This window comes from Myotis nattereri, assembly GCF_964212035.1.
Source record: "Myotis nattereri genome assembly, chromosome: 3".
NCBI classification, from domain to species: Eukaryota; Metazoa; Chordata; class Mammalia; order Chiroptera; family Vespertilionidae; genus Myotis; species Myotis nattereri.
In genome coordinates this window covers 127,570,934-127,643,022 of record NC_138077.1, presented here as the reverse complement: position 1 = coordinate 127,643,022, position 72,089 = coordinate 127,570,934, and the positions used below count along the sequence as shown (strand labels likewise).

Genomic DNA, 72,089 nt, shown 5'->3' with positions numbered 1-72,089 from the left:
CTCTGATCTTGGGATACATTCACAGAAGTGGAATCACTTTGCTACATGGAAGCACGGAAGTTCCATTTTTAAGTTTTTGAGGTAACTCCTTACCGCTTTCCGCAGTGGCTGCACAAAATGCATTCTCCTGATAGGTGTGCTTCTCTGCACCTGCACACAAGGGTGAGCCCCACTCAGCATCACAGGCTTCTCTTAAGATGCCCGTGGGGTGGACAGGAGGGATCCCAGGCTTGCCCAGGGTTTCTCAATGGACCTCACACCCCAGGGTCTTCTCATCACTGTGTATCCAGTGGAGACTTGGGAGCAGGAATTCAGGTACCCAGAGCTCGCCCCACCATGGTTATGTTTAAGACCTGGCCTTGTTTTTCGCTTCTTCTTTGCGTAGTTTTATCACAGTGAAACTTACCATTTCCACTCGGTTCCGCTGCACAGTGCAGTGGTGTTCAGGACATTCTACTCTTGTGCCGGCCACACCACCATCAGATCCATCACTTTTCCCGTCTTCTCCAACTGGAACTCGGCCCCAGGAAACAACACTGCATCCCTCACCCCAACGCCACCACCACTGGTACCTCCATCTTGCCGTCCGTCTCTGCCTCCGAAGGCCCTGGGGACCTAATATGAGTGGAATCACACAGTAGTTGTCTTCTTTTGACTGGCTTTTGCACTGAACATAACGTCTTCAAGGTCCATCCACCTAGTAGCTTGTGTCACAATGTTCTTCCCGTTTTGTTAATTGAATCTGTTGGGTTGTCACAGGTTAATAAGGTCATGCAGGCATCAACTGTACAAGTCTATAACCCGTCATCTGTATATACTACTGTGTATTCACCACCTCAAATCAAGTCTCCTTGTATCACTATTTTACCCTGAATCCTCTTCCACCTCCGCCAAACCTTTTCTTCCTGTAGTCACTATAGGGATGTCCGTATCTATGACTTGCTGTTTTTCTTTGCTTAATCCTTTCACCCTCTCACCCAGCCCCACAACCCTTTCCCCTCTGACCACTCTCAGTCTGTTCTCTTCCTATGAGTCTCTTTCTATTTTCTTAGTTAATTCATTTTACTCATTAGATTCCACACATATGTGAAATTATACGGTATTCGTCTGTCTCTGACTGGCTGATTTCACTTACCAAAATGCTGTCCAGGTCCATCCACGCTGTCACAAATAGCTAAGAGTCCCTTCTTTTACACAGCCAAGTAGTATTAAATTGTGTCAATGTACCAAAGCGTTTTTATCCACTCATTTTCTGATGGGCACATGGGCTGCTTCCAAATCTTAGTATTTTAAATAACACTGTAATGACCGTATTGTGCATATATTCTTTCCAATCAGTGTCTCTGATCTTGGGATACATTCACAGAAGTGGAATCACTTTGCTACATGGAAGCACGGAAGTTCCATTTTTAAGTTTTTGAGGTAACTCCTTACCGCTTTCCGCAGTGGCTGCACAAAATGCATTCTCCTGATAGGTGTGCTTCTCTGCACCTGCACACAAGGGTGAGCCCCACTCAGCATCACAGGCTTCTCTTAAGAGGCCCGTGGGGTGTACAGGAGGGATCCCAGGCTTGCCCAGGGTTTCTCAATGGACCTCACACCCCAGGGTCTTCTCATCACTGTGTATCCAGTGGAGACTTGGGAGCAGGAATTCAGGTACCCAGAGCTCGCCCCACCATGGTTATGTTTAAGACCAGGCCTTGTTTTTCGCTTCTTCTTTGCGTAGTTTTATCACAGTGAAACTTACCATTTCCACTCGGTTCCGCTGCACAGTGCAGTGGTGTTCAGGACATTCTACTCTTGTGCCGGCCACACCACCATCAGATCCATCACTTTTCCCGTCTTCTCCAACTGGAACTCGGCCCCAGGAAACAACACTGCATCCCTCACCCCAACCCCACCACCACTGGTACCTCCATCTTGCCGTCCGTCTCTGCCTCCGAAGGCCCTGGGGACCTAATATGAGTGGAATCACACAGTAGTTGTCTTCTTTTGACTGGCTTTTGCACTGAACATAACGTCTTCAAGGTCCATCCACCTAGTAACTTGTGTCACAATGTTCTTCCCGTTTTGTTAATTGAATCTGCTGGGTTGTCACATGGTAATAAGGTCATGCAGGCATCAACTGTACAAGTCTATAACCCGTCATCTGTATATACTACTGTGTATTCACCACCTCAAATCAAGTCTCCTTGTATCACTATTTTACCCTGAATCCTCTTCCACCTCCGCCAACCCTTTTCTTCCTGTAGTCACTATAGTGATGTCCATATCTATGACTTGCTGTTTTTCTTTGCTTAATCCCTTCACCCGCTCACCCAGCCCCACAACCCTTTCCCCTCTGACCACTCTCAGTCTGTTCTCTTCCTATGAGTCTCTTTCTATTTTCTTAGTTCATTCATTTTACTCATTAGATTCCACACATTTGTGAAATTATACGGTATTCGTCTGTCTCTGACTGGCTGATTTCACTTACCAAAATGCTGTCCAGGTCCATCCATGCTGTCACAAATAGCTAAGAGTCCCTTCTTTTACACAGCCAAGTAGTATTAAATTGTGTCAATGTACCAAAGCGTTTTTATCCACTCATTTTCTGATGGGCACATGGGCTGCTTCCAAATCTTAGTATTTTAAATAACACTGTAATGACCGTATTGTGCATATATTCTTTCCAATCAGTGTCTCTGATCTTGGGATACATTCACAGAAGTGGAATCACTTTGCTACATGGAAGCACGGAAGTTCCATTTTTAAGTTTTTGAGGTAACTCCTTACCGCTTTCCGCAGTGGCTGCACAAAATGCATTCTCCTGATAGGTGTGCTTCTCTGCACCTGCACACAAGGGTGAGCCCCACTCAGCATCACAGGCTTCTCTTAAGAGGCCCGTGGGGTGGACAGGAGGGATCCCAGGCTTGCCCAGGGTTTCTCAATGGACCTCACACCCCAGGGTCTTCTCATCACTGTGTATCCAGTGGAGACTTGGGAGCAGGAATTCAGGTACCCAGAGCTCGCCCCACCATGGTTATGTTTAAGACCTGGCCTTGTTTTTCGCTTCTTCTTTGCGTAGTTTTATCACAGTGAAACTTACCATTTCCACTCGGTTCCGCTGCACAGTGCAGTGGTGTTCAGGACATTCTACTCTTGTGCCGGCCACACCACCATCAGATCCATCACTTTTCCCGTCTTCTCCAACTGGAACTCGGCCCCAGGAAACAACACTGCATCCCTCACCCCAACCCCACCACCACTGGTACCTCCATCTTGCCGTCCGTCTCTGCCTCCGAAGGCCCTGGGGACCTAATATGAGTGGAATCACACAGTAGTTGTCTTCTTTTGACTGGCTTTTGCACTGAACATAACGTCTTCAAGGTCCATCCACCTAGTAGCTTGTGTCACAATGTTCTTCCCGTTTTGTTAATTGAATCTGTTGGGTTGTCACAGGTTAATAAGGTCATGCAGTCATCAACTGTACAAGTCTATAACCCGTCATCTGTATATACTACTGTGTATTCACCACCTCAAATCAAGTCTCCTTGTATCACTATTTTACCCTGAATCCTCTTCCACCTCCGCCAAACCTTTTCTTCCTGTAGTCACTATAGGGATGTCCGTATCTATGACTTGCTGTTTTTCTTTGCTTAATCCCTTCACCCTCTCACCCAGCCCCACAACCCTTTCCCCTCTGACCACTCTCAGTCTGTTCTCTTCCTATGAGTCTCTTTCTATTTTCTTAGTTAATTCATTTTACTCATTAGATTCCACATTATGTGAAATTATACGGTATTCGTCTGTCTCTGACTGGCTGATTAAACTTACCAAAATGCTGTCCAGGTCCATCCATGCTGTCACAAGTAGCTAAGAGTCCCTTCTTTTACACAGCCAAGTAGTATTAAATTGTGTCAATGTACCAAAGCGTTTTTATCCACTCATTTTCTGATGGGCACATGGGCTGCTTCCAAATCTTAGTATTTTAAATAACACTGTAATGACCGTATTGTGCATATATTCTTTCCAATCAGTGTCTCTGATCTTGGGATACATTCACAGAAGTGGAATCACTTTGCTACATGGAAGCATGGAAGTTCCATTTTTAAGTTTTTGAGGTAACTCCTTACCGCTTTCCGCAGTGGCTGCACAAAATGCATTCTCCTGATAGGTGTTCTTCTCTGCACCTGCACACAAGGGTGAGCCCCACTCAGCATCACAGGCTTCTCTTAAGAGGCCCGTGGGGTGGACAGGAGGGATCCCAGGCTTGCCCAGGGTTTCTCAATGGACCTCACACCCCAGGCTCTTCTCATCAGTGTGTATCCAGTGGAGACTTGGGAGCAGGAATTCAGGTACCCAGAGCTCGCCCCACCATGGTTATGTTTAAGACCTGGCCTTGTTTTTCGCTTCTTCTTTGCGTAGTTTTATCACAGTGAAACTTACCATTTCCACTCGGTTCCACTGCACAGTGCAGTGGTGTTCAGGACATTCTACTCTTGTGCCGGCCACACCACCATCAGATCCATCACTTTTCCCGTCTTCTCCAACTGGAACTCGGCCCCAGGAAACAACACTGCATCCCTCACCCCAACGCCACCACCACTGGTACCTCCATCTTGCCGTCCGTCTCTGCCTCCGAAGGCCCTGGGGACCTAATATGAGTGGAATCACACAGTAGTTGTCTTCTTTTGACTGGCTTTTGCACTGAACATAACGTCTTCAAGGTCCATCCACCTAGTAGCTTGTGTCACAATGTTCTTCCCGTTTTGTTAATTGAATCTGTTGGGTTGTCACAGGTTAATAAGGTCATGCAGTCATCAACTGTACAAGTCTATAACCCGTCATCTGTATATACTACTGTGTATTCACCACCTCAAATCAAGTCTCCTTGTATCACTATTTTACCCTGAATCCTCTTCCACCTCCGCCAAAACTTTTCTTCCTGTAGTCACTATAGGGATGTCCGTATCTATGACTTGCTGTTTTTCTTTGCTTAATCCCTTCACCCTCTCACCCAGCCCCACAACCCTTTCCCCTCTGACCACTCTCAGTCTGTTCTCTTCCTATGAGTCTCTTTCTATTTTCTTAGTTAATTCATTTTACTCATTAGATTCCACACATATGTGAAATTATACGGTATTCGTCTGTCTCTGACTGGCTGATTTCACTTACCAAAATGCTGTCCAGGTCCATCCATGCTGTCACAAATAGCTAAGAGTCCCTTCTTTTACACAGCCAAGTAGTATTAAATTGTGTCAATGTACCAAAGCGTTTTTATCCACTCATTTTCTGATGGGCACATGGGCTGCTTCCAAATCTTAGTATTTTAAATAACACTGTAATGACCGTATTGTGCATATATTCTTTCCAATCAGTGTCTCTGATCTTGGGATACATTCACAGAAGTGGAATCACTTTGCTACATGGAAGCACGGAAGTTCCATTTTTAAGTTTTTGAGGTAACTCCTTACCGCTTTCCGCAGTGGCTGCACAAAATGCATTCTCCTGATAGGTGTTCTTCTCTGCACCTGCACACAAGGGTGAGCCCCACTCAGCATCACAGGCTTCTCTTAAGAGGCCCGTGGGGTGGACAGGAGGGATCCCAGGCTTGCCCAGGGTTTCTCAATGGACCTCACACCCCAGGCTCTTCTCATCACTGTGTATCCAGTGGAGACTTGGGAGCAGGAATTCAGGTACCCAGAGCTCGCCCCACCATGGTTATGTTTAAGACCTGGCCTTGTTTTTCGCTTCTTCTTTGCGTAGTTTTATCACAGTGAAACTTACCATTTCCACTCAGTTCCGCTGCACAGTGCAGTGGTGTTCAGGACATTCTACTCTTGTGCCGGCCACACCACCATCAGATCCATCACTTTTCCCGTCTTCTCCAACTGGAACTCGGCCCCAGGAAACAACACTGCATCCCTCACCCCAACGCCACCACCACTGGTACCTCCATCTTGCCGTCCATCTCTGCCTCCGAAGGCCCTGGGGACCTAATATGAGTGGAATCACACAGTAGTTGTCTTCTTTTGACTGGCTTTTGCACTGAACATAACGTCTTCAAGCTCCATCCACCTAGTAGCTTGTGTCACAATGTTCTTCCCGTTTTGTTAATTGAATCTGTTGGGTTGTCACAGGTTAATAAGGTCATGCAGTCATCAACTGTACAAGTCTTTAACCCGTCATCTGTATATACTACTGTGTATTCACCACCTCAAATCAAGTCTCCTTGTATCACTATTTTACCCTGAATCCTCTTCCACCTCCGCCAAAACTTTTCTTCCTGTAGTCACTATAGGGATGTCCGTATCTATGACTTGCTGTTTTTCTTTGCTTAATCCCTTCACCCTCTCACCCAGCCCCACAACCCTTTCCCCTCTGACCACTCTCAGTCTGTTCTCTTCCTATGAGTCTCTTTCTATTTTCTTAGTTAATTCATTTTACTCATTAGATTCCACACATATGTGAAATTATACGGTATTCGTCTGTCTCTGACTGGCTGATTTCACTTACCAAAATGCTGTCCAGGTCCATCCATGCTGTCACAAATAGCTAAGAGTCCCTTCTTTTACACAGCCAAGTAGTATTAAATTGTGTCAATGTACCAAAGCGTTTTTATCCACTCATTTTCTGATGGGCACATGGGCTGCTTCCAAATCTTAGTATTTTCAATAACACTGTAATGACCGTATTGTGCATATATTCTTTCCAATCAGTGTCTCTGATCTTGGGATACATTCACAGAAGTGGAATCACTTTGCTACATGGAAGCACGGAAGTTCCATTTTTAAGTTTTTGAGGTAACTCCTTACCGCTTTCCGCAGTGGCTGCACAAAATGCATTCTCCTGATAGGTGTGCTTCTCTGCACCTGCACACAAGGGTGAGCCCCACTCAGCATCACAGGCTTCTCTTAAGAGGCCCGTGGGGTGGACAGGAGGGATCCCAGGCTTGCCCAGGGTTTCTCAATGGACCTCACACCCCAGGGTCTTCTCATCACTGTGTATCCAGTGGAGACTTGGGAGCAGGAATTCAGGTACCCAGAGCTCGCCCCACCATGGTTATGTTTAAGACCTGGCCTTGTTTTTCGCTTCTTCTTTGCGTAGTTTTATCACAGTGAAACTTACCATTTCCACTCGGTTCCGCTGCACAGTGCAGTGGTGTTCAGGACATTCTACTCTTGTGCCGGCCACACCACCATCAGATCCATCACTTTTCCCGTCTTCTCCAACTGGAACTCGGCCCCAGGAAACAACACTGCATCCCTCACCCCAACCCCACCACCACTGGTACCTCCATCTTGCCGTCCGTCTCTGCCTCCGAAGGCCCTGGGGACCTAATATGAGTGGAATCACACAGTAGTTGTCTTCTTTTGACTGGCTTTTACACTGAACATAACGTCTTCACGGTCCATCCACCTAGTAGCTTGTGTCACAATGTTCTTCCCGTTTTGTTAATTGAATCTGTTCGGTTGTCACAGGTTAATAAGGTCATGCAGTCATCAACTGTACAAGTCTATAACCCGTCATCTGTATATACTACTGTGTATTCACCACCTCAAATCAAGTCTCCTTGTATCACTATTTTACCCTGAATCCTCTTCCACCTCCGCCAACCCTTTTCTTCCTGTAGTCACTATAGTGATGTCCGTATCTATGACTTGCTGTTTTTCTTTGCTTAATCCCTTCACCCGCTCACCCAGCCCCACAACCCTTTCCCCTCTGACCACTGTCAGTCTGTTCTCTTCCTATGAGTCTCTTTCTATTTTCTTAGTTAATTCATTTTACTCATTAGATTCCACACATTTGTGAAATTATACGGTATTCGTCTGTCTCTGACTGGCTGATTTCACTTACCAAAATGCTGTCCAGGTCCATCCATGCTGTCACAAATAGCTAAGAGTCCCTTCTTTTACACAGCCAAGTAGTATTAAATTGTGTCAATGTACCAAAGCGTTTTTATCCACTCATTTTCTGATGGGCACATGGGCTGCTTCCAAATCTTAGTATTTTAAATAACACTGTAATGACCGTATTGTGCATATATTCTTTCCAATCAGTGTCTCTGATCTTGGGATACATTCACAGAAGTGGAATCACTTTGCTACATGGAAGCATGGAAGTTCCATTTTTAAGTTTTTGAGGTAACTCCTTACCGCTTTCCGCAGTGGCTGCACAAAATGCATTCTCCTGATAGGTGTGCTTCTCTGCACCTGCACACAAGGGTGAGCCCCACTCAGCATCACAGGCTTCTCTTAAGAGGCCCGTGGGGTGGACAGGAGGGATCCCAGGCTTGCCCAGGGTTTCTCAATGGACCTCACACCCCAGGCTCTTCTCATCACTGTGTATCCAGTGGAGACTTGGGAGCAGGAATTCAGGTACCCAGAGCTCGCCCCACCATGGTTATGTTTAAGACCTGGCCTTGTTTTTCGCTTCTTCCTTGCGTAGTTTTATCACAGTGAAACTTACCATTTCCACTCGGTTCCGCTACACAGTGCAGTGGTGTTCAGGACATTCTACTCTTGTGCCGGCCACACCACCATCAGATCCATCACTTTTCCCGTCTTCTCCAACTGGAACTCGGCCCCAGGAAACAACACTGCATCCCTCACCCCAACGCCACCACCACTGGTACCTCCATCTTGCCGTCCGTCTCTGCCTCCGAAGGCCCTGGGGACCTAATATGAGTGGAATCACACAGTAGTTGTCTTCTTTTGACTGGCTTTTGCACTGAACATAACGTCTTCAAGGTCCATCCACCTAGTAGCTTGTGTCACAATGTTCTTCCCGTTTTGTTAATTGAATCTGTTGGGTTGTCACAGGTTAATAAGGTCATGCAGGCATCAACTGTACAAGTCTATAACCCGTCATCTGTATATACTACTGTGTATTCACCACCTCAAATCAAGTCTCCTTGTATCACTATTTTACCCTGAATCCTCTTCCACCTCCGCCAAACCTTTTCTTCCTGTAGTCACTATAGGGATGTCCGTATCTATGACTTGCTGTTTTTCTTTGCTTAATCCCTTCACCCTCTCACCCAGCCCCACAACCCTTTCCCCTCTGACCACTCTCAGTCTGTTCTCTTCCTATGAGTCTCTTTCTATTTTCTTAGTTAATTCATTTTACTCATTAGATTCCACACATTTGTGAAATTATACGGTATTCGTCTGTCTTTGACTGGCTGATTTCACTTACCAAAATGCTGTCCAGGTCCATCCATGCTGTCACAAATAGCTAAGAGTCCCTTCTTTTACACAGCCAAGTAGTATTAAATTGTGTCAATGTACCAAAGCGTTTTTATCCACTCATTTTCTGATGGGCACATGGGCTGCTTCCAAATCTTAGTATTTTAAATAACACTGTAATGACCGTATTGTGCATATATTCTTTCCAATCAGTGTCTCTGATCTTGGGATACATTCACAGAAGTGGAATCACTTTGCTACATGGAAGCAAAGTGATTTTTAAGTTTTTGAGGTAACTCCTTACCGCTTTCCGCAGTGGCTGCACAAAATGCATTCTCCTGATAGGTGTGCTTCTCTGCACCTGCACACAAGGGTGAGCCCCACTCAGCATCACAGGCTTCTCTTAAGAGGCCCGTGGGGTGGACAGGAGGGATCCCAGGCTTGCCCGGGGTTTCTCAATGGACCTCACACCCCAGGGTCTTCTCATCACTGTGTATCCAGTGGAGACTTGGGAGCAGGAATTCAGGTACCCAGAGCTCGCCCCACCATGGTTATGTTTAAGACCTGGCCTTGTTTTTCGCTTCTTCTTTGCGTAGTTTTATCACAGTGAAACTTACCATTTCCACTCGGTTCCGCTGCACAGTGCAGTGGTGTTCAGGACATTCTACTCTTGTGCCGGCCACACCACCATCAGATCCATCACTTTTCCCGTCTTCTCCAACTGGAACTCGGCCCCAGGAAACAACACTGCATCCCTCACCCCAACCCCACCACCACTGGTACCTCCATCTTGCCGTCCGTCTCTGCCTACGAAGGCCCTGGGGACCTAATATGAGTGGAATCACACAGTAGTTGTCTTCTTTTGACTGGCTCTTGCACTGAACATAACGTCTTCAAGGTCCATCCACCTAGTAGCTTGTGTCACAATGTTCTTCCCGTTTTGTTAATTGAATCTGTTGGGTTGTCACAGGTTAATAAGGTCATGCAGGCATCAACTGTACAAGTCTATAACCCGTCATCTGTATATATTACTGTGTATTCACCACCTCAAATCAAGTCTCCTTGTATCACTATTTTACCCTGAATCCTCTTCCACCTTCGCCAACCCTTTTCTTCCTGTAGTCACTATAGTGATGTCCGTATCTATGACTTGCTGTTTTTCTTTGCTTAATCCCTTCACCCTCTCACCCAGCCCCACAACCCTTTCCCCTCTGACCACTCTCAGTCTGTTCTCTTCCTATGAGTCTCTTTCTATTTTCTTAGTTAATTCATTTTACTCATTAGATTCCACACATTTGTGAAATTATACGGTATTCGTCTGTCTCTGACTGGCTGATTTCACTTACCAAAATGCTGTCCAGGTCCATCCATGCTGTCACAAATAGCTAAGAGTCCCTTCTTTTACACAGCCAAGTAGTATTAAATTGTGTCAATGTACCAAAGCGTTTTTATCCACTCATTTTCTGATGGGCACATGGGCTGCTTCCAAATCTTAGTATTTTCAATAACACTGTAATGACCGTATTGTGCATATATTCTTTCCAATCAGTGTCTCTGATCTTGGGATACATTCACAGAAGTGGAATCACTTTGCTACATGGAAGCACGGAAGTTCCATTTTTAAGTTTTTGAGGTAACCCCTTACCGCTTTCCGCAGTGGCTGCACAAAATGCATTCTCCTGATAGGTGTGCTTCTCTGCACCTGCACACAAGGGTGAGCCCCACTCAGCATCACAGGCTTCTCTTAAGAGGCCCGTGGGGTGGACAGGAGGGATCCCAGGCTTGCCCAGGGTTTCTCAATGGACCTCACACCCCAGGGTCTTCTCATCACTGTGTATCCAGTGGAGACTTGGGAGCAGGAATTCAGGTACCCAGAGCTCGCCCCACCATGGTTATGTTTAAGACCTGGCCTTGTTTTTCGCTTCTTCTTTGCGTATTTTTATCACAGTGAAACTTACCATTTCCACTCGGTTCCGCTGCACAGTGCAGTGGTGTTCAGGACATTCTACTCTTGTGCCGGCCACACCACCATCAGATCCATCACTTTTCCCGTCTTCTCCAACTGGAACTCGGCCCCAGGAAACAACACTGCATCCCTCACCCCAACCCCACCACCACTGGTACCTCCATCTTGCCGTCCGTCTCTGCCTCCGAAGGCCCGGGGACCTAATATGAGTGGAATCACACAGTAGTTGTCTTCTTTTGACTGGCTTTTGCACTGAACATAACGTCTTCAAGGTCCATCCACCTAGTAGCTTGTGTCACAATGTTCTTCCCGTTTTGTTAATTGAATCTGTTGGGTTGTCACAGGTTAATAAGGTCATGCAGGCATCAACTGTACAAGTCTATAACCCATCATCTGTATATACTACTGTGTATTCACCACCTCAAATCAAGTCTCCTTGTATCACTATTTTACCCTGAATCCTCTTCCACCTCCGCCAAACCTTTTCTTCCTGTAGTCACTATAGGGATGTCCGTATCTATGACTTGCTGTTTTTCTTTGCTTAATCCCTTCACCCTCTCACCCAGCCCCACAACCCTTTCCCCTCTGACCACTCTCAGTCTGTTCTCTTCCTATGAGTCTCTTTCTATTTTCTTAGTTAATTCATTTTACTCATTAGATTCCACACATATGTGAAATTATACGGTATTCGTCTGTCTCTGACTGGCTGATTTCACTTACCAAAATGCTGTCCAGGTCCATCCATGCTGTCACAAATAGCTACGAGTCCCTTCTTTTACACAGCCAAGTAGTATTAAATTGTGTCAATGTACCAAAGAGTTTTTATCCACTCATTTTCTGATGGGCACATGGGCTGCTTCCAAATCTTAGTATTTTCAATAACACTGTAATGACCGTATTGTGCATATATTCTTTCCAATCAGTGTCTCTGATCTTGGGATACATTCACAGAAGTGGAATCACTTTGCTACATGGAAGCACGGAAGTTCCATTTTTAAGTTTTTGAGGTAACTCCTTACCGCTTTCCGCAGTGGCTGCACAAAATGCATTCTCCTGATAGGTGTGCTTCTCTGCACCTGCACACAAGGGTGAGCCCCACTCAGCATCACAGGCTTCTCTTAAGAGGCCCGTGGGGTGGACAGGAGGGATCCCAGGCTTGCCCAGGGTTTCTCAATGGACCTCACACCCCAGGGTCTTCTCATCACTGTGTATCCAGTGGAGACTTGGGAGCAGGAATTCAGGTACCCAGAGCTCGCCCCACCATGGTTATGTTTAAGACCTGGCCTTGTTTTTCGCTTCTTCTTTGCGTAGTTTTATCACAGTGAAACTTACCATTTCCACTCGGTTCCGCTGCACAGTGCAGTGGTGTTCAGGACATTCTACTCTTGTGCCGGCCACACCACCATCAGATCCATCACTTTTCCCGTCTTCTCCAACTGGAACTCGGCCCCAGGAAACAACACTGCATCCCTCACCCCAACGCCACCACCACTGGTACCTCCATCTTGCCGTCCGTCTCTGCCTCCGAAGGCCCTGGGGACCTAATATGAGTGGAATCACACAGTAGTTGTCTTCTTTTGACTGGCTTTTGCACTGAACATAACGTCTTCAAGGTCCATCCACCTAGTAGCTTGTGTCACAATGTTCTTCCCGTTTTGTTAATTGAATCTGTTTGGTTGTCACAGGTTAATAAGGTCATGCAGTCATCAACTGTACAAGTCTATAACCCGTCATCTGTATATACTACTGTGTATTCACCACCTCAAATCAAGTCTCCTTGTATCACTATTTTACCCTGAATCCTCTTCCACCTCCGCCAAACCTTTTCTTCCTGTAGTCACTATAGGGATGTCCGTATCTATGACTTGCTGTTTTTCTTTGCTTAATCCCTTCACCCTCTCACCCAGCCCCACAACCCTTTCCCCTCTGACCACTCTCAGTCTGTTTCTTCCTATGAGTCTCTTTCTATTTTCTTAGTTAATTCATTTTACTCATTAGATTCCACACATTTGTGAAATTATACGGTATTCGTCTGTCTCTGACTGGCTGATTTCACTTACCAAAATGCTGTCCAGGTCCATCCATGCTGTCACAAATAGCTAAGAGTCCCTTCTTTTACACAGCCAAGTAGTATTAAATTGTGTCAATGTACCAAAGCGTTTTTATCCACTCATTTTCTGATGGGCACATGGGCTGCTTCCAAATCTTAGTATTTTCAATAACACTGTAATGACCGTATTGTGCATATATTCTTTCCAATCAGTGTCTCTGATCTTGGGATACATTCACAGAAGTGGAATCACTTTGCTACATGGAAGCACGGAAGTTCCATTTTTAAGTTTTTGAGGTAACTCCTTACCGCTTTCCGCAGTGGCTGCACAAAATGCATTCTCCTGATAGGTGTGCTTCTCTGCACCTGCACACAAGGGTGAGCCCCACTCAGCATCACAGGCTTCTCTTAAGAGGCCCGTGGGGTGGACAGGAGGGATCCCAGGCTTGCCCAGGGTTTCTCAATGGACCTCACACCCCAGGGTCTTCTCATCACTGTGTATCCAGTGGAGACTTGGGAGCAGGAATTCAGGTACCCAGAGCTCGCCCCACCATGGTTATGTTTAAGACCTGGCCTTGTTTTTCGCTTCTTCTTTGCGTAGTTTTATCACAGTGAAACTTACCATTTCCACTCGGTTCCGCTGCACAGTGCAGTGGTGTTCAGGACATTCTACTCTTGTGCCGGCCACACCACCATCAGATCCATCACTTTTCCCGTCTTCTCCAACTGGAACTCGGCCCCAGGAAACAACACTGCATCCCTCACCCCAACCCCACCACCACTGGTACCTCCATCTTGCCGTCCGTCTCTGCCTCCGAAGGCCCTGGGGACCTAATATGAGTGGAATCACACAGTAGTTGTCTTCTTTTGACTGGCTTTTGCACTGAACATAACGTCTTCAAGGTCCATCCACCTAGAAGCTTGTGTCACAATGTTCTTCCCGTTTTGTTAATTGAATCTGTTGGGTTGTCACAGGTTAATAAGGTCATGCAGGCATCAACTGTACAAGTCTATAACCCGTCATCTGTATATACTACTGTGTATTCACCACCTCAAATCAAGTCTCCTTGTATCACTATTTTACCCTGAATCCTCTTCCACCTCCGCCAAACCTTTTCTTCCTGTAGTCACTATAGGGATGTCCGTATCTATGACTTGCTGTTTTTCTTTGCTTAATCCCTTCACCCTCTCACCCAGCCCCACAACCCTTTCCCCTCTGACCACTCTCAGTCTGTTCTCTTCCTATGAGTCTCTTTCTTTTTTCTTAGTTAATTCATTTTACTCATTAGATTCCACACATTTGTGAAATTATACGGTATTCGTCTGTCTCTGACTGGCTGATTTCACTTACCAAAATGCTGTCCAGGTCCATCCATGCTGTCACAAATAGCTAAGAGTCCCTTCTTTTACACAGCCAAGTAGTATTAAATTGTGTCAATGTACCAAAGCGTTTTTATCCACTCATTTTCTGATGGGCACATGGGCTGCTTCCAAATCTTAGTATTTTAAATAACACTGTAATGACCGTATTGTGCATATATTCTTTCCAATCAGTGTCTCTGATCTTGGGATACATTCACAGAAGTGGAATCACTTTGCTACATGGAAGCACGGAAGTTCCATTTTTAAGTTTTTGAGGTAACTCCTTACCGCTTTCCGCAGTGGCTGCACAAAATGCATTCTCCTGATAGGTGTGCTTCTCTGCACCTGCACACAAGGGTGAGCCCCACTCAGCATCACAGGCTTCTCTTAAGATGCCCGTGGGGTGGACAGGAGGGATCCCAGGCTTGCCCAGGGTTTCTCAATGGACCTCACACCCCAGGGTCTTCTCATCACTGTGTATCCAGTGGAGTCTTGGGAGCAGGAATTCAGGTACCCAGAGCTCGCCCCACCATGGTTATGTTTAAGACCTGGCCTTGTTTTTCGCTTCTTCTTTGCGTAGTTTTATCACAGTGAAACTTACCATTTCCACTCGGTTCCGCTGCACAGTGCAGTGGTGTTCAGGACATTCTACTCTTGTGCCGGCCACACCACCATCAGATCCATCACTTTTCCCGTCTTCTCCAACTGGAACTCGGCCCCAGGAAACAACACTGCATCCCTCACCCCAACGCCACCACCACTGGTACCTCCATCTTGCCGTCCGTCTCTGCCTCCGAAGGCCCTGGGGACCTAATATGAGTGGAATCACACAGTAGTTGTCTTCTTTTGACTGGCTTTTGCACTGAACATAACGTCTTCAAGGTCCATCCACCTAGTAGCTTGTGTCACAATGTTCTTCCCGTTTTGTTAATTGAATCTGTTCGGTTGTCACAGGTTAATAAGGTCATGCAGTCATCAACTGTACAAGTCTATAACCCGTCATCTGTATATACTACTGTGTATTCACCACCTCAAATCAAGTCTCCTTGTATCACTATTTTACCCTGAATCCTCTTCCACCTCCGCCAAACCTTTTCTTCCTGTAGTCACTATAGGGATGTCCGTATCTATGACTTGCTGTTTTTCTTTGCTTAATCCCTTCACCCTCTCACCCAGCCCCACAACCCTTTCCCCTCTGACCACTCTCAGTCTGTTTCTTCCTATGAGTCTCTTTCTATTTTCTTAGTTAATTCATTTTACTCATTAGATTCCACACATTTGTGAAATTATACGGTATTCGTCTGTCTCTGACTGGCTGATTTCACTTACCAAAATGCTGTCCAGGTCCATCCATGCTGTCACAAATAGCTAAGAGTCCCTTCTTTTACACAGCCAAGTAGTATTAAATTGTGTCAATGTACCAAAGCGTTTTTATCCACTCATTTTCTGATGGGCACATGGGCTGCTTCCAAATCTTAGTATTTTCAATAACACTGTAATGACCGTATTGTGCATATATTCTTTCCAATCAGTGTCTCTGATCTTGGGATACATTCACAGAAGTGGAATCACTTTGCTACATGGAAGCACGGAAGTTCCATTTTTAAGTTTTTGAGGTAACTCCTTACCGCTTTCCGCAGTGGCTGCACAAAATGCATTCTCCTGATAGGTGTGCTTCTCTGCACCTGCACACAAGGGTGAGCCCCACTCAGCATCACAGGCTTCTCTTAAGAGGCCCGTGGGGTGGACAGGAGGGATCCCAGGCTTGCCCAGGGTTTCTCAATGGACCTCACACCCCAGGGTCTTCTCATCACTGTGTATCCAGTGGAGACTTGGGAGCAGGAATTCAGGTACCCAGAGCTCGCCCCACCATGGTTATGTTTAAGACCTGGCCTTGTTTTTCGCTTCTTCTTTGCGTAGTTTTATCACAGTGAAACTTACCATTTCCACTCGGTTCCGCTGCACAGTGCAGTGGTGTTCAGGACATTCTACTCTTGTGCCGGCCACACCACCATCAGATCCATCACTTTTCCCGTCTTCTCCAACTGGAACTCGGCCCCAGGAAACAACACTGCATCCCTCACCCCAACCCCACCACCACTGGTACCTCCATCTTGCCGTCCGTCTCTGCCTCCGAAGGCCCGGGGACCTAATATGAGTGGAATCACACAGTAGTTGTCTTCTTTTGACTGGCTTTTGCACTGAACATAACGTCTTCAAGGTCCATCCACCTAGTAGCTTGTGTCACAATGTTCTTCCCGTTTTGTTAATTGAATCTGTTGGGTTGTCACAGGTTAATAAGGTCATGCAGGCATCAACTGTACAAGTCTATAACCCGTCATCTGTATATACTACTGTGTATTCACCACCTCAAATCAAGTCTCCTTGTATCACTATTTTACCCTGAATCCTCTTCCACCTCCGCCAAACCTTTTCTTCCTGTAGTCACTATAGGGATGTCCGTATCTATGACTTGCTGTTTTTCTTTGCTTAATCCCTTCACCCTCTCACCCAGTCCCACAACCCTTTCCCCTCTGACCACTCTCAGTCTGTTCTCTTCCTATGAGTCTCTTTCTATTTTCTTAGTTAATTCATTTTACTCATTAGATTCCACACATATGTGAAATTATACGGTATTCGTCTGTCTCTGACTGGCTGATTTCACTTACCAAAATGCTGTCCAGGTCCATCCATGCTGTCACAAATAGCTAAGAGTCCCTTCTTTTACACAGCCAAGTAGTATTAAATTGTGTCAATGTACCAAAGAGTTTTTATCCACTCATTTTCTGATGGGCACATGGGATGCTTCCAAATCTTAGTATTTTAAATAACACTGTAATGACCGTATTGTGCATATATTCTTTCCAATCAGTGTCTCTGATCTTGGGATACATTCACAGAAGTGGAATCACTTTGCTACATGGAAGCACGGAAGTTCCATTTTTAAGTTTTTGAGGTAACTCCTTACCGCTTTCCGCAGTGGCTGCACAAAATGCATTCTCCTGATAGGTGTGCTTCTCTGCACCTGCACACAAGGGTGAGCCCCACTCAGCATCACAGGCTTCTCTTAAGATGCCCGTGGGGTGGACAGGAGGGATCCCAGGCTTGCCCAGGGTTTCTCAATGGACCTCACACCCCAGGGTCTTCTCATCACTGTGTATCCAGTGGAGTCTTGGGAGCAGGAATTCAGGTACCCAGAGCTCGCCCCACCATGGTTATGTTTAAGACCTGGCCTTGTTTTTCGCTTCTTCTTTGCGTAGTTTTATCACAGTGAAACTTACCATTTCCACTCGGTTCCGCTGCACAGTGCAGTGGTGTTCAGGACATTCTACTCTTGTGCCGGCCACACCACCATCAGATCCATCACTTTTCCCGTCTTCTCCAACTGGAACTCGGCCCCAGGAAACAACACTGCATCCCTCACCCCAACCCCACCACCACTGGTACCTCCATCTTGCCGTCCGTCTCTGCCTCCGAAGGCCCTGGGGACCTAATATGAGTGGAATCACACAGTAGTTGTCTTCTTTTGACTGGCTTTTGCACTGAACATAACGTCTTCAAGGTCCATCCACCTAGTAGCTTGTGTCACAATGTTCTTCCCGTTTTGTTAATTGAATCTGTTCGGTTGTCACAGGTTAATAAGGTCATGCAGTCATCAACTGTACAAGTCTATAACCCGTCTTCTGTATATACTACTGTGTATTCACCACCTCAAATCAAGTCTCCTTGTATCACTATTTTACCCTGAATCCTCTTCCACCTCCGCCAAACCTTTTCTTCCTGTAGTCACTATAGGGATGTCCGTATCTATGACTTGCTGTTTTTCTTTGCTTAATCCCTTCACCCTCTCACCCAGCCCCACAACCCTTTCCCCTCTGACCACTCTCAGTCTGTTCTCTTCCTATGAGTCTCTTTCTATTTTCTTAGTTAATTCATTTTACTCATTAGATTCCACACATTTGTGAAATTATACGGTATTCGTCTGTCTCTGACTGGCTGATTTCACTTACCAAAATGCTGTCCAGGTCCATCCATGCTGTCACAAATAGCTAAGAGTCCCTTCTTTTACACAGCCAAGTAGTATTAAATTGTGTCAATGTACCAAAGCGTTTTTATCCACTCATTTTCTGATGGGCACATGGGCTGCTTCCAAATCTTAGTATTTTCAATAACACTGTAATGACCGTATTGTGCATATATTCTTTCCAATCAGTGTCTCTGATCTTGGGATACATTCACAGAAGTGGAATCACTTTGCTACATGGAAGCACGGAAGTTCCATTTTTAAGTTTTTGAGGTAACTCCTTACCGCTTTCCGCAGTGGCTGCACAAAATGCATTCTCCTGATAGGTGTGCTTCTCTGCACCTGCACACAAGGGTGAGCCCCACTCAGCATCACAGGCTTCTCTTAAGAGGCCCGTGGGGTGGACAGGAGGGATCCCAGGCTTGCCCAGGGTTTCTCAATGGACCTCACACCCCAGGGTCTTCTCATCACTGTGTATCCAGTGGAGACTTGGGAGCAGGAATTCAGGTACCCAGAGCTCGCCCCACCATGGTTATGTTTAAGACCTGGCCTTGTTTTTCGCTTCTTCTTTGCGTAGTTTTATCACAGTGAAACTTACCATTTCCACTCGGTTCCGCTGCACAGTGCAGTGGTGTTCAGGACATTCTACTCTTGTGCCGGCCACACCACCATCAGATCCATCACTTTTCCCGTCTTCTCCAACTGGAACTCGGCCCCAGGAAACAACACTGCATCCCTCACCCCAACCCCACCACCACTGGTACCTCCATCTTGCCGTCCGTCTCTGCCTCCGAAGGCCCTGGGGACCTAATATGAGTGGAATCACACAGTAGTTGTCTTCTTTTGACTGGCTTTTGCACTGAACATAACGTCTTCAAGGTCCATCCACCTAGAAGCTTGTGTCACAATGTTCTTCCCGTTTTGTTAATTGAATCTGTTGGGTTGTCACAGGTTAATAAGGTCATGCAGGCATCAACTGTACAAGTCTATAACCCGTCATCTGTATATACTACTGTGTATTCACCACCTCAAATCAAGTCTCCTTGTATCACTATTTTACCCTGAATCCTCTTCCACCTCCGCCAAACCTTTTCTTCCTGTAGTCACTATAGGGATGTCCGTATCTATGACTTGCTGTTTTTCTTTGCTTAATCCCTTCACCCTCTCACCCAGCCCCACAACCCTTTCCCCTCTGACCACTCTCAGTCTGTTCTCTTCCTATGAGTCTCTTTCTTTTTTCTTAGTTAATTCATTTTACTCATTAGATTCCACACATTTGTGAAATTATACGGTATTCGTCTGTCTCTGACTGGCTGATTTCACTTACCAAAATGCTGTCCAGGTCCATCCATGCTGTCACAAATAGCTAAGAGTCCCTTCTTTTACACAGCCAAGTAGTATTAAATTGTGTCAATGTACCAAAGCGTTTTTATCCACTCATTTTCTGATGGGCACATGGGCTGCTTCCAAATCTTAGTATTTTCAATAACACTGTAATGACCGTATTGTGCATATATTCTTTCCAATCAGTGTCTCTGATCTTGGGATACATTCACAGAAGTGGAATCACTTTGCTACATGGAAGCACGGAAGTTCCATTTTTAAGTTTTTGAGGTAACTCCTTACCGCTTTCCGCAGTGGCTGCACAAAATGCATTCTCCTGATAGGTGTGCTTCTCTGCACCTGCACACAAGGGTGAGCCCCACTCAGCATCACAGGCTTCTCTTAAGATGCCCGTGGGGTGGACAGGAGGGATCCCAGGCTTGCCCAGGGTTTCTCAATGGACCTCACACCCCAGGGTCTTCTCATCACTGTGTATCCAGTGGAGTCTTGGGAGCAGGAATTCAGGTACCCAGAGCTCGCCCCACCATGGTTATGTTTAAGACCTGGCCTTGTTTTTCGCTTCTTCTTTGCGTAGTTTTATCACAGTGAAACTTACCATTTCCACTCGGTTCCGCTGCACAGTGCAGTGGTGTTCAGGACATTCTACTCTTGTGCCGGCCACACCACCATCAGATCCATCACTTTTCCCGTCTTCTCCAACTGGAACTCGGCCCCAGGAAACAACACTGCATCCCTCACCCCAACGCCACCACCACTGGTACCTCCATCTTGCCGTCCGTCTCTGCCTCCGAAGGCCCTGGGGACCTAATATGAGTGGAATCACACAGTAGTTGTCTTCTTTTGACTGGCTTTTGCACTGAACATAACGTCTTCAAGGTCCATCCACCTAGTAGCTTGTGTCACAATGTTCTTCCCGTTTTGTTAATTGAATCTGTTCGGTTGTCACAGGTTAATAAGGTCATGCAGTCATCAACTGTACAAGTCTATAACCCGTCATGTGTATATACTACTGTGTATTCACCACCTCAAATCAAGTCTCCTTGTATCACTATTTTACCCTGAATCCTCTTCCACCTCCGCCAAACCTTTTCTTCCTGTAGTCACTATAGGGATGTCCTTATCTATGACTTGCTGTTTTTCTTTGCTTAATCCCTTCACCCTCTCACCCAGCCCCACAACCCTTTCCCCTCTGACCACTCTCAGTCTGTTTCTTCCTATGAGTCTCTTTCTATTTTCTTAGTTAATTCATTTTACTCATTAGATTCCACACATTTGTGAAATTATACGGTATTCGTCTGTCTCTGACTGGCTGATTTCACTTACCAAAATGCTGTCCAGGTCCATCCATGCTGTCACAAATAGCTAAGAGTCCCTTCTTTTACACAGCCAAGTAGTATTAAATTGTGTCAATGTACCAAAGCGTTTTTATCCACTCATTTTCTGATGGGCACATGGGCTGCTTCCAAATCTTAGTATTTTCAATAACACTGTAATGACCGTATTGTGCATATATTCTTTCCAATCAGTGTCTCTGATCTTGGGATACATTCACAGAAGTGGAATCACTTTGCTACATGGAAGCACGGAAGTTCCATTTTTAAGTTTTTGAGGTAACTCCTTACCGCTTTCCGCAGTGGCTGCACAAAATGCATTCTCCTGATAGGTGTGCTTCTCTGCACCTGCACACAAGGGTGAGCCCCACTCAGCATCACAGGCTTCTCTTAAGAGGCCCGTGGGGTGGACAGGAGGGATCCCAGGCTTGCCCAGGGTTTCTCAATGGACCTCACACCCCAGGGTCTTCTCATCACTGTGTATCCAGTGGAGACTTGGGAGCAGGAATTCAGGTACCCAGAGCTCGCCCCACCATGGTTATGTTTAAGACCTGGCCTTGTTTTTCGCTTCTTCTTTGCGTAGTTTTATCACAGTGAAACTTACCATTTCCACTCGGTTCCGCTGCACAGTGCAGTGGTGTTCAGGACATTCTACTCTTGTGCCGGCCACACCACCATCAGATCCATCACTTTTCCCGTCTTCTCCAACTGGAACTCGGCCCCAGGAAACAACACTGCATCCCTCACCCCAACCCCACCACCACTGGTACCTCCATCTTGCCGTCCGTCTCTGCCTCCGAAGGCCCGGGGACCTAATATGAGTGGAATCACACAGTAGTTGTCTTCTTTTGACTGGCTTTTGCACTGAACATAACGTCTTCAAGGTCCATCCACCTAGAAGCTTGTGTCACAATGTTCTTCCCGTTTTGTTAATTGAATCTGTTGGGTTGTCACAGGTTAATAAGGTCATGCAGGCATCAACTGTACAAGTCTATAACCCGTCATCTGTATGTACTACTGTGTATTCACCACCTCAAATCAAGTCTCCTTGTATCACTATTTTACCCTGAATCCTCTTCCACCTCCGCCAAACCTTTTCTTCCTGTAGTCACTATAGGGATGTCCGTATCTATGACTTGCTGTTTTTCTTTGCTTAATCCCTTCACCCTCTCACCCAGCCCCACAACCCTTTCCCCTCTGACCACTCTCAGTCTGTTCTCTTCCTATGAGTCTCTTTCTTTTTTCTTAGTTAATTCATTTTACTCATTAGATTCCACACATTTGTGAAATTATACGGTATTCGTCTGTCTCTGACTGGCTGATTTCACTTACCAAAATGCTGTCCAGGTCCATCCATGCTGTCACAAATAGCTAAGAGTCCCTTCTTTTACACAGCCAAGTAGTATTAAATTGTGTCAATGTACCAAAGCGTTTTTATCCACTCATTTTCTGATGGGCACATGGGCTGCTTCCAAATCTTAGTATTTTCAATAACACTGTAATGACCGTATTGTGCATATATTCTTTCCAATCAGTGTCTCTGATCTTGGGATACATTCACAGAAGTGGAATCACTTTGCTACATGGAAGCACGGAAGTTCCATTTTTAAGTTTTTGAGGTAACTCCTTACCGCTTTCCGCAGTGGCTGCACAAAATGCATTCTCCTGATAGGTGTGCTTCTCTGCACCTGCACACAAGGGTGAGCCCCACTCAGCATCACAGGCTTCTCTTAAGATGCCCGTGGGGTGGACAGGAGGGATCCCAGGCTTGCCCAGGGTTTCTCAATGGACCTCACACCCCAGGGTCTTCTCATCACTGTGTATCCAGTGGAGTCTTGGGAGCAGGAATTCAGGTACCCAGAGCTCGCCCCACCATGGTTATGTTTAAGACCTGGCCTTGTTTTTCGCTTCTTCTTTGCGTAGTTTTATCACAGTGAAACTTACCATTTCCACTCGGTTCCGCTGCACAGTGCAGTGGTGTTCAGGACATTCTACTCTTGTGCCGGCCACACCACCATCAGATCCATCACTTTTCCCGTCTTCTCCAACTGGAACTCGGCCCCAGGAAACAACACTGCATCCCTCACCCCAACCCCACCACCACTGGTACCTCCATCTTGCCGTCCGTCTCTGCCTCCGAAGGCCCTGGGGACCTAATATGAGTGGAATCACACAGTAGTTGTCTTCTTTTGACTGGCTTTTGCACTGAACATAACGTCTTCAAGGTCCATCCACCTAGTAGCTTGTGTCACAATGTTCTTCCCGTTTTGTTAATTGAATCTGTTCGGTTGTCACAGGTTAATAAGGTCATGCAGTCATCAACTGTACAAGTCTATAACCCGTCATGTGTATATACTACTGTGTATTCACCACCTCAAATCAAGTCTCCTTGTATCACTATTTTACCCTGAATCCTCTTCCACCTCCGCCAAACCTTTTCTTCCTGTAGTCACTATAGGGATGTCCGTATCTATGACTTGCTGTTTTTCTTTGCTTAATCCCTTCACCCTCTCACCCAGCCCCACAACCCTTTCCCCTCTGACCACTCTCAGTCTGTTTCTTCCTATGAGTCTCTTTCTATTTTCTTAGTTAATTCATTTTACTCATTAGATTCCACACATTTGTGAAATTATACGGTATTCGTCTGTCTCTGACTGGCTGATTTCACTTACCAAAATGCTGTCCAGGTCCATCCATGCTGTCACAAATAGCTAAGAGTCCCTTCTTTTACACAGCCAAGTAGTATTAAATTGTGTCAATGTACCAAAGCGTTTTTATCCACTCATTTTCTGATGGGCACATGGGCTGCTTCCAAATCTTAGTATTTTCAATAACACTGTAATGACCGTATTGTGCATATATTCTTTCCAATCAGTGTCTCTGATCTTGGGATACATTCACAGAAGTGGAATCACTTTGCTACATGGAAGCACGGAAGTTCCATTTTTAAGTTTTTGAGGTAACTCCTTACCGCTTTCCGCAGTGGCTGCACAAAATGCATTCTCCTGATAGGTGTGCTTCTCTGCACCTGCACACAAGGGTGAGCCCCACTCAGCATCACAGGCTTCTCTTAAGAGGCCCGTGGGGTGGACAGGAGGGATCCCAGGCTTGCCCAGCGTTTCTCAATGGACCTCACACCCCAGGGTCTTCTCATCACTGTGTATCCAGTGGAGACTTGGGAGCAGGAATTCAGGTACCCAGAGCTCGCCCCACCATGGTTATGTTTAAGACCTGGCCTTGTTTTTCGCTTCTTCTTTGCGTAGTTTTATCACAGTGAAACTTACCATTTCCACTCGGTTCCGCTGCACAGTGCAGTGGTGTTCAGGACATTCTACTCTTGTGCCGGCCACACCACCATCAGATCCATCACTTTTCCCGTCTTCTCCAACTGGAACTCGGCCCCAGGAAACAACACTGCATCCCTCACCCCAACCCCACCACCACTGGTACCTCCATCTTGCCGTCCGTCTCTGCCTCCGAAGGCCCGGGGACCTAATATGAGTGGAATCACACAGTAGTTGTCTTCTTTTGACTGGCTTTTGCACTGAACATAACGTCTTCAAGGTCCATCCACCTAGTAGCTTGTGTCACAATGTTCTTCCCGTTTTGTTAATTGAATCTGTTGGGTTGTCACAGGTTAATAAGGTCATGCAGGCATCAACTGTACAAGTCTATAACCCATCATCTGTATATACTACTGTGTATTCACCACCTCAAATCAAGTCTCCTTGTATCACTATTTTACCCTGAATCCTCTTCCACCTCCGCCAAACCTTTTCTTCCTGTAGTCACTATAGGGATGTCCGTATCTATGACTTGCTGTTTTTCTTTGCTTAATCCCTTCACCCTCTCACCCAGCCCCACAACCCTTTCCCCTCTGACCACTCTCAGTCTGTTCTCTTCCTATGAGTCTCTTTCTATTTTCTTAGTTAATTCATTTTACTCATTAGATTCCACACATATGTGAAATTATACGGTATTCGTCTGTCTCTGACTGGCTGATTTCACTTACCAAAATGCTGTCCAGGTCCATCCATGCTGTCACAAATAGCTAAGAGTCCCTTCTTTTACACAGCCAAGTAGTATTAAATTGTGTCAATGTACCAAAGAGTTTTTATCCACTCATTTTCTGATGGGCACATGGGCTGCTTCCAAATCTTAGTATTTTAAATAACACTGTAATGACCGTATTGTGCATATATTCTTTCCAATCAGTGTCTCTGATCTTGGGATACATTCACAGAAGTGGAATCACTTTGCTACATGGAAGCACGGAAGTTCCATTTTTAAGTTTTTGAGGTAACTCCTTACCGCTTTCCGCAGTGGCTGCACAAAATGCATTCTCCTGATAGGTGTGCTTCTCTGCACCTGCACACAAGGGTGAGCCCCACTCAGCATCACAGGCTTCTCTTAAGATGCCCGTGGGGTGGACAGGAGGGATCCCAGGCTTGCCCAGGGTTTCTCAATGGACCTCACACCCCAGGGTCTTCTCATCACTGTGTATCCAGTGGAGTCTTGGGAGCAGGAATTCAGGTACCCAGAGCTCGCCCCACCATGGTTATGTTTAAGACCTGGCCTTGTTTTTCGCTTCTTCTTTGCGTAGTTTTATCACAGTGAAACTTACCATTTCCACTCGGTTCCGCTGCACAGTGCAGTGGTGTTCAGGACATTCTACTCTTGTGCCGGCCACACCACCATCAGATCCATCACTTTTCCCGTCTTCTCCAACTGGAACTCGGCCCCAGGAAACAACACTGCATCCCTCACCCCAACGCCACCACCACTGGTACCTCCATCTTGCCGTCCGTCTCTGCCTCCGAAGGCCCTGGGGACCTAATATGAGTGGAATCACACAGTAGTTGTCTTCTTTTGACTGGCTTTTGCACTGAACATAACGTCTTCAAGGTCCATCCACCTAGTAGCTTGTGTCACAATGTTCTTCCCGTTTTGTTAATTGAATCTGTTCGGTTGTCACAGGTTAATAAGGTCATGCAGGCATCAACTGTACAAGTCTATAACCCGTCATCTGTATATACTACTGTGTATTCACCACCTCAAATCAAGTCTCCTTGTATCACTATTTTACCCTGAATCCTCTTCCACCTCCGCCAAACCTTTTCTTCCTGTAGTCACTATAGGGATGTCCGTATCTATGACTTGCTGTTTTTCTTTGCTTAATCCCTTCACCCTCTCACCCAGCCCCACAACCCTTTCCCCTCTGACCACTCTCAGTCTGTTTCTTCCTATGAGTCTCTTTCTATTTTCTTAGTTAATTCATTTTACTCATTAGATTCCACACATTTGTGAAATTATACGGTATTCGTCTGTCTCTGACTGGCTGATTTCACTTACCAAAATGCTGTCCAGGTCCATCCATGCTGTCACAAATAGCTAAGAGTCCCTTCTTTTACACAGCCAAGTAGTATTAAATTGTGTCAATGTACCAAAGCGTTTTTATCCACTCATTTTCTGATGGGCACATGGGCTGCTTCCAAATCTTAGTATTTTCAATAACACTGTAATGACCGTATTGTGCATATATTCTTTCCAATCAGTGTCTCTGATCTTGGGATACATTCACAGAAGTGGAATCACTTTGCTACATGGAAGCACGGAAGTTCCATTTTTAAGTTTTTGAGGTAACTCCTTACCGCTTTCCGCAGTGGCTGCACAAAATGCATTCTCCTGATAGGTGTGCTTCTCTGCACCTGCACACAAGGGTGAGCCCCACTCAGCATCACAGGCTTCTCTTAAGAGGCCCGTGGGGTGGACAGGAGGGATCCCAGGCTTGCCCAGGGTTTCTCAATGGACCTCACACCCCAGGGTCTTCTCATCACTGTGTATCCAGTGGAGACTTGGGAGCAGGAATTCAGGTACCCAGAGCTCGCCCCACCATGGTTATGTTTAAGACCTGGCCTTGTTTTTCGCTTCTTCTTTGCGAAGTTTTATCACAGTGAAACTTACCATTTCCACTCGGTTCCGCTGCACAGTGCAGTGGTGTTCAGGACATTCTACTCTTGTGCCGGCCACACCACCATCAGATCCATCACTTTTCCCGTCTTCTCCAACTGGAACTCGGCCCCAGGAAACAACACTGCATCCCTCACCCCAACCCCACCACCACTGGTACCTCCATCTTGCCGTCCGTCTCTGCCTCCGAAGGCCCTGGGGACCTAATATGAGTGGAATCACACAGTAGTTGTCTTCTTTTGACTGGCTTTTGCACTGAACATAACGTCTTCAAGGTCCATCCACCTAGAAGCTTGTGTCACAATGTTCTTCCCGTTTTGTTAATTGAATCTGTTGGGTTGTCACAGGTTAATAAGGTCATGCAGGCATCAACTGTACAAGTCTATAACCCGTCATCTGTATATACTACTGTGTATTCACCACCTCAAATCAAGTCTCCTTGTATCACTATTTTACCCTGAATCCTCTTCCACCTCCGCCAAACCTTTTCTTCCTGTAGTCACTATAGGGATGTCCGTATCTATGACTTGCTGTTTTTCTTTGCTTAATCCCTTCACCCTCTCACCCAGCCCCACAACCCTTTCCCCTCTGACCACTCTCAGTCTGTTCTCTTCCTATGAGTCTCTTTCTTTTTTCTTAGGTAATTCATTTTACTCATTAGATTCCACACATTTGTGAAATTATACGGTATTCGTCTGTCTCTGACTGGCTGATTTCACTTACCAAAATGCTGTCCAGGTCCATCCATGCTGTCACAAATAGCTAAGAGTCCCTTCTTTTACACAGCCAAGTAGTATTAAATTGTGTCAATGTACCAAAGCGTTTTTATCCACTCATTTTCTGATGGGCACATGGGCTGCTTCCAAATCTTAGTATTTTCAATAACACTGTAATGACCGTATTGTGCATATATTCTTTCCAATCAGTGTCTCTGATCTTGGGATACATTCACAGAAGTGGAATCACTTTGCTACATGGAAGCATGGAAGTTCCATTTTTAAGTTTTTGAGGTAACTCCTTACCGCTTTCCGCAGTGGCTGCACAAAATGCATTCTCCTGATAGGTGTGCTTCTCTGCACCTGCACACAAGGGTGAGCCCCACTCAGCATCACAGGCTTCTCTTAAGAGGCCCGTGGGGTGGCCAGGAGGGATCCCAGGCTTGCCCAGGGTTTCTCAATGGACCTCACACCCCAGGGTCTTCTCATCACTGTGTATCCAGTGGAGACTTGGGAGCAGGAATTCAGGTACCCAGAGCTCGCCCCACCATGGTTATGTTTAAGACCTGGCCTTGTTTTTCGCTTCTTCTTTGCGTAGTTTTATCACAGTGAAACTTACCATTTCCACTCGGTTCCGCTGCACAGTGCAGTGGTGTTCAGGACATTCTACTCTTGTGCCGGCCACACCACCATCAGATCCATCACTTTTCCCGTCTTCTCCAACTGGAACTCGGCCCCAGGAAACAACACTGCATCCCTCACCCCAACGCCACCACCACTGGTACCTCCATCTTGCCGTCCGTCTCTGCCTCCGAAGGCCCTGGGGACCTAATATGAGTGGAATCACACAGTAGTTGTCTTCTTTTGACTGGCTTTTGCACTGAACATAACGTCTTCAAGGTCCATCCACCTAGTAGCTTGTGTCACAATGTTCTTCCCGTTTTGTTAATTGAATCTGTTGGGTTGTCACAGGTTAATAAGGTCATGCAGGCATCAACTGTACAAGTCTATAACCCATCATCTGTATATACTACTGTGTATTCACCACCTCAAATCAAGTCTCCTTGTATCACTATTTTACCCTGAATCCTCTTCCACCTCCGCCAAACCTTTTCTTCCTGTAGTCACTATAGGGATGTCCGTATCTATGACTTGCTGTTTTTCTTTGCTTAATCCCTTCACCCTCTCACCCAGCCCCACAACCCTTTCCCCTCTGACCACTCTCAGTCTGTTCTCTTCCTATGAGTCTCTTTCTATTTTCTTAGTTAATTCATTTTACTCATTAGATTCCACACATATGTGAAATTATACGGTATTCGTCTGTCTCTGACTGGCTGATTTCACTTACCAAAATGCTGTCCAGGTCCATCCATGCTGTCACAAATAGCTAAGAGTCCCTTCTTTTACACAGCCAAGTAGTATTAAATTGTGTCAATGTACCAAAGAGTTTTTATCCACTCATTTTCTGATGGGCACATGGGCTGCTTCCAAATCTTAGTATTTTAAATAACACTGTAATGACCGTATTGTGCATATATTCTTTCCAATCAGTGTCTCTGATCTTGGGATACATTCACAGAAGTGGAATCACTTTGCTACATGGAAGCACGGAAGTTCCATTTTTAAGTTTTTGAGGTAACTCCTTACCGCTTTCCGCAGTGGCTGCACAAAATGCATTCTCCTGATAGGTGTGCTTCTCTGCACCTGCACACAAGGGTGAGCCCCACTCAGCATCACAGGCTTCTCTTAAGAGGCCCGTGGGGTGGACAGGAGGGATCCCAGGCTTGCCCAGGGTTTCTCAATGGACCTCACACCCCAGGGTCTTCTCATCACTGTGTATCCAGTGGAGTCTTGGGAGCAGGAATTCAGGTACCCAGAGCTCGCCCCACCATGGTTATGTTTAAGACCTGGCCTTGTTTTTCGCTTCTTCTTTGCGTAGTTTTATCACAGTGAAACTTACCATTTCCACTCGGTTCCGCTGCACAGTGCAGTGGTGTTCAGGACATTCTACTCTTGTGCCGGCCACACCACCATCAGATCCATCACTTTTCCCGTCTTCTCCAACTGGAACTCGGCCCCAGGAAACAACACTGCATCCCTCACCCCAACGCCACCACCACTGGTACCTCCATCTTGCCGTCCGTCTCTGCCTCCGAAGGCCCTGGGGACCTAATATGAGTGGAATCACACAGTAGTTGTCTTCTTTTGACTGGCTTTTGCACTGAACATAACGTCTTCAAGGTCCATCCACCTAGTAGCTTGTGTCACAATGTTCTTCCCGTTTTGTTAATTGAATCTGTTCGGTTGTCACAGGTTAATAAGGTCATGCAGTCATCAACTGTACAAGTCTATAACCCGTCATCTGTATATACTACTGTGTATTCACCACCTCAAATCAAGTCTCCTTGTATCACTATTTTACCCTGAATCCTCTTCCACCTCCGCCAAACCTTTTCTTCCTGTAGTCACTATAGGGATGTCCGTATCTATGACTTGCTGTTTTTCTTTGCTTAATCCCTGCACCCTCTCACCCAGCCCCACAACCCTTTCCCCTCTGACCACTCTCAGTCTGTTTCTTCCTATGAGTCTCTTTCTATTTTCTTAGTTAATTCATTTTACTCATTAGATTCCACACATTTGTGAAATTATACGGTATTCGTCTGTCTCTGACTGGCTGATTTCACTTACCAAAATGCTGTCCAGGTCCATCCATGCTGTCACAAATAGCTAAGAGTCCCTTCTTTTACACAGCCAAGTAGTATTAAATTGTGTCAATGTACCAAAGCGTTTTTATCCACTCATTTTCTGATGGGCACATGGGCTGCTTCCAAATCTTAGTATTTTCAATAACACTGTAATGACCGTATTGTGCATATATTCTTTCCAATCAGTGTCTCTGATCTTGGGATACATTCACAGAAGTGGAATCACTTTGCTACATGGAAGCACGGAAGTTCCATTTTTAAGTTTTTGAGGTAACTCCTTACCGCTTTCCGCAGTGGCTGCACAAAATGCATTCTCCTGATAGGTGTGCTTCTCTGCACCTGCACACAAGGGTGAGCCCCACTCAGCATCACAGGCTTCTCTTAAGAGGCCCGTGGGGTGGACAGGAGGGATCCCAGGCTTGCCCAGGGTTTCTCAATGGACCTCACACCCCAGGGTCTTCTCATCACTGTGTATCCAGTGGAGACTTGGGAGCAGGAATTCAGGTACCCAGAGCTCGCCCCACCATGGTTATGTTTAAGACCTGGCCTTGTTTTTCGCTTCTTCTTTGCGTAGTTTTATCACAGTGAAACTTACCATTTCCACTCGGTTCCGCTGCACAGTGCAGTGGTGTTCAGGACATTCTACTCTTGTGCCGGCCACACCACCATCAGATCCATCACTTTTCCCGTCTTCTCCAACTGGAACTCGGCCCCAGGAAACAACACTGCATCCCTCACCCCAACCCCACCACCACTGGTACCTCCATCTTGCCGTCCGTCTCTGCCTCCGAAGGCCCTGGGGACCTAATATGAGTGGAATCACACAGTAGTTGTCTTCTTTTGACTGGCTTTTGCACTGAACATAACGTCTTCAAGGTCCATCCACCTAGAAGCTTGTGTCACAATGTTCTTCCCGTTTTGTTAATTGAATCTGTTGGGTTGTCACAGGTTAATAAGGTCATGCAGGCATCAACTGTACAAGTCTATAACCCGTCATCTGTATATACTACTGTGTATTCACCACCTCAAATCAAGTCTCCTTGTATCACTATTTTACCCTGAATCCTCTTCCACCTCCGCCAAACCTTTTCTTCCTGTAGTCACTATAGGGATGTCCGTATCTATGACTTGCTGTTTTTCTTTGCTTAATCCCTTCACCCTCTCACCCAGCCCCACAACCCTTTCCCCTCTGACCACTCTCAGTCTGTTCTCTTCCTATGAGTCTCTTTCTTTTTTCTTAGTTAATTCATTTTACTCATTAGATTCCACACATTTGTGAAATTATACGGTATTCGTCTGTCTCTGACTGGCTGATTTCACTTACCAAAATGCTGTCCAGGTCCATCCATGCTGTCACAAATAGCTAAGAGTCCCTTCTTTTACACAGCCAAGTAGTATTAAATTGTGTCAATGTACCAAAGCGTTTTTATCCACTCATTTTCTGATGGGCACATGGGCTGCTTCCAAATCTTAGTATTTTCAATAACACTGTAATGACCGTATTGTGCATATATTCTTTCCAATCAGTGTCTCTGATCTTGGGATACATTCACAGAAGTGGAATCACTTTGCTACATGGAAGCACGGAAGTTCCATTTTTAAGTTTTTGAGGTAACTCCTTACCGCTTTCCGCAGTGGCTGCACAAAATGCATTCTCCTGATAGGTGTGCTTCTCTGCACCTGCACACAAGGGTGAGCCCCACTCAGCATCACAGGCTTCTCTTAAGAGGCCCGTGGGGTGGACAGGAGGGATCCCAGGCTTGCCCAGGGTTTCTCAATGGACCTCACACCCCAGGGTCTTCTCATCACTGTGTATCCAGTGGAGACTTGGGAGCAGGAATTCAGGTACCCAGAGCTCGCCCCACCATGGTTATGTTTAAGACCTGGCCTTGTTTTTCGCTTCTTCTTTGCGTAGTTTTATCACAGTGAAACTTACCATTTCCACTCGGTTCCGCTGCACAGTGCAGTGGTGTTCAGGACATTCTACTCTTGTGCCGGCCACACCACCATCAGATCCATCACTTTTCCCGTCTTCTCCAACTGGAACTCGGCCCCAGGAAACAACACTGCATCCCTCACCCCAACGCCACCACCACTGGTACCTCCATCTTGCCGTCCGTCTCTGCCTCCGAAGGCCCTGGGGACCTAATATGAGTGGAATCACACAGTAGTTGTCTTCTTTTGACTGGCTTTTGCACTGAACATAACGTCTTCAAGGTCCATCCACCTAGTAGCTTGTGTCACAATGTTCTTCCCGTTTTGTTAATTGAATCTGTTGGGTTGTCACAGGTTAATAAGGTCATGCAGGCATCAACTGTACAAGTCTATAACCCATCATCTGTATATACTACTGTGTATTCACCACCTCAAATCAAGTCTCCTTGTATCACTATTTTACCCTGAATCCTCTTCCACCTCCGCCAAACCTTTTCTTCCTGTAGTCACTATAGGGATGTCCGTATCTATGACTTGCTGTTTTTCTTTGCTTAATCCCTTCACCCTCTCACCCAGCCCCACAACCCTTTCCCCTCTGACCACTCTCAGTCTGTTCTCTTCCTATGAGTCTCTTTCTATTTTCTTAGTTAATTCATTTTACTCATTAGATTCCACACATATGTGAAATTATACGGTATTCGTCTGTCTCTGACTGGCTGATTTCACTTACCAAAATGCTGTCCAGGTCCATCCATGCTGTCACAAATAGCTAAGAGTCCCTTCTTTTACACAGCCAAGTAGTATTAAATTGTGTCAATGTACCAAAGAGTTTTTATCCACTCATTTTCTGATGGGCACATGGGCTGCTTCCAAATCTTAGTATTTTCAATAACACTGTAATGACCGTATTGTGCATATATTCTTTCCAATCAGTGTCTCTGATCTTGGGATACATTCACAGAAGTGGAATCACTTTGCTACATGGAAGCACGGAAGTTCCATTTTTAAGTTTTTGAGGTAACTCCTTACCGCTTTCCGCAGTGGCTGCACAAAATGCATTCTCCTGATAGGTGTGCTTCTCTGCACCTGCACACAAGGGTGAGCCCCACTCAGCATCACTGGCTTCTCTTAAGATGCCCGTGGGGTGGACAGGAGGGATCCCAGGCTTGCCCAGGGTTTCTCAATGGACCTCACACCCCAGGGTCTTCTCATCACTGTGTATCCAGTGGAGTCTTGGGAGCAGGAATTCAGGTACCCAGAGCTCGCCCCACCATGGTTATGTTTAAGACCTGGCCTTGTTTTTCGCTTCTTCTTTGCGTAGTTTTATCACAGTGAAACTTACCATTTCCACTCGGTTCCGCTGCACAGTGCAGTGGTGTTCAGGACATTCTACTCTTGTGCCGGCCACACCACCATCAGATCCATCACTTTTCCCGTCTTCTCCAACTGGAACTCGGCCCCAGGAAACAACACTGCATCCCTCACCCCAACGCCACCACCACTGGTACCTCCATCTTGCCGTCCGTCTCTGCCTCCGAAGGCCCTGGGGACCTAATATGAGTGGAATCACACAGTAGTTGTCTTCTTTTGACTGGCTTTTGCACTGAACATAACGTCTTCAAGGTCCATCCACCTAGTAGCTTGTGTCACAATGTTCTTCCCGTTTTGTTAATTGAATCTGTTCGGTTGTCACAGGTTAATAAGGTCATGCAGTCATCAACTGTACAAGTCTATAACCCGTCATCTGTATATACTACTGTGTATTCACCACCTCAAATCAAGTCTCCTTGTATCACTATTTTACCCTGAATCCTCTTCCACCTCCGCCAAACCTTTTCTTCCTGTAGTCACTATAGGGATGTCCGTATCTATGACTTGCTGTTTTTCTTTGCTTAATCCCTTCACCCTCTCACCCAGCCCCACAACCCTTTCCCCTCTGACCACTCTCAGTCTGTTTCTTCCTATGAGTCTCTTTCTATTTTCTTAGTTAATTCATTTTACTCATTAGATTCCACACATTTGTGAAATTATACGGTATTCGTCTGTCTCTGACTGGCTGATTTCACTTACCAAAATGCTGTCCAGGTCCATCCATGCTGTCACAAATAGCTAAGAGTCCCTTCTTTTACACAGCCAAGTAGTATTAAATTGTGTCAATGTACCAAAGCGTTTTTATCCACTCATTTTCTGATGGGCACATGGGCTGCTTCCAAATCTTAGTATTTTCAATAACACTGTAATGACCGTATTGTGCATATATTCTTTCCAATCAGTGTCTCTGATCTTGGGATACATTCACAGAAGTGGAATCACTTTGCTACATGGAAGCACGGAAGTTCCATTTTTAAGTTTTTGAGGTAACTCCTTACCGCTTTCCGCAGTGGCTGCACAAAATGCATTCTCCTGATAGGTGTGCTTCTCTGCACCTGCACACAAGGGTGAGCCCCACTCAGCATCACAGGCTTCTCTTAAGAGGCCCGTGGGGTGGACAGGAGGGATCCCAGGCTTGCCCAGGGTTTCTCAATGGACCTCACACCCCAGGGTCTTCTCATCACTGTGTATCCAGTGGAGACTTGGGAGCAGGAATTCAGGTACCCAGAGCTCGCCCCACCATGGTTATGTTTAAGACCTGGCCTTGTTTTTCGCTTCTTCTTTGCGTAGTTTTATCACAGTGAAACTTACCATTTCCACTCGGTTCCGCTGCACAGTGCAGTGGTGTTCAGGACATTCTACTCTTGTGCCGGCCACACCACCATCAGATCCATCACTTTTCCCGTCTTCTCCAACTGGAACTCGGCCCCAGGAAACAACACTGCATCCCTCACCCCAACGCCACCACCACTGGTACCTCCATCTTGCCGTCCGTCTCTGCCTCCGAAGGCCCTGGGGACCTAATATGAGTGGAATCACACAGTAGTTGTCTTCTTTTGACTGGCTTTTGCACTGAACATAACGTCTTCAAGGTCCATCCACCTAGTAGCTTGTGTCACAATGTTCTTCCCGTTTTGTTAATTGAATCTGTTGGGTTGTCACAGGTTAATAAGGTCATGCAGGCATCAACTGTACAAGTCTATAACCCATCATCTGTATATACTACTGTGTATTCACCACCTCAAATCAAGTCTCCTTGTATCACTATTTTACCCTGAATCCTCTTCCACCTCCGCCAAACCTTTTCTTCCTGTAGTCACTATAGGGATGTCCGTATCTATGACTTGCTGTTTTTCTTTGCTTAATCCCTTCACCCTCTCACCCAGCCCCACAACCCTTTCCCCTCTGACCACTCTCAGTCTGTTCTCTTCCTATGAGTCTCTTTCTATTTTCTTAGTTAATTCATTTTACTCATTAGATTCCACACATATGTGAAATTATACGGTATTCGTCTGTCTCTGACTGGCTGATTTCACTTACCAAAATGCTGTCCAGGTCCATCCATGCTGTCACAAATAGCTAAGAGTCCCTTCTTTTACACAGCCAAGTAGTATTAAATTGTGTCAATGTACCAAAGAGTTTTTATCCACTCATTTTCTGATGGGCACATGGGCTGCTTCCAAATCTTAGTATTTTCAATAACACTGTAATGACCGTATTGTGCATATATTCTTTCCAATCAGTGTCTCTGATCTTGGGATACATTCACAGAAGTGGAATCACTTTGCTACATGGAAGCACGGAAGTTCCATTTTTAAGTTTTTGAGGTAACTCCTTACCGCTTTCCGCAGTGGCTGCACAAAATGCATTCTCCTGATAGGTGTGCTTCTCTGCACCTGCACACAAGGGTGAGCCCCACTCAGCATCACTGGCTTCTCTTAAGATGCCCGTGGGGTGGACAGGAGGGATCCCAGGCTTGCCCAGGGTTTCTCAATGGACCTCACACCCCAGGGTCTTCTCATCACTGTGTATCCAGTGGAGTCTTGGGAGCAGGAATTCAGGTACCCAGAGCTCGCCCCACCATGGTTATGTTTAAGACCTGGCCTTGTTTTTCGCTTCTTCTTTGCGTAGTTTTATCACAGTGAAACTTACCATTTCCACTCGGTTCCGCTGCACAGTGCAGTGGTGTTCAGGACATTCTACTCTTGTGCCGGCCACACCACCATCAGATCCATCACTTTTCCCGTCTTCTCCAACTGGAACTCGGCCCCAGGAAACAACACTGCATCCCTCACCCCAACGCCACCACCACTGGTACCTCCATCTTGCCGTCCGTCTCTGCCTCCGAAGGCCCTGGGGACCTAATATGAGTGGAATCACACAGTAGTTGTCTTCTTTTGACTGGCTTTTGCACTGAACATAACGTCTTCAAGGTCCATCCACCTAGTAGCTTGTGTCACAATGTTCTTCCCGTTTTGTTAATTGAATCTGTTCGGTTGTCACAGGTTAATAAGGTCATGCAGTCATCAACTGTACAAGTCTATAACCCGTCATCTGTATATACTACTGTGTATTCACCACCTCAAATCAAGTCTCCTTGTATCACTATTTTACCCTGAATCCTCTTCCACCTCCGCCAAACCTTTTCTTCCTGTAGTCACTATAGGGATGTCCGTATCTATGACTTGCTGTTTTTCTTTGCTTAATCCCTTCACCCTCTCACCCAGCCCCACAACCCTTTCCCCTCTGACCACTCTCAGTCTGTTTCTTCCTATGAGTCTCTTTCTATTTTCTTAGTTAATTCATTTTACTCATTAGATTCCACACATTTGTGAAATTATACGGTATTCGTCTGTCTCTGACTGGCTGATTTCACTTACCAAAATGCTGTCCAGGTCCATCCATGCTGTCACAAATAGCTAAGAGTCCCTTCTTTTACACAGCCAAGTAGTATTAAATTGTGTCAATGTACCAAAGCGTTTTTATCCACTCATTTTCTGATGGGCACATGGGCTGCTTCCAAATCTTAGTATTTTCAATAACACTGTAATGACCGTATTGTGCATATATTCTTTCCAATCAGTGTCTCTGATCTTGGGATACATTCACAGAAGTGGAATCACTTTGCTACATGGAAGCACGGAAGTTCCATTTTTAAGTTTTTGAGGTAACTCCTTACCGCTTTCCGCAGTGGCTGCACAAAATGCATTCTCCTGATAGGTGTGCTTCTCTGCACCTGCACACAAGGGTGAGCCCCACTCAGCATCACAGGCTTCTCTTAAGAGGCCCGTGGGGTGGACAGGAGGGATCCCAGGCTTGCCCAGGGTTTCTCAATGGACCTCACACCCCAGGGTCTTCTCATCACTGTGTATCCAGTGGAGACTTGGGAGCAGGAATTCAGGTACCCAGAGCTCGCCCCACCATGGTTATGTTTAAGACCTGGCCTTGTTTTTCGCTTCTTCTTTGCGTAGTTTTATCACAGTGAAACTTACCATTTCCACTCGGTTCCGCTGCACAGTGCAGTGGTGTTCAGGACATTCTACTCTTGTGCCGGCCACACCACCATCAGATCCATCACTTTTCCCGTCTTCTCCAACTGGAACTCGGCCCCAGGAAACAACACTGCATCCCTCACCCCAACCCCACCACCACTGGTACCTCCATCTTGCCGTCCGTCTCTGCCTCCGAAGGCCCTGGGGACCTAATATGAGTGGAATCACACAGTAGTTGTCTTCTTTTGACTGGCTTTTGCACTGAACATAACGTCTTCAAGGTCCATCCACCTAGAAGCTTGTGTCACAATGTTCTTCCCGTTTTGTTAATTGAATCTGTTGGGTTGTCACAGGTTAATAAGGTCATGCAGGCATCAACTGTACAAGTCTATAACCCGTCATCTGTATATACTACTGTGTATTCACCACCTCAAATCAAGTCTCCTTGTATCACTATTTTACCCTGAATCCTCTTCCACCTCCGCCAAACCTTTTCTTCCTGTAGTCACTATAGGGATGTCCGTATCTATGACTTGCTGTTTTTCTTTGCTTAATCCCTTCACCCTCTCACCCAGCCCCACAACCCTTTCCCCTCTGACCACTCTCAGTCTGTTCTCTTCCTATGAGTCTCTTTCTTTTTTCTTAGTTAATTCATTTTACTCATTAGATTCCACACATTTGTGAAATTATACGGTATTCGTCTGTCTCTGACTGGCTGATTTCACTTACCAAAATGCTGTCCAGGTCCATCCATGCTGTCACAAATAGCTAAGAGTCCCTTCTTTTACACAGCCAAGTAGTATTAAATTGTGTCAATGTACCAAAGCGTTTTTATCCACTCATTTTCTGATGGGCACATGGGCTGCTTCCAAATCTTAGTATTTTCAATAACACTGTAATGACCGTATTGTGCATATATTCTTTCCAATCAGTGTCTCTGATCTTGGGATACATTCACAGAAGTGGAATCACTTTGCTACATGGAAGCACGGAAGTTCCATTTTTAAGTTTTTGAGGTAACTCCTTACCGCTTTCCGCAGTGGCTGCACAAAATGCATTCTCCTGATAGGTGTGCTTCTCTGCACCTGCACACAAGGGTGAGCCCCACTCAGCATCACAGGCTTCTCTTAAGAGGCCCGTGGGGTGGACAGGAGGGATCCCAGGCTTGCCCAGGGTTTCTCAATGGACCTCACACCCCAGGGTCTTCTCATCACTGTGTATCCAGTGGAGTCTTGGGAGCAGGAATTCAGGTACCCAGAGCTCGCCCCACCATGGTTATGTTTAAGACCTGGCCTTGTTTTTCGCTTCTTCTTTGCGTAGTTTTATCACAGTGAAACTTACCATTTCCACTCGGTTCCGCTGCACAGTGCAGTGGTGTTCAGGACATTCTACTCTTGTGCCGGCCACACCACCATCAGATCCATCACTTTTCCCGTCTTCTCCAACTGGAACTCGGCCCCAGGAAACAACACTGCATCCCTCACCCCAACGCCACCACCACTGGTACCTCCATCTTGCCGTCCGTCTCTGCCTCCGAAGGCCCTGGGGACCTAATATGAGTGGAATCACACAGTAGTTGTCTTCTTTTGACTGGCTTTTGCACTGAACATAACGTCTTCAAGGTCCATCCACCTAGTAGCTTGTGTCACAATGTTCTTCCCGTTTTGTTAATTGAATCTGTTCGGTTGTCACAGGTTAATAAGGTCATGCAGTCATCAACTGTACAAGTCTATAACCCGTCATCTGTATATACTACTGTGTATTCACCACCTCAAATCAAGTCTCCTTGTATCACTATTTTACCCTGAATCCTCTTCCACCTCCGCCAAACCTTTTCTTCCTGTAGTCACTATAGGGATGTCCGTATCTATGACTTGCTGTTTTTCTTTGCTTAATCCCTTCACCCTCTCACCCAGCCCCACAACCCTTTCCCCTCTGACCACTCTCAGTCTGTTTCTTCCTATGAGTCTCTTTCTATTTTCTTAGTTAATTCATTTTACTCATTAGATTCCACACATTTGTGAAATTATACGGTATTCGTCTGTCTCTGACTGGCTGATTTCACTTACCAAAATGCTGTCCAGGTCCATCCATGCTGTCACAAATAGCTAAGAGTCCCTTCTTTTACACAGCCAAGTAGTATTAAATTGTGTCAATGTACCAAAGCGTTTTTATCCACTCATTTTCTGATGGGCACATGGGCTGCTTCCAAATCTTAGTATTTTCAATAACACTGTAATGACCGTATTGTGCATATATTCTTTCCAATCAGTGTCTCTGATCTTGGGATACATTCACAGAAGTGGAATCACTTTGCTACATGGAAGCACGGAAGTTCCATTTTTAAGTTTTTGAGGTAACTCCTTACCGCTTTCCGCAGTGGCTGCACAAAATGCATTCTCCTGATAGGTGTGCTTCTCTGCACCTGCACACAAGGGTGAGCCCCACTCAGCATCACAGGCTTCTCTTAAGAGGCCCGTGGGGTGGACAGGAGGGATCCCAGGCTTGCCCAGCGTTTCTCAATGGACCTCACACCCCAGGGTCTTCTCATCACTGTGTATCCAGTGGAGACTTGGGAGCAGGAATTCAGGTACCCAGAGCTCGCCCCACCATGGTTATGTTTAAGACCTGGCCTTGTTTTTCGCTTCTTCTTTGCGTAGTTTTATCACAGTGAAACTTACCATTTCCACTCGGTTCCGCTGCACAGTGCAGTGGTGTTCAGGACATTCTACTCTTGTGCCGGCCACACCACCATCAGATCCATCACTTTTCCCGTCTTCTCCAACTGGAACTCGGCCCCAGGAAACAACACTGCATCCCTCACCCCAACCCCACCACCACTGGTACCTCCATCTTGCCGTCCGTCTCTGCCTCCGAAGGCCCGGGGACCTAATATGAGTGGAATCACACAGTAGTTGTCTTCTTTTGACTGGCTTTTGCACTGAACATAACGTCTTCAAGGTCCATCCACCTAGTAGCTTGTGTCACAATGTTCTTCCCGTTTTGTTAATTGAATCTGTTGGGTTGTCACAGGTTAATAAGGTCATGCAGGCATCAACTGTACAAGTCTATAACCCATCATCTGTATATACTACTGTGTATTCACCACCTCAAATCAAGTCTCCTTGTATCACTATTTTACCCTGAATCCTCTTCCACCTCCGCCAAACCTTTTCTTCCTGTAGTCACTATAGGGATGTCCGTATCTATGACTTGCTGTTTTTCTTTGCTTAATCCCTTCACCCTCTCACCCAGCCCCACAACCCTTTCCCCTCTGACCACTCTCAGTCTGTTCTCTTCCTATGAGTCTCTTTCTATTTTCTTAGTTAATTCATTTTACTCATTAGATTCCACACATATGTGAAATTATACGGTATTCGTCTGTCTCTGACTGGCTGATTTCACTTACCAAAATGCTGTCCAGGTCCATCCATGCTGTCACAAATAGCTAAGAGTCCCTTCTTTTACACAGCCAAGTAGTATTAAATTGTGTCAATGTACCAAAGAGTTTTTATCCACTCATTTTCTGATGGGCACATGGGCTGCTTCCAAATCTTAGTATTTTAAATAACACTGTAATGACCGTATTGTGCATATATTCTTTCCAATCAGTGTCTCTGATCTTGGGATACATTCACAGAAGTGGAATCACTTTGCTACATGGAAGCACGGAAGTTCCATTTTTAAGTTTTTGAGGTAACTCCTTACCGCTTTCCGCAGTGGCTGCACAAAATGCATTCTCCTGATAGGTGTGCTTCTCTGCACCTGCACACAAGGGTGAGCCCCACTCAGCATCACAGGCTTCTCTTAAGATGCCCGTGGGGTGGACAGGAGGGATCCCAGGCTTGCCCAGGGTTTCTCAATGGACCTCACACCCCAGGGTCTTCTCATCACTGTGTATCCAGTGGAGTCTTGGGAGCAGGAATTCAGGTACCCAGAGCTCGCCCCACCATGGTTATGTTTAAGACCTGGCCTTGTTTTTCGCTTCTTCTTTGCGTAGTTTTATCACAGTGAAACTTACCATTTCCACTCGGTTCCGCTGCACAGTGCAGTGGTGTTCAGGACATTCTACTCTTGTGCCGGCCACACCACCATCAGATCCATCACTTTTCCCGTCTTCTCCAACTGGAACTCGGCCCCAGGAAACAACACTGCATCCCTCACCCCAACGCCACCACCACTGGTACCTCCATCTTGCCGTCCGTCTCTGCCTCCGAAGGCCCTGGGGACCTAATATGAGTGGAATCACACAGTAGTTGTCTTCTTTTGACTGGCTTTTGCACTGAACATAACGTCTTCAAGGTCCATCCACCTAGTAGCTTGTGTCACAATGTTCTTCCCGTTTTGTTAATTGAATCTGTTCGGTTGTCACAGGTTAATAAGGTCATGCAGTCATCAACTGTACAAGTCTATAACCCGTCATCTGTATATACTACTGTGTATTCACCACCTCAAATCAAGTCTCCTTGTATCACTATTTTACCCTGAATCCTCTTCCACCTCCGCCAAACCTTTTCTTCCTGTAGTCACTATAGGGATGTCCGTATCTATGACTTGCTGTTTTTCTTTGCTTAATCCCTTCACCCTCTCACCCAGCCCCACAACCCTTTCCCCTCTGACCACTCTCAGTCTGTTTCTTCCTATGAGTCTCTTTCTATTTTCTTAGTTAATTCATTTTACTCATTAGATTCCACACATATGTGAAATTATACGGTATTCGTCTGTCTCTGACTGGCTGATTTCACTTACCAAAATGCTGTCCAGGTCCATCCATGCTGTCACAAATAGCTAAGAGTCCCTTCTTTTACACAGCCAAGTAGTATTAAATTGTGTCAATGTACCAAAGCGTTTTTATCCACTCATTTTCTGATGGGCACATGGGCTGCTTCCAAATCTTAGTATTTTCAATAACACTGTAATGACCGTATTGTGCATATATTCTTTCCAATCAGTGTCTCTGATCTTGGGATACATTCACAGAAGTGGAATCACTTTGCTACATGGAAGCACGGAAGTTCCATTTTTAAGTTTTTGAGGTAACTCCTTACCGCTTTCCGCAGTGGCTGCACAAAATGCATTCTCCTGATAGGTGTGCTTCTCTGCACCTGCACACAAGGGTGAGCCCCACTCAGCATCACAGGCTTCTCTTAAGAGGCCCGTGGGGTGGACAGGAGGGATCCCAGGCTTGCCCAGGGTTTCTCAATGGACCTCACACCCCAGGGTCTTCTCATCACTGTGTATCCAGTGGAGACTTGGGAGCAGGAATTCAGGTACCCAGAGCTCGCCCCACCATGGTTATGTTTAAGACCTGGCCTTGTTTTTCGCTTCTTCTTTGCGTAGTTTTATCACAGTGAAACTTACCATTTCCACTCGGTTCCGCTGCACAGTGCAGTGGTGTTCAGGACATTCTACTCTTGTGCCGGCCACACCACCATCAGATCCATCACTTTTCCCGTCTTCTCCAACTGGAACTCGGCCCCAGGAAACAACACTGCATCCCTCACCCCAACCCCACCACCACTGGTACCTCCATCTTGCCGTCCGTCTCTGCCTCCGAAGGCCCTGGGGACCTAATATGAGTGGAATCACACAGTAGTTGTCTTCTTTTGACTGGCTTTTGCACTGAACATAACGTCTTCAAGGTCCATCCACCTAGAAGCTTGTGTCACAATGTTCTTCCCGTTTTGTTAATTGAATCTGTTGGGTTGTCACAGGTTAATAAGGTCATGCAGGCATCAACTGTACAAGTCTATAACCCGTCATCTGTATATACTACTGTGTATTCACCACCTCAAATCAAGTCTCCTTGTATCACTATTTTACCCTGAATCCTCTTCCACCTCCGCCAAACCTTTTCTTCCTGTAGTCACTATAGGGATGTCCGTATCTATGACTTGCTGTTTTTCTTTGCTTAATCCCTTCACCCTCTCACCCAGCCCCACAACCCTTTCCCCTCTGACCACTCTCAGTCTGTTCTCTTCCTATGAGTCTCTTTCTTTTTTCTTAGTTAATTCATTTTGCTCATTAGATTCCACACATATGTGAAATTATACGGTATTCGTCTGTCTCTGACTGGCTGATTTCACTTACCAAAATGCTGTCCAGGTCCATCCATGCTGTCACAAATAGCTAAGAGTCCCTTCTTTTACACAGCCAAGTAGTATTAAATTGTGTCAATGTACCAAAGCGTTTTTATCCACTCATTTTCTGATGGGCACATGGGCTGCTTCCAAATCTTAGTATTTTAAATAACACTGTAATGACCGTATTGTGCATATATTCTTTCCAATCAGTGTCTCTGATCTTGGGATACATTCACAGAAGTGGAATCACTTTGCTACATGGAAGCACGGAAGTTCCATTTTTAAGTTTTTGAGGTAACTCCTTACCGCTTTCCGCAGTGGCTGCACAAAATGCATTCTCCTGATAGGTGTGCTTCTCTGCACCTGCACACAAGGGTGAGCCCCACTCAGCATCACAGGCTTCTCTTAAGAGGCCCGTTGGGTGGCCAGGAGGGATCCCAGGCTTGCCCAGGGTTTCTCAATGGACCTCACACCCCAGGGTCTTCTCATCACTGTGTATCCAGTGGAGACTTGGGAGCAGGAATTCAGGTACCCAGAGCTCGCCCCACCATGGTTATGTTTAAGACCTGGCCTTGTTTTTCGCTTCTTCTTTGCGTAGTTTTATCACAGTGAAACTTACCATTTCCACTCGGTTCCGCTGCACAGTGCAGTGGTGTTCAGGACATTCTACTCTTGTGCCGGCCACACCACCATCAGATCCATCACTTTTCCCGTCTTCTCCAACTGGAACTCGGCCCCAGGAAACAACACTGCATCCCTCACCCCAACGCCACCACCACTGGTACCTCCATCTTGCCGTCCGTCTCTGCCTCCGAAGGCCCTGGGGACCTAATATGAGTGGAATCACACAGTAGTTGTCTTCTTTTGACTGGCTTTTGCACTGAACATAACGTCTTCAAGGTCCATCCACCTAGTAGCTTGTGTCACAATGTTCTTCCCGTTTTGTTAATTGAATCTGTTCGGTTGTCACAGGTTAATAAGGTCATGCAGTCATCAACTGTACAAGTCTATAACCCGTCATCTGTATATACTACTGTGTATTCACCACCTCAAATCAAGTCTCCTTGTATCACTATTTTACCCTGAATCCTCTTCCACCTCCGCCAAACCTTTTCTTCCTGTAGTCACTATAGGGATGTCCGTATCTATGACTTGCTGTTTTTCTTTGCTTAATCCCTTCACCCTCTCACCCAGCCCCACAACCCTTTCCCCTCTGACCACTCTCAGTCTGTTTCTTCCTATGAGTCTCTTTCTATTTTCTTAGTTAATTCATTTTACTCATTAGATTCCACACATTTGTGAAATTATACGGTATTCGTCTGTCTCTGACTGGCTGATTTCACTTACCAAAATGCTGTCCAGGTCCATCCATGCTGTCACAAATAGCTAAGAGTCCCTTCTTTTACACAGCCAAGTAGTATTAAATTGTGTCAATGTACCAAAGCGTTTTTATCCACTCATTTTCTGATGGGCACATGGGCTGCTTCCAAATCTTTGTATTTTAAATAACACTGTAATGACCGTATTGTGCATATATTCTTTCCAATCAGTGTCTCTGATCTTGGGATACATTCACAGAAGTGGAATCACTTTGCTACATGGAAGCACGGAAGTTCCATTTTTAAGTTTTTGAGGTAACTCCTTACCGCTTTCCGCAGTGGCTGCACAAAATGCATTCTCCTGATAGGTGTGCTTCTCTGCACCTGCACACAAGGGTGAGCCCCACTCAGCATCACAGGCTTCTCTTAAGAGGCCCGTGGGGTGGACAGGAGGGATCCCAGGCTTGCCCAGGGTTTCTCAATGGACCTCACACCCCAGGGTCTTCTCATCACTGTGTATCCAGTGGAGACTTTGGAGCAGGAATTCAGGTACCCAGAGCTCGCCCCACCATGGTTATGTTTAAGACCTGGCCTTGTTTTTCGCTTCTTCTTTGCGTAGTTTTATCACAGTGAAACTTACCATTTCCACTCGGTTCCGCTGCACAGTGCAGTGGTGTTCAGGACATTCTACTCTTGTGCCGGCCACACCACCATCAGATCCATCACTTTTCCCGTCTTCTCCAACTGGAACTCGGCCCCAGGAAACAACACTGCATCCCTCACCCCAACCACACCACCACTGGTACCTCCATCTTGCCGTCCGTCTCTGCCTCCGAAGGCCCTGGGGACCTAATATGAGTGGAATCACACAGTAGTTGTCTTCTTTTGACTGGCTTTTGCACTGAACATAACGTCTTCAAGGTCCATCCACCTAGTAGCTTGTGTCACAATGTTCTTCCCGTTTTGTTAATTGAATCTGTTCGGTTGTCACAGGTTAATAAGGTCATGCAGGCATCAACTGTACAAGTCTATAACCCGTCATCTGTATATACTACTGTGTATTCACCACCTCAAATCAAGTCTCCTTGTATCACTATTTTACCCTGAATCCTCTTCCACCTCCGCCAAAACTTTTCTTCCTGTAGTCACTATAGGGATGTCCGTATCTATGACTTGCTGTTTTTCTTTGCTTAATCCCTTCACCCTCTCACCCAGCCCCACAACCCTTTCCCCTCTGACCACTCTCAGTCTGTTCTCTTCCTATGAGTCTCTTTCTTTTTTCTTAGTTAATTCATTTTACTCATTAGATTCCACACTTATGTGAAATTATACGGTATTCATCTGTCTCTGACTGGCTGATTTCACTTACCAAAATGCTGTCCAGGTCCATCCATGCTGTCACAAATAGCTAAGAGTCCCTTCTTTTACACAGCCAAGTAGTATTAAATTGTGTCAATGTACCAAAGCGTTTTTATCCACTCATTTTCTGATGGGCACATGGGCTGCTTCCAAATCTTAGTATTTTCAATAACACTGTAATGACCGTATTGTGCATATATTCTTTCCAATCAGTGTCTCTGATCTTGGGATACATTCACAGAAGTGGAATCACTTTGCTACATGGAAGCATGGAAGTTCCATTTTTAAGTTTTTGAGGTAACTCCTTACCGCTTTCCGCAGTGGCTGCACAAAATGCATTCTCCTGATAGGTGTGCTTCTCTGCACCTGCACACAAGGGTGAGCCCCACTCAGCATCACAGGCTTCTCTTAAGAGGCCCGTGGGGTGGACAGGAGGGATCCCAGGCTTGCCCAGGGTTTTTCAACGGACCTCACACCCCAGGGTCTTCTCATCACTGTGTATCCAGTGGAGACTTGGGAGCAGGAATTCAGGTACCCAGAGCTCGCCCCACCATGGTTATGTTTAAGACCTGGCCTTGTTTTTCGCTTCTTCTTTGCGTAGTTTTATCACAGTGAAACTTACCATTTCCACTCGGTTCCGCTGCACAGTGCAGTGGTGTTCAGGACATTCTACTCTTGTGCCGGCCACACCACCATCAGATCCATCACTTTTCCCGTCTTCTCCAACTGGAACTCGGCCCCAGGAAACAACACTGCATCCCTCACCCCAACCCCACCACCACTGGTACCTCCATCTTGCCGTCCGTCTCTGCCTCCGAAGGCCCGGGGACCTAATATGAGTGGAATCACACAGTAGTTGTCTTCTTTTGACTGGCTTTTGCACTGAACATAACGTCTTCAAGGTCCATCCACCTAGTAGCTTGTGTCACAGTGTTCTTCCCGTTTTGTTAATTGAATCTGTTGGGTTGTCACAGGTTAATAAGGTCATGCAGGCATCAACTGTACAAGTCTATAACCCATCATCTGTATATACTACTGTGTATTCACCACCTCAAATCAAGTCTCCTTGTATCACTATTTTACCCTGAATCCTCTTCCACCTCCGCCAAACCTTTTCTTCCTGTAGTCACTATAGGGATGTCCGTATCTATGACTTGCTGTTTTTCTTTGCTTAATCGCTTCACCCTCTCACCCAGCCCCACAACCCTTTCCCCTCTGACCACTCTCAGTCTGTTCTCTTCCTATGAGTCTCTTTCTATTTTCTTAGTTAATTCATTTTACTCATTAGATTCCACACATATGTGAAATTATACGGTATTCGTCTGTCTCTGACTGGCTGATTTCACTTACCAAAATGCTGTCCAGGTCCATCCATGCTGTCACAAATAGCTAAGAGTCCCTTCTTTTACACAGCCAAGTAGTATTAAATTGTGTCAATGTACCAAAGCGTTTTTATCCACTCATTTTCTGATGGGCACATGGGCTGCTTCCAAATCTTAGTATTTTAAATAACACTGTAATGACCGTATTGTGCATATATTCTTTCCAATCAGTGTCTCTGATCTTGGGATACATTCACAGAAGTGGAATCACTTTGCTACATGGAAGCACGGAAGTTCCATTTTTAAGTTTTTGAGGTAACTCCTTACCGCTTTCCGCAGTGGCTGCACAAAATGCATTCTTCTGAAAGGTGTGCTTCTCTGCACCTGCACACAAGGGTGAGCCCCACTCAGCATCACAGGCTTCTCTTAAGAGGCCCGTGGGGTGGACAGGAGGGATCCCAGGCTTGCCCAGGGTTTCTCAATGGACCTCACACCCCAGGGTCTTCTCATCACTGTGTATCCAGTGGAGACTTGGGAGCAGGAATTCAGGTACCCAGAGCTCGCCCCACCATGGTTATGTTTAAGACCTGGCCTTGTTTTTCGCTTCTTCTTTGCGTAGTTTTATCACAGTGAAACTTACCATTTCCACTCGGTTCCGCTGCACAGTGCAGTGGTGTTCAGGACATTCTACTCTTGTGCCGGCCACACCACCATCAGATCCATCACTTTTCCCGTCTTCTCCAACTGGAACTCGGCCCCAGGAAACAACACTGCATCCCTCACCCCAACCCCACCACCACTGGTACCTCCATCTTGCCGTCCGTCTCTGCCTCCGAAGGCCCTGGGGACCTAATATGAGTGGAATCACACAGTAGTTGTCTTCTTTTGACTGGCTTTTGCACTGAACATAACGTCTTCAAGGTCCATCCACCTAGTAGCTTGTGTCACAATGTTCTTCCCGTTTTGTTAATTGAATCTGTTGGGTTGTCACAGGTTAATAAGGTCATGCAGGCATCAACTGTACAAGTCTATAACCCGTCATCTGTATATACTACTGTGTATTCACCACCTCAAATCAAGTCTCCTTGTATCACTATTTTACCCTGAATCCTCTTCCACCTCCGCCAAACCTTTTCTTCCTGTAGTCACTATAGGGATGTCCGTATCTATGACTTGCTGTTTTTCTTTGCTTAATCCCTTCACCCTCTCACCCAGCCCCACAACCCTTTCCCCTCTGACCACTCTCAGTCTGTTCTCTTCCTATGAGTCTCTTTCTATTTTCTTAGTTAATTCATTTTACTCATTAGATTCCACACATATGTGAAATTATACGGTATTCGTCTGTCTCTGACTGGCTGATTTCACTTACCAAAATGCTGTCCAGGTCCATCCATGCTGTCACAAATAGCTAAGAGTCCCTTCTTTTACACAGCCAAGTAGTATTAAATTGTGTCAATGTACCAAAGCGTTTTTATCCACTCATTTTCTGATGGGCACATGGGCTGCTTCCAAATCTTAGTATTTTAAATAACACTGTAATGACCGTATTGTGCATATATTCTTTCCAATCAGTGTCTCTGATCTTGGGATACATTCACAGAAGTGGAATCACTTTGCTACATGGAAGCACGGAAGTTCCATTTTTAAGTTTTTGAGGTAACTCCTTACCGCTTTCCGCAGTGGCTGCACAAAATGCATTCTCCTGATAGGTGTGCTTCTCTGCACCTGCACACAAGGGTGAGCCCCACTCAGCATCACAGGCTTCTCTTAAGAGGCCCGTGGGGTGGACAGGAGGGATCCCAGGCTTGCCCAGGGTTTCTCAATGGACCTCACACCCCAGGGTCTTCTCATCACTGTGTATCCAGTGGAGACTTGGGAGCAGGAATTCAGGTACCCAGAGCTCGCCCCACCATGGTTATGTTTAAGACCTGGCCTTGTTTTTCGCTTCTTCTTTGCGTAGTTTTATCACAGTGAAACTTACCATTTCCACTCGGTTCCGCTGCACAGTGCAGTGGTGTTCAGGACATTCTACTCTTGTGCCGGCCACACCACCATCAGATCCATCACTTTTCCCGTCTTCTCCAACTGGAACTCGGCCCCAGGAAACAACACTGCATCCCTCACCCCAACCCCACCACCACTGGTACCTCCATCTTGCCGTCCGTCTCTGCCTCCGAAGGCCCGGGGACCTAATATGAGTGGAATCACTCAGTAGTTGTCTTCTTTTGACTGGCTTTTGCACTGAACATAACGTCTTCAAGGTCCATCCACCTAGTAGCTTGTGTCACAATGTTCTTCCCGTTTTGTTAATTGAATCTGTTGGGTTGTCACAGGTTAATAAGGTCATGCAGGCATCAACTGTACAAGTCTATAACCCGTCATCTGTATATACTACTGTGTATTCACCACCTCAAATCAAGTCTCCTTGTATCACTATTTTACCCTGAATCCTCTTCCACCTCCGCCAAACCTTTTCTTCCTGTAGTCACTATAGGGATGTCCGTATCTATGACTTGCTGTTTTTCTTTGCTTAATCCCTTCACCCTCTCACCCAGCCCCACAACCCTTTCCCCTCTGACCACTCTCAGTCTGTTCTCTTCCTATGAGTCTCTTTCTATTTTCTTAGTTAATTCATTTTACTCATTAGATTCCACACATTTGTGAAATTATACGGTATTCGTCTGTCTCTGACTGGCTGATTTCACTTACCAAAATGCTGTCCAGGTCCATCCATGCTGTCACAAATAGCTAAGAGTCCCTTCTTTTACACAGCCAAGTAGTATTAAATTGTGTCAATGTACCAAAGCGTTTTTATCCACTCATTTTCTGATGGGCACATGGGCTGCTTCCAAATCTTAGTATTTTAAATAACACTGTAATGACCGTATTGTGCATATATTCTTTCCAATCAGTGTCTCTGATCTTGGGATACATTCACAGAAGTGGAATCACTTTGCTACATGGAAGCATGGAAGTTCCATTTTTAAGTTTTTGAGGTAACTCCTTACCGCTTTCCGCAGTGGCTGCACAAAATGCATTCTCCTGATAGGTGTGCTTCTCTGCACCTGCACACAAGGGTGAGCCCCACTCAGCATCACAGGCTTCTCTTAAGAGGCCCGTGGGGTGGACAGGAGGGATCCCAGGCTTGCCCAGGGATTCTCAATGGACCTCACACCCCAGGGTCTTCTCATCACTGTGTATCCAGTGGAGACTTGGGAGCAGGAATTCAGGTACCCAGAGCTCGCCCCACCATGGTTATGTTTAAGACCTGGCCTTGTTTTTCGCTTCTTCTTTGCGTAGTTTTATCACAGTGAAACTTACCATTTCCACTCGGTTCCGCTGCACAGTGCAGTGGTGTTCAGGACATTCTACTCTTGTGCCGGCCACACCACCATCAGATCCATCACTTTTCCCGTCTTCTCCAACTGGAACTCGGCCCCAGGAAACAACACTGCATCCCTCACCCCAACCCCACCACCACTGGTACCTCCATCTTGCCGTCCGTCTCTGCCTTCGAAGGCCCTGGGGACCTAATATGAGTGGAATCACACAGTAGTTGTCTTCTTTTGACTGGCTTTTGCACTGAACATAACGTCTTCAAGGTCCATCCACCTAGTAGCTTGTGTCACAATGTTCTTCCCGTTTTGTTAATTGAATCTGTTGGGTTGTCACAGGTTAATAAGGTCATGCAGGCATCAACTGTACAAGTCTATAACCCGTCATCTGTATATACTACTGTGTATTCACCACCTCAAATCAAGTCTCCTTGTATCACTATTTTACCCTGAATCCTCTTCCACCTCCGCCAAACCTTTTCTTCCTGTAGTCACTATAGGGATGTCCGTATCTATGACTTGCTGTTTTTCTTTGCTTAATCCCTTCACCCTCTCAACCAGCCCCACAACCCTTTCCCTTCTGACCACTCTCAGTCTGTTCTCTTCCTATGAGTCTCTTTCTATTTTCTTAGTTAATTCATTTTACTCATTAGATTCCACACATTTGTGAAATTATACGGTATTCGTCTGTCTCTGACTGGCTGATTTCACTTACCAAAATGCTGTCCAGGTCCATCCATGCTGTCACAAATAGCTAAGAGTCCCTTCTTTTACACAGCCAAGTAGTATTAAATTGTGTCAATGTACCAAAGCGTTTTTATCCACTCATTTTCTGATGGGCACATGGGCTGCTTCCAAATTTTAGTATTTTAAATAACACTGTAATGACCGTATTGTGCATATATTCTTTCCAATCAGTGTCTCTGATCTTGGGATACATTCACAGAAGTGTAATCACTTTGCTACATGGATGCACGGAAGTTCCATTTTAAAGTTTTTGAGGTAACTCTTTACCGCTTTCCGCAGTGGCTGCACAAAATGCATTCTCCTGATAGGTGTGCTTCTCTGCACCTGCACACAAGGGTGAGCCCCACTCAGCATCACAGGCTTCTCTTAAGAGGCCCGTGGGGTGGACAGGAGGGATCCCAGGCTTGCCCAGGGTTTCTCAATGGACCTCACACCCCAGGGTCTTCTCATCACTGTGTATCCAGTGGAGACTTGGGAGCAGGAATTCAGGTACCCAGAGCTCGCCCCACCATGGTTATTTTTAAGACCTGGCCTTGTTTTTCGCTTCTTCTTTGCGTAGTTTTATCACAGTGAAACTTACCATTTCCACTCGGTTCCGCTGCACAGTGCAGTGGTGTTCAGGACATTCTACTCTTGTGCCGGCCACACCACCATCAGATCCATCACTTTTCCCGTCTTCTCCAACTGGAACTCGGCCCCAGGAAACAACACTGCATCCCTCACCCCAACCCCACCACCACTGGTACCTCCATCTTGCCGTCCGTCTCTGCCTCCGAAGGCCCTGGGGACCTAATATGAGTGGAATCACACAGTAGTTGTCTTCTTTTGACTGGCTTTTGCACTGAACATAATGTCTTCAAGGTCCATTTACCTAGTAGCTTGTGTCACAATGTTCTTCCCGTTTTGTTAATTGAATCTGTTGGGTTGTCACAGGTTAATAAGGTCTTGCAGGCATCAACTGTACAAGTCTATAACCCGTCATCTGTATATACTACTGTGTATTCACCACCTCAAATCAAGTCTCCTTGTATCACTATTTTACCCTGAATCCTCTTCCACCTCCGCCAACCCTTTTCTTCCTGTAGTCACTATAGGGATGTCAGTATCTATGACTTCCTGTTTTTCTTTGCTTAATCCCTTCACCCTCTCACCCAGCCCCACAACCCTTTCCCCTCTGACCACTCTCAGTCTCTTCTCTTCCTATGAGTCTCTTTCTATTTTCTTAGTTAATTCATTTTACTCATTAGATTCCACACATTTGTGAAATTATACGGTATTCGTCTGTCTCTGACTGGCTGATTTCACTTACCAAAATGCTGTCCAGGTCCATCCATGCTGTCACAAATAGCTAAGAGTCCCTTCTTTTACACAGCCAAGTAGTATTAAATTGTGTCAATGTACCAAAGCGTTTTTATCCACTCATTTTCTGATGGGCACATGGGCTGCTTCCAAATCTTAGTATTTTAAATAACACTGTAATGACCGTATTGTGCATATATTCTTTCCAATCAGTGTCTCTGATCTTGGGATACATTCACAGAAGTGGAATCACTTTGCTACATGGAAGCACGGAAGTTCCATTTTTAAGTTTTTGAGGTAACTCCTTACCGCTTTCCGCAGTGGCTGCACAAAATGCATTCTCCTGATAGGTGTGCTTCTCTGCACCTGCACACAAGGGTGAGCCCCACTCAGCATCACAGGCTTCTCTTAAGAGGCCCGTGGGGTGGACAGGAGGGATCCCAGGCTTGCCCAGGGTTTCTCAATGGACCTCACACCCCAGGGTCTTCTCATCACTGTGTATCCAGTGGAGACTTGGGAGCAGGAATTCAGGTACCCAGAGCTCGCCCCACCATGGTTATGTTTAAGACCTGGCCTTGTTTTTCGCTTCTTCTTTGCGTAGTTTTATCACAGTGAAACTTACCATTTCCACTCGGTTCCGCTGCACAGTGCAGTGGTGTTCAGGACATTCTACTCTTGTGCCGGCCACACCACCATCAGATCCATCACTTTTCCCGTCTTCTCCAACTGGAACTCGGCCCCAGGAAACAACACTGCATCCCTCACCCCAACCCCACCACCACTGGTACCTCCATCTTGCCGTCCGTCTCTGCCTCCGAAGGCCCTGGGGACCTAATATGAGTGGAATCACACAGTAGTTGTCTTCTTTTGACTGGCTTTTGCACTGAACATAACGTCTTCAAGGTCCATCCACCTAGTAGCTTGTGTCACAATGTTCTTCCCGTTTTGTTAATTGAATCTGTTGGGTTGTCACAGGTTAATAAGGTCATGCAGGCATCAACTGTACAAGTCTATAACCCGTCATCTGTATATACTACTGTGTATTCACCACCTCAAATCAAGTCTCCTTGTATCACTATTTTACCCTGAATCCTCTTCCACCTCCGCCAAACCTTTTCTTCCTGTAGTCACTATAGGGATGTCCGTATCTATGACTTGCTGTTTTTCTTTGCTTAATCCCTTCACCCTCTCACCCAGCCCCACAACCCTTTCCCCTCTGACCACTCTCAGTCTGTTCTCTTCCTATGAGTCTCTTTCTATTTTCTTAGTTAATTCATTTTACTCATTAGATTCCACACATATGTGAAAATATACGGTATTCGTCTGTCTCTGACTGGCTGATTTCACTTACCAAAATGCTGTCCAGGTCCATCCATGCTGTCACAAATAGCTAAGAGTCCCTTCTTTTACACAGCCAAGTAGTATTAAATTGTGTCAATGTACCAAAGCGTTTTTATCCACTCATTCTGATGGGCACATGGGCTGCTTCCAAATCTTAGTATTTTAAATAACACTGTAATGACCGTATTGTGCATATATTCTTTCCAATCAGTGTCTCTGATCTTGGGATACATTCACAGAAGTGGAATCACTTTGCTACATGGAAGCACGGAAGTTCCATTTTTAAGTTTTTGAGGTAACTCCTTACCGCTTTCCGCAGTGGCTGCACAAAATGCATTCTCCTGATAGGTGTGCTTCTCTGCACCTGCACACAAGGGTGAGCCCCACTCAGCATCACAGGCTTCTCTTAAGAGGCCCGTGGGGTGGACAGGAGGGATCCCAGGCTTGCCCAGGGTTTCTCAATGGACCTCACACCCCAGGGTCTTCTCATCACTGTGTATCCAGTGGAGACTTGGGAGCAGGAATTCAGGTACCCAGAGCTCGCCCCACCATGGTTATGTTTAAGACCTGGCCTTGTTTTTCGCTTCTTCTTTGCGTAGTTTTATCACAGTGAAACTTACCATTTCCACTCGGTTCCGCTGCACAGTGCAGTGGTGTTCAGGACATTCTACTCTTGTGCCGGCCACACCACCATCAGATCCATCACTTTTCCCGTCTTCTCCAACTGGAACTCGGCCCCAGGAAACAACACTGCATCCCTCACCCCAACCCCACCACCACTGGTACCTCCATCTTGCCGTCCGTCTCTGCCTCCGAAGGCCCGGGGACCTAATATGAGTGGAATCACACAGTAGTTGTCTTCTTTTGACTGGCTTTTGCACTGAACATAACGTCTTCAAGGTCCATCCACCTAGTAGCTTGTGTCACAATGTTCTTCCCGTTTTGTTAATTGAATCTGTTGGGTTGTCACAGGTTAATAAGGTCATGCAGGCATCAACTGTACAAGTCTATAACCCGTCATCTGTATATACTACTGTGTATTCACCACCTCAAATCAAGTCTCCTTGTATCACTATTTTACCCTGAATCCTCTTCCACCTCCGCCAACCCTTTTCTTCCTGTAGTCACTATAGGGATGTCAGTATCTATGACTTGCTGTTTTTCTTTGCTTAATCCCTTCACCCTCTCACCCAGCCCCACAACCCTTTCCCCTCTGACCACTCTCAGTCTCTTCTCTTCCTATGAGTCTCTTTCTATTTTCTTAGTTAATTCATTTTACTCATTAGATTCCACACATTTGTGAAATTATACGGTATTCGTCTGTCTCTGACTGGCTGATTTCACTTACCAAAATGCTGTCCAGGTCCATCCATGCTGTCACAAATAGCTAAGAGTCCCTTCTTTTACACAGCCAAGTAGTATTAAATTGTGTCAATGTACCAAAGCGTTTTTATCCACTCATTTTCTGATGGGCACATGGGCTGCTTCCAAATCTTAGTATTTTAAATAACACTGTAATGACCGTATTGTGCATATATTCTTTCCAATCAGTGTCTCTGATCTTGGGATACATTCACAGAAGTGGAATCACTTTGCTACATGGAAGCACGGAAGTTCCATTTTTAAGTTTTTGAGGTAACTCCTTACCGCTTTCCGCAGTGGCTGCACAAAATGCATTCTCCTGATAGGTGTGCTTCTCTGCACCTGCACACAAGGGTGAGCCCCACTCAGCATCACAGGCTTCTCTTAAGAGGCCCGTGGGGTGGACAGGAGGGATCCCAGGCTTGCCCAGGGTTTCTCAATGGACCTCACACCCCAGGGTCTTCTCATCACTGTGTATCCAGTGGAGACTTGGGAGCAGGAATTCAGGTACCCAGAGCTCGCCCCACCATGGTTATGTTTAAGACCTGGCCTTGTTTTTCGCTTCTTCTTTGCGTAGTTTTATCACAGTGAAACTTACCATTTCCACTCGGTTCCGCTGCACAGTGCAGTGGTGTTCAGGACATTCTACTCTTGTGCCGGCCACACCACCATCAGATCCATCACTTTTCCCGTCTTCTCCAAGTGGAACTCGGCCCCAGGAAACAACACTGCATCCCTCACCCCAACCCCACCACCACTGGTACCTCCATCTTGCAGTCCGTCTCTGCCTCCGAAGGCCCTGGGGACCTAATATGAGTGGAATCACACAGTAGTTGTCTTCTTTTGACTGGCTTTTGCACTGAACATAACGTCTTCAAGGTCCATCCACCTAGTAGCTTGTGTCACAATGTTCTTCCCGTTTTGTTAATTGAATCTGTTGGGTTGTCACAGGTTAATAAGGTCATGCAGGCATCAACTGTACAAGTCTATAACCCGTCATCTGTATATACTACTGTGTATTCACCACCTCAAATCAAGTCTCCTTGTATCACTATTTTACCCTGAATCCTCTTCCACCTCCGCCAAACCTTTTCTTCCTGTAGTCACTATAGGGATGTCCGTATCTATGACTTGCTGTTTTTCTTTGCTTAATCCCTTCACCCTCTCACCCAGCCCCACAACCCTTTCCCCTCTGACCACTCTCAGTCTGTTCTCTTCCTATGAGTCTCTTTCTATTTTCTTAGTTAATTCATTTTACTCATTAGATTCCACACATATGTGAAAATATACGGTATTCGTCTGTCTCTGACTGGCTGATTTCACTTACCAAAATGCTGTCCAGGTCCATCCATGCTGTCACAAATAGCTAAGAGTCCCTTCTTTTACACAGCCAAGTAGTATTAAATTGTGTCAATGTACCAAAGCGTTTTTATCCACTCATTCTGATGGGCACATGGGCTGCTTCCAAATCTTAGTATTTTAAATAACACTGTAATGACCGTATTGTGCATATATTCTTTCCAATCAGTGTCTCTGATCTTGGGATACATTCACAGAAGTGGAATCACTTTGCTACATGGAAGCACGGAAGTTCCATTTTTAAGTTTTTGAGGTAACTCCTTACCGCTTTCCGCAGTGGCTGCACAAAATGCATTCTCCTGATAGGTGTGCTTCTCTGCACCTGCACACAAGGGTGAGCCCCACTCAGCATCACAGGCTTCTCTTAAGAGGCCCGTGGGGTGGACAGGAGGGATCCCAGGCTTGCCCAGGGTTTCTCAATGGACCTCACACCCCAGGGTCTTCTCATCACTGTGTATCCAGTGGAGACTTGGGAGCAGGAATTCAGGTACCCAGAGCTCGCCCCACCATGGTTATGTTTAAGACCTGGCCTTGTTTTTCGCTTCTTCTTTGCGTAGTTTTATCACAGTGAAACTTACCATTTCCACTCGGTTCCGCTGCACAGTGCAGTGGTGTTCAGGACATTCTACTCTTGTGCCGGCCACACCACCATCAGATCCATCACTTTTCCCGTCTTCTCCAACTGGAACTCGGCCCCAGGAAACAACACTGCATCCCTCACCCCAACCCCACCACCACTGGTACCTCCATCTTGCCGTCCGTCTCTGCCTCCGAAGGCCCTGGGGACCTAATATGGGTGGAATCACACAGTAGTTGTCTTCTTTTGACTGGCTTTTGCACTGAACATAACGTCTTCAAGGTCCATTTACCTAGTAGCTTGTGTCACAATGTTCTTCCCGTTTTGTTAATTGAATCTGTTGGGTTGTCACAGGTTAATAAGGTCATGCAGGCATCAACTGTACAAGTCTATAACCCGTCATCTGTATATACTACTGTGTATTCACCACCTCAAATCAAGTCTCCTTGTATCACTATTTTACCCTGAATCCTCTTCCACCTCCGCCAAAACTTTTCTTCCTGTAGTCACTATAGTGATGTCCGTATCTATGACTTGCTGTTTTTCTTTGCTTAATCCCTTCACCCTCTCACCCAGCCCCACAACCCTTTCCCCTCTGACCACTCTCAGTCTCTTCTCTTCCTATGAGTCTCTTTCTATTTTCTTAGTTAATTCATTTTACTCATTAGATTCCACACATTTGTGAAATTATACGGTATTCGTCTGTCTCTGACTGGCTGATTTCACTTACCAAAATGCTGTCCAGGTCCATCCATGCTGTCACAAATAGCTAAGAGTCCCTTCTTTTACACAGCCAAGTAGTATTAAATTGTGTCAATGTACCAAAGCGTTTTTATCCACTCATTTTCTGATGGGCACATGGGCTGCTTCCAAATCTTAGTATTTTAAATAACACTGTAATGACCGTATTGTGCATATATTCTTTCCAATCAGTGTCTCTGATCTTGGGATACATTCACAGAAGTGGAATCACTTTGCTACATGGAAGCACGGAAGTTCCATTTTTAAGTTTTTGAGGTAACTCCTTACCGCTTTCCGCAGTGGCTGCACAAAATGCATTCTCCTGATAGGTGTGCTTCTCTGCACCTGCACACAAGGGTGAGCCCCACTCAGCATCACAGGCTTCTCTTAAGAGGCCCGTGGGGTGGACAGGAGGGATCCCAGGCTTGCCCAGGGTTTCTCAATGGACCTCACACCCCAGGGTCTTCTCATCACTGTGTATCCAGTGGAGACTTGGGAGCAGGAATTCAGGTACCCAGAGCTCGCCCCACCATGGTTATGTTTAAGACCTGGCCTTGTTTTTCGCTTCTTCTTTGCGTAGTTTTATCACAGTGAAACTTACCATTTCCACTCGGTTCCACTGCACAGTGCAGTGGTGTTCAGGACATTCTACTCTTGTGCCGGCCACACCACCATCAGATCCATCACTTTTCCCGTCTTCTCCAACTGGAACTCGGCCCCAGGAAACAACACTGCATCCCTCACCCCAACCCCACCACCACTGGTACCTCCATCTTGCCGTCCGTCTCTGCCTCCGAAGGCCCTGGGGACCTAATATGAGTGGAATCACACAGTAGTTGTCTTCTTTTGACTGGCTTTTGCACTGAACATAACGTCTTCAAGGTCCATCCACCTAGTAGCTTGTGTCACAATGTTCTTCCCGTTTTGTTAATTGAATCTGTTGGGTTGTCACAGGTTAATAAGGTCATGCAGGCATCAACTGTACAAGTCTATAACCCATCATCTGTATATACTACTGTGTATTCACCACCTCAAATCAAGTCTCCTTGTATCACTATTTTACCCTGAATCCTCTTCCACCTCCGCCAAACCTTTTCTTCCTGTAGTCACTATAGGGATGTCCGTATCTATGACTTGCTGTTTTTCTTTGCTTAATCCCTTCACCCTCTCACCCAGCCCCACAACCCTTTCCCCTCTGACCACTCTCAGTCTGTTCTCTTCCTATGAGTCTCTTTCTATTTTCTTAGTTAATTCATTTTACTCATTAGATTCCACACATATGTGAAAATATACGGTATTCGTCTGTCTCTGACTGGCTGATTTCACTTCCCAAAATGCTGTCCAGGTCCATCCATGCTGTCACAAATAGCTAAGAGTCCCTTCTTTTACACAGCCAAGTAGTATTAAATTGTGTCAATGTACCAAAGCGTTTTTATCCACTCATTCTGATGGGCACATGGGCTGCTTCCACATCTTAGTATTTTAAATAACACTGTAATGACCGTATTGTGCATATATTCTTTCCAATCAGTGTCTCTGATCTTGGGATACATTCACAGAAGTGGAATCACTTTGCTACATGGAAGCACGGAAGTTCCATTTTTAAGTTTTTGAGGTAACTCCTTACCGCTTTCCGCAGTGGCTGCACAAAATGCATTCTCCTGATAGGTGTGCTTCTCTGCACCTGCACACAAGGGTGAGCCCCACTCAGCATCACAGGCTTCTTTTAAGAGGCCCGTGGGGTGGACAGGAGGGATCCCAGGCTTGCCCAGGGTTTCTCAATGGACCTCACACCCCAGGGTCTTCTCATCACTGTGTATCCAGTGGAGACTTGGGAGCAGGAATTCAGGTACGCAGAGCTCGCCCCACCATGGTTATGTTTAAGACCTGGCCTTGTTTATCGCTTCTTCTTTGCGTAGTTTTATCACAGTGAAACTTACCATTTCCACTCGGTTCCGCTGCACAGTGCAGTGGTGTTCAGGACATTCTACTCTTGTGCCGGCCACACCACCATCAGATCCATCACTTTTCCCGTATTCTCCAACTGGAACTCGGCCCCAGGAAACAACACTGCATCCCTCACCCCAACCCCACCACCACTGGTACCTCCATCTTGCCGTCCGTCTCTGCCTCCGAAGGCCCTGGGGACCTAATATGGGTGGAATCACACAGTAGTTGTCTTCTTTTGACTGGCTTTTGCACTGAACATAACGTCTTCAAGGTCCATTTACCTAGTAGCTTGTGTCACAATGTTCTTCCCGTTTTGTTAATTGAATCTGTTGGGTTGTCACAGGTTAATAAGGTCATGCAGGCATCAACTGTACAAGTCTATAACCCGTCATCTGTATATACTACTGTGTATTCACCACCTCAAATCAAGTCTCCTTGTATCACTATTTTACCCTGAATCCTCTTCCACCTCCGCCAAACCTTTTCTTCCTGTAGTCACTATAGAGATGTCCGTATCTATGACTTGCTGTTTTTCTTTGCTTAATCCCTTCACCCTCTCACCCAGCCCCACAACCCTTTCCCCTCTGACCACTCTCAGTCTGTTCTCTTCCTATGAGTCTCTTTCTATTTTCTTAGTTAATTCATTTTACTCATTAGATTCCAAACATTTGTGAAATTATACGGTATTCGTCTGTCTCTGACTGGCTGATTTCACTTACCAAAATGCTGTCCAGGTCCATCCGTGCTGTCACAAATAGCTAAGAGTCCATTCTTTAACACAGCCAAGTAGTATTAAATTGTGTCAATGTACCAAAGCGTTTTTATCCACTCATTTTCTGATGGGCACATGGGCTGCTTCCAAATCTTAGTATTTTAAATAACACTGTAATGACCGTATTGTGCATATATTCTTTCCAATCAGTGTCTCTGATCTTGGGATACATTCACAGAAGTGGAATCACTTTGCTACATGGAAGCACGGAAGTTCCATTTTTAAGTTTTTGAGGTAACTCCTTACCGCTTTCCGCAGTGGCTGCACAAAATGCATTCTCCTGATAGGTGTGCTTCTCTGCACCTGCACACAAGGGTGAGCCCCACTCAGCATCACAGGTTTCTCTTAGAGGCCCGTGGGGTGGACAGGAGGGATCCCAGGCTTGCCCAGGGTTTCTCAATGGACCTCACACCCCAGGGTCTTCTCATCACTGTGTATCCAGTGGAGACTTGGGAGCAGGAATTCAGGTACCCAGAGCTCGCCCCACCATGGTTATGTTTAAGACCTGGCCTTGTTTTTCGCTTCTTCTTTGCGTAGTTTTATCACAGTGAAACTTACCATTTCCACTCGGTTCCGCTGCACAGTGCAGTGGTGTTCAGGACATTCTACTCTTGTGCCGGCCACACCACCATCAGATCCATCACTTTTCCCGTCTTCTCCAACTGGAACTCGGCCCCAGGAAACAACACTGCATCCCTCACCCCAACCCCACCACCACTGGTACCTCCATCTTGCCGTCCGTCTCTGCCTCCGAAGGCCCTGGGGACCTAATATGAGTGGAATCACACAGTAGTTGTCTTCTTTTGACTGGCTTTTGCACTGAACATAACGTCTTCAAGGTCCATCCACCTAGTAGCTTGTGTCACAATGTTCTTCCCGTTTTGTTAATTGAATCTGTTGGGTTGTCACAGGTTAATAAGGTCATGCAGGCATCAACTGTACAAGTCTATAACCCGTCATCTGTATATACTACTGTGTATTCACCACCTCAAATCAAGTCTCCTTGTATCACTATTTTACCCTGAATCCTCTTCCACCTCCGCCAAACCTTTTCTTCCTGTAGTCACTATAGGGATGTCCGTATCTATGACTTGCTGTTTTTCTTTGCTTAATCCCTTCACCCTCTCACCCAACCCCACAACCCTTTCCCCTCTGACCACTCTCAGTCTGTTCTCTTCCTATGAGTCTCTTTCTATTTTCTTAGTTAATTCATTTTACTCATTAGATTCCACACATTTGTGAAATTATACGGTATTCGTCTGTCTCTGACTGGCTGATTTCACTTACCAAAATGCTGTCCAGGTCCATCCATGCTGTCACAAATAGCTAAGAGTCCCTTCTTTTACACAGCCAAGTAGTATTAAATTGTGTCAATGTACCACAGCGCTTTTATCCACTCATTTGCTGATGGGCACATGGGCTGCTTCCAAATCTTAGTATTTTAAATAACACTGTAATGACCGTATTGTGCATATATTCTTTCCAATCAGTGTCTCTGATCTTGGGATACATTCACAGAAGTGGAATCACTTTGCTACATGGAAGCACGGAAGATCCATTTATAAGTTTTTGAGGTAACTCCTTACCGCTTTCCGCAGTGGCTGCACAAAATGCATTCTCCTGATAGGTGTGCTTCTCTGCACCTGCACACAAGGGTGAGCCCCACTCAGCATCACAGGCTTCTCTTAAGAGGCCCGTGGGGTGGACAGGAGGGATCCCAGGCTTGCCCAGGGTTTCTCAACGGACCTCACACCCCAGGCTCTTCTCATCACTGTGTATCCAGTGGAGTCTTGGGAGCAGGAATTCAGGTACCCAAAGCTCGCGCCACCATGGTTATGTTTAAGACCTGGCCTTCTTTTTCTTTTCTTCTTTGCGTAGTTTTATCACAGTGAAACTTACCATTTCCACTCGGTTCCGCTGAACAGTGCAGTGGTGTTCAGGACATTCTACTCTTCTGCCGGCCACACCACCATCAGATCCATCACTTTTCCCGTCTTCTCCAACTGGAACTCTGCCCCAGGAAACAACACTGCATCCCTCACCCCAACCCCACCACCACTGGTACCTCCATCTTGCCGTCCGTCTCTGCCTCCGATGGCCCTGGGCACCTAATATGAGTGGAATCACACAGTAGTTGTCTTCTTTTGACTGGCTTTTGCACTGAACATAACGTCTTCAAGGTCCATCCACCTAGTAGATTGTGTCACAATGTTCTTCCCGTTTTGTTAATTGAATCTGTTGGGTTGTTACGGGTTAATAAGGTTATGCAGGCATCAACTGTACAAGTCTATAACCCGTCATCTGTATACAGTACTGTGTATTCACCACCTCAAATCAAGTCTCCTTGTATCACTATTTTACCCTGAATCCTCTTCCACCTCCGCCAACCCTTTTCTTCCTGTAGTCACTATAGTGATGTCCGTATCTATGAGTTGCTGTTTTTCTTTGCTTAATCCCTTCACCCTCTCACCCAGCCCCACAATCCTTTCCCCTCTGACCACTCTCAGTCTGTTCTCTTCCTATGAGTCTCTTTCTATTTTCTTAGTTAATTCATTTTACACATTAGATTCCACACATATGTGAAATTATATGGTATTCGTCTGTCTCTGACTGGCTGATTTCACTTACCAAAATGCTGTCCAGGTCCATCCATGCTGTCACAAATAGCTTAGAGTCCCTTCTTTTACACAGCCAAGTAGTATTAAATTGTGTCAATGTACCAAAGCGTTTTTATCCACTCATTTTCTGATGGGCACATGGGCTGCTTCCAAATCTTAGTATTTTAAATAACACTGTAATGACCGTATTGTGCATATATTCTTTCCAATCAGTGTCTCTGATCTTGGGATACATTCACAGAAGTGGAATCACTTTGCTACATGGAAGCACGGAAGTTCCGTTTATAAGTTTTTGAGGTAACTCCTTACCGCTTTCCGCAGTGGCTGCACAAAATGCATTCTCCTGATAGGTGTGCTTCTCTGCACCTGCACACAAGGGTGAGCCCCACTCAGCATCACAGGCTTCTCTTAAGAGGCCCGTGGGGTGGACAGGAGGGATCCCAGGCTTGCCCAGGGTTTCTCAACGGACCTCACACCCCAGGCTCTTCTCATCACTGTGTATCCAGTGGAGTCTTGGGAGCAGGAATTCAGGTACCCAGAGCTCGCGCCACCATGGTTCTGTTTAAGACCTGGCCTTCTTTTTCTTTTCTTCTTTGCGTAGTTTTATCACAGTGAAACTTACTATTTCCACTCGGTTCCGCTGAACAGTGCAGTGGTGTTCAGGACATTCTACTCTTCTGCCGGCCACACCACCATCAGATCCATCACTTTTCCCGTCTTCTCCAACTGGAACTCTGCCCCAGGAAACAACACTGCATCCCTCACCCCAACCCCACCACCACTGGTACCTCCATCTTGCCGTCCGTCTCTGCCTCCGATGGACCTGGGCACCTAATATGAGTGGAATCACACAGTAGTTGTCTTCTTTTGACTGGCTTTTGCACTGAACATAACGTCTTCAAGGTCCATCCACCTAGTAGATTGTGTCACAATGTTCTTCCCGTTTTGTTAATTGAATCTGTTGGGTTGTTACGGGTTAATAAGGTCATGCAGGCATCAACTGTACAAGTCTATAACCCGTCATCTGCATACAGTACTGTGTATTCACCACCTCAAATCAAGTCTCCTTGTATCACTATTTTACCCTGAATCCTCTTCCACCTCCGCCAACCCTTTTCTTCCTGTAGTCACTATAGTGATGTCCATATCTATGAGTTGCTGTTTTTCTTTGCTTAATCCCTTCACCCTCTCACCCAGCCCCACAACCCTTTCCCCTCTGACCACTCTCAGTCTGTTCTCTTCCTATGAGTCTCTTTCTATTTTCTTAGTTAATTCATTTTACACATTAGATTCCACACATATGTGAAATTATATGGTATTCGTCTGTCTCTGACTGGCTGATTTCACTTACCAAAATGCTGTCCAGGTCCATCCATGCTGTCACAAATAGCTTAGAGTCCCTTCTTTTACACAGCCAAGTAGTATTAAATTGTGTCAATGTACCAAAGCGTTTTTATCCACTCATTTTCTGATGGGCACATGGGCTGCTTCCAAATCTTAGTATTTTAAATAACACTGTAATGACTGTATTGTGCATATATTCTTTCCAATCAGTGTCTCTGATCTTGGGATACATTCACAGAAGTGAAATCACTTTGCTACATGGAAGCACGGAAGTTCCATTTATAAGTTTTTGAGGTAACTCCTTACCGCTTTCCGCAGTGGCTGCACAAAATGCATTCTCCTGATAGGTGTGCTTCTCTGCACCTGCACACAAGGGTGAGCCCCACTCAGCATCACAGGCTTCTCTTAAGAGGCCCGTGAGGTGGACAGGAGGGATCCCAGGCTTGCCCAGGGTTTCTCAACGGACCTCACACCCCAGGCTCTTCTCATCACTGTGTATCCAGTGGAGTCTTGGGAGCAGGAATTCAGGTACCCAGAGCTCGCGCCACCATGGTTATGTTTAAGACCTGGCCTTCTTTTTCTTTTCTTCTTTGCGTAGTTTTATCACAGTGAAACTTACCATTTCCACTCGGTTCCGCTGAACAGTGCAGTGGTGTTCAGGACATTCTACTCTTTTGCCAGCCACACCACCATCAGATCCATCACTTTTCCCGTCTTCTCCAACTGGAACTCGGCCCCAGGAAACAACACTGCATCCCTCACCCCAACCCCACCACCACTGGTACCTCCATCTTGCCGTCCATCTCTGCCTCCGATGGCCCTGGGGACCTAATATGAGTGGAATCACACAGTAGTTGTCTTCTTTTGACTGGCTTTTGCACTGAACATAACGTCTTCAAGGTCCATCCACCTAGTAGATTGTGTCACAATGTTCTTCCCGTTTTGTTAATTGAATCTGTTGGGTTGTCACAGGTTAATAAGGTCATGCAAGCATCAACTGTACAAGTCTATAACCCGTCATCTGTATACAGTACTGTGTATTCACCACCTCAAATCAAGTCTCCTTGTATTGCGATTTTACCCTGAATCCTCTTCCACCTCCGCCAAAACTTTTCTTCCTGTAGTCACTATAGTGATGTCCGTATCTATGAGTTGCTGTTTTTCTTTGCTTAATCCCTTCACCCTCTCACCCAGCCCCACAACCCTTTCCCCTCTGACCACTCTCAGTCTGTTCTCTTCCTATGAGTCTCTTTCTATTTTCTTAGTTAATTCATTTTACACATTAGATTCCACACATATGTGAAATTTTACGGTATTCGTCTGTCTCTGACTGGCTGATTTCACTTACCAAAATGCTGTCCAGGTCCATCCATGCTGTCACAAATAGCTAAGAGTCCCTTCTTTTACACAGCCAAGTAGTATTAAATTGTGTCAATGTACCAAAGCGTTTTTATCCACTCATTTTCTGATGGGCACATGGGCTGCTTCCAAATCTTAGTATTTTAAATAACACTGTAATGACCGTATTGTGCATATATTCTTTCCAATCAGTGTCTCTGATCTTGGGATACATTCACAGAAGTGTAATCACTTTGCTACATGGAAGCACGGAAATTCCATTTTTAAGTTTTTGAGGTAACTCTTTACCGCTTTCCGCAGTGGCTGCACAAAATGCATTCTCCTGATAGGTGTGCTTCTCTGCACCTGCACACAAGGTTGAGCCCCACTCAGCATCACAGGCTTCTCTTAAGAGGCCCGTGGGGTGGACAGGAGGGATCCCAGGCTTGCCCAGGGTTTCTCAACGGACCTCACACCCCAGGCTCTTCTCATCACTGTGTATCCAGTGGAGTCTTGGGAGCAGGAATTCAGGTACCCAGAGCTCGCGCCACCATGGTTATGTTTAAGACCTGGCCTTCTTTTTCTTTTCTTCTTTGCGTAGTTTTATCACAGTGAAACTTACCATTTCCACTCGGTTCCGCTGAACAGTGCAGTGGTGTTCAGGACATTCTACTCTTCTGCCGGGTACACCACCATCACATCCATCACTTTTCCCGTCTTCTCCAACTGGAACTCTGCCCCAGGAAACAACACTGCATCCCTCACCCCAACCCCACCACCACTGGTACCTCCATCTTGCCGTCCGTCTCTGCCTCCGATGGCCCTGGGCACCTAATATGAGTGGAATCACACAGTAGTTGTCTTCTTTTGACTGGCTTTTGCACTGAACATAACGTCTTCAAGGTCCATCCACCTAGTAGCTTGTGTCACAATGTTCTTCCCGTTTTGTTAATTGAATCTGTTGGGTTGTTACGGGTTAATAAGGTCATGCAGGCATCAACTGTACAAGTCTATAACCCGTCATCTGTATACAGTACTGTGTATTCACCACCTCAAATCAAGTCTCCTTGTATTGCGATTTTACCCTGAATCCTCTTCCACCTCCGCCAACCCTTTTCTTCCTGTAGTCACTATAGTGATGTCCGTATCTATGAGTTGCTGTTTTTCTTTGCTTAATCCCTTCACCCTCTCACCCAGCCCCACAACCCTTTCCCCTCTGACCACTCTCAGTCTGTTCTCTTCCTATGAGTCTCTTTCTATTTTCTTAGTTAATTCATTTTACACATTAGATTCCACACATATGTGAAATTATATGGTATTCGTCTGTCTCTGACTGGCTGATTTCCCTTACCAAAATGCTGTCCAGGTCCATCCATGCTGTCACAAATAGCTTAGAGTCCCTTCTTTTACACAGCCAAGTAGTATTAAATTGTGTCAATGTACCAAAGCGTTTTTATCCACTCATTTTCTGATGGGCACATGGGCTGCTTCCAAATCTTAGTATTTTAAATAACACTGTAATGACCGTATTGTGCATATATTCTTTCCAATCAGTGTCTCTGATCTTGGGATACATTCACAGAAGTGGAATCACTTTGCTACATGGAAGCACGGAAGTTCCATTTATAAGTTTTTGAGGTAACTCCTTACCGCTTTCCGCAGTGGCTGCACAAAATGCATTCTCCTGATAGGTGTGCTTCTCTGCACCTGCACACAAGGGTGAGCCCCACTCAGCATCACAGGCTTCTCTTAAGAGGCCCGTGGGGTGGACAGGAGGGATCCCAGGCTTGCCCAGGGTTTCTCAACGGACCTCACACCCCAGGCTCTTCTCATCACTGTGTATCCAGTGGAGTCTTGGGAGCAGGAATTCAGGTACCCAGAGCTCGCGCCACCATGGTTATGTTTAAGACCTGGCCTTCTTTTTCTTTTCTTCTTTGCGTAGTTTTATCACAGTGAAACTTACCATTTCCACTCGGTTCCGCTGAACAGTGCAGTGGTGTTCAGGACATTCTACTCTTCTGCCGGGTACACCACCATCAGATCCATCACTTTTCCCGTCTTCTCCAACTGGAACTCTGCCCCAGGAAACAACACTGCATCCCTCACCCCAACCCCACCACCACTGGTACCTCCATCTTGCCGTCCGTCTCTGCCTCCGATGGCCCTGGGCACCTAATATGAGTGGAATCACACAGTAGTTGTCTTCTTTTGACTGGCTTTTGCACTGAACATAACGTCTTCAAGGTCCATCCACCTAGTAGCTTGTGTCACAATGTTCTTCCCGTTTTGTTAATTGAATCTGTTGGGTTGTTACGGGTTAATAAGGTCATGCAGGCATCAACTGTACAAGTCTATAACCCGTCATCTGTATACAGTACTGTGTATTCACCACCTCAAATCAAGTCTCCTTGTATTGCGATTTTACCCTGAATCCTCTTCCACCTCCGCCAACACTTTTCTTCCTGTAGTCACTATAGTGATGTCCGTATCTATGAGTTGCTGTTTTTCTTTGCTTAATCCCTTCACCCTCTCACCCAGCCCCACAACCCTTTCCCCTCTGACCACTCTCAGTCTGTTCTCTTCCTATGAGTCTCTTTCTATTTTCTTAGTTAATTCATTTTACACATTAGATTCCACACATATGTGAAATTATATGGTATTCGTCTGTCTCTGACTGGCTGATTTCCCTTACCAAAATGCTGTCCAGGTCCATCCATGCTGTCACAAATAGCTTAGAGTCCCTTCTTTTACACAGCCAAGTAGTATTAAATTGTGTCAATGTACCAAAGCGTTTTTATCCACTCATTTTCTGATGGGCACATGGGCTGCTTCCAAATCTTAGTATTTTAAATAACACTGTAATGACCGTATTGTGCATATATTCTTTCCAATCAGTGTCTCTGATCTTGGGATACATTCACAGAAGTGGAATCACTTTGCTACATGGAAGCACGGAAGTTCCATTTTTAAGTTTTTGAGGTAACTCCTTACCGCTTTCCGCAGTGGCTGCACAAAATGCATTCTCCTGATAGGTGTGCTTCTCTGCACCTGCACACAAGGGTGAGCCCCACTCAGCATCACAGGCTTCTCTTAAGAGGCCCGTGAGGTGGACAGGAGGGATCCCAGGCTTGCCCAGGGTTTCTCAACGGACCTCACACCCCAGGTTCTTCTCATCAATGTGTATCCAGTGGATTCTTGGGAGCAGGAATTCAGGTACCCAGAGCTCGCGCCACCATGGTTATGTTTAAGACCTGGCCTTCTTTTTCTTTTCTTCTTTGCGTAGTTTTATCACAGTGAAACTTACCATTTCCACTCGGTTCCGCTGAACAGTGCAGTGGTGTTCAGGACATTCTACTCTTTTGCCAGCCACACCACCATCAGATCCATCACTTTTCCCGTCTTCTCCAACTGGAACTTTGCCCCAGGAAACAACACTGCATCCCTCACCCCAACCCCACCACCACTGGTACCTCCATCTTGCCGTCCGTCTCTGCCTCCGATGGCCCTGGGGACCTAATATGAGTGGAATCACACAGTAGTTGTCTTCTTTTGACTGGCTTTTGCACTGAACATAACGTCTTCAAGGTCCATCCACCTAGTAGATTGTGTCACAATGTTCTTCCCGTTTTGTTAATTGAATCTGTTGGGTTGTCACAGGTTAATAAGGTCATGCAGGCATCAACTGTACAAGTCTATAACCCGTCATCTGTATACAGTACTGTGTATTCACCACCTCAAATCAAGTCTCCTTGTATTGCGATTTTACCCTGAATCCTCTTCCACCTCCGCCAAAACTTTTCTTCCTGTAGTCACTATAGTGATGTCCGTATCTATGAGTTGCTGTTTTTCTTTGCTTAATCCCTTCACCCTCTCACCCAGCCCCACAACCCTTTCCCCTCTGACCACTCTCAGTCTGTTCTCTTCCTATGAGTCTCTTTCTATTTTCTTAGTTAATTCATTTTACACATTAGATTCCACACATATGTGAAATTATACGGTATTCGTCTGTCTCTTACTGGCTGATTTCACTTACCAAAATGCTGTCCAGGTCCATCCATGCTGTCACAAATAGCTAAGAGTCCCTTCTTTTACACAGCCAAGTAGTATTAAATTGTGTCAATGTACCAAAGCGTTTTTATCCACTCATTTTCTGATGGGCACATGGGCTGCTTCCAAATCTTAGTATTTTAAATAACACTGTAATGACCGTATTGTGCATATATTCTTTCCAATCAGTGTCTCTGATCTTGGGATACATTCACAGAAGTGGAATCACTTTGCTACATGGAAGCACGGAAATTCCATTTTTAAGTTTTTGAGGTAACTCTTTACCGCTTTCCGCAGTGGCTGCACAAAATGCATTCTCCCGATAGGTGTGCTTCTCTGCACCTGCACACAAGGTTGAGCCCCACTCAGCATCACAGGCTTCTCTTAAGAGGCCCGTGGGGTGGACAGGAGGGCTCCCAGGCTTGCCCAGGGTTTCTCAACGGACCTCACACACCAGGCTCTTCTCATCACTGTGTATCCAGTGGAGTCTTGGGAGCAGGAATTCAGGTACCCAGAGCTCGCGCCACCATGGTTATGTTTAAGACCTGGCCTTCTTTTTCTTTTCTTCTTTGCGTAGTTTTATCACAGTGAAACTTACCATTTCCACTCGGTTCCGCTGAACAGTGCAGTGGTGTTCAGGACATTCTACTCTTCTGCCGGCCACACCACCATCAGATCCATCACTTTTCCCGTCTTCTCCAACTGGAACTCTGCCCCAGGAAACAACACTGCATCCCTCACCCCAACCCCACCACCACTGGTACCTCCATCTTGCCGTCCGTCTCTGCCTCCGAAGGCCCTGGGGACCTAATATGAGTGGAATCACACAGTAGTTGTCTTCTTTTGACTGGCTTTTGCACTGAACATAACGTCTTCAAGGTCCATCCACCTAGTAGATTGTGTCACAATGTTCTTCCGTTTTGTTAATTGAATCTGTTGGGTTGTTAAGGGTTAATAAGGTCATGCAGGCATCAACTGTACAAGTCTATAACCCGTCATCTGTATACAGTACTGTGTATTCACCACCTCAAATCAAGTCTCCTTGTATCACTATTTTACCCTGAATCCTCTTCCACCTCCGCCAACCCTTTTCTTCCTGTAGTCACTATAGTGATGTCCGTATCTATGAGTTGCTGTTTTTCTTTGCTTAATCCCTTCACCCTCTCACCCAGCCCCACAACCCTTTCCCCTCTGACCACTCTCAGTCTGTTCTCTTCCTATGAGTCTCTTTCTATTTTCT

General features: G+C 45.9%; 1 long non-coding RNA gene across 1 annotated transcript; it reads right to left on the bottom strand.

Moving 5' to 3' along the window:
* Positions 1–62,789: 62,789 nt before the first annotated feature.
* LOC308516312 lies at positions 62,790–68,120 on the bottom strand. The gene is made up of 4 exons (XR_013995734.1): positions 66,813–68,120; positions 65,472–66,419; positions 64,131–65,078; positions 62,790–63,737 (listed from the first exon to the last, which is right to left on the bottom strand). It is a non-coding gene; the product is annotated as an uncharacterized lncRNA (long non-coding RNA).
* Positions 68,121–72,089: the final 3,969 nt, after the last annotated feature.